Genomic DNA, 72,089 nt, shown 5'->3' on the forward strand with positions numbered 1-72,089 from the left:
CAGCAGAGAAAGCAACGGGGCCGAATAAAGGCGCTAAACCAAGTGGGGAGCACAGTGAAAGGGCTCGAAAGGCGTGTTTGTTACTTGGAATGTTTCCAGACAGCGCGTACGACCCGCCGGAGGAGGAAGAAATGAAAGGGCCGTTCGGCGCGAAGGTGGACAAAAGCAAGGGGACAATTGTGCTCCCACTCGTTGGGTTCTTTTCAAGGTGTACTGGCGTGACACAAGAGCACAAGCCGGGAAGGCGACGCGTGGTCATACGTGGCAGTGAAGTCGCAGTGCGATGCCTACACGGCATGTTGCCTGTATGTAAAGTGTCGGGGGTCGGGAGCGAGGTGAATGACCTACGTGCGCTTTGTATTCCCTCGTTGACAATTCAAGGCAGTGCGTCGTGCGCATCCTTCGCGCATCCAAATCGGCAGTGCGCATCCTTTGAGTGTTTCCCCCGAGGCGACCCCTTCATCAGCGGCCGCTTACCTGGCGACACGGCCCGACACCGGTTGTGACGCGATGACAAAGAAGCTCACTTAGAAGGGACCTCAACCGCCCCCCTTGGGGGAAGCGGGGAGCCGCACGAAGGTCACTCTCCTGACCCTGGCAAGATGACCTTCACGAAGAGCAAGAAACCAAGTCTACGACTTCCGTGGAAGGAGTGTGAAGCCCCTGTTTCCAGATTACCTCGTCCTGGCTTGGAAGGTTGGATATCAGAGGCGGAGTTCTGTAGACAATACGAATCCTCTTATTGGCCGCATCACGGCCATCGAATTCTCTTATGTAGAGAACTAGGGAACACGACTGCTTTATAAGTGGACACATTTGGTTCAGTGGATTTGTCCTGATGAGTTCGGATATTTGCTCAAACATGTAGTAAGCTGAGACATTCAAAGGGGTCCCCCGTGGAGTGGGCTTCAATATCTTAAGCCACTGTAAATATGTAGAATAAACCCTTTTACTCTCACTCTTACTCCCGGATGTACTCATTCATGTGGCAGGAAGGATCACCGGCTTAAGCGCTAGCCCGAGTCCAAAGAACGCCCATTTTGTTAAACATGAAGAACCAGCTAGTTTTGTGGAATATAGGTCATACCGAAATCAACTTACATGTAAACTGAGAACAGCTAAAAACCTATATCTTCAAGACTATATCTTCAAGACGGAGGTGACATGGAGAAATTTAAACTCCCTACTACGGTCCAGTTAAATCCCACATTCTTCCTGATAACTTTCAACATAAAGGTAAACAGCTACATGGCGCCACACTTGCCGATGCTTTTAACGATTTTTTTGTTCAACAAGTAAATTCCTGCAGTGATTCATAGAGTAGAAGGCATGATGCTTCATTTATTCAAAAGATTAGTGCGACATCATTCTTTCTCACCCCCACTAATTCTACTGACGTTTTTTTCTTCTGTAAGCGCAGTCAAGAATAGTAAGTCGCAGGACACATATGACATTCAAATAAGGCCTGTAAAGCATGTCCTTGACATAATTTGTCTTGTTACTCAGAGGTATAACCTGATTCTGTTTTCTGGTCAATTTCCAAAATATGCAAGTAGCTCGAGTAGAGCCGGTATTCAAGAAAGGAGACAAAAACTTACTAGGCAACTTTCGCCCAATTTTGATCCTTCCAGATTTCTCGAAAGGCATTGAGAAAATAATTCATATTAAAGTAGTATCGCATGTCCTGAAAATTAATTTACTAGGCAATTACCAACATGTTTTCAGGAAGCATCGTGCCACAGAGACGGCTCTGTTAACTCAGAAACCATCCTACAAGCATTCAACTATAAAACATTAGTTGTGGGAATATTTATGTTGTGAACATTTTACGTTGTGAATCACAAAACTTTACTCGCTAAGGTGCAGGCTTATGGCATCCGCGGCATAGCCTTAGAGCTCTTTAAATCCTCCTTATCGCACAGAGCACAATAAGTAGAGTTAGGAAGGGAAAAGTACAATCTTCAGGTTGTAAGAGTCGGAGTGCCGCAGGGAAACATTCTTGGGCCACTCCTGTCTATGTAAATTACCTGCCAAAAATTTCAGAACAGACAAAATTTATTTCTTATGCAGATGACACAGCAGTGTTTATTACTGCTACATCAGAGGCTGAGATAGAGCTTCGAGGGAACAGAGCGCCAAGAGAACGTAAAGACTAGGCTGATGCAAACTGATTGCTAATAAATGCCAGCAAGACAAAAGTTGTGTAAACGCAGAAAGGCAAGAAAATACGAAGTTCAATAAAAATGAAAATAGGTTTGGATGACATAGAAATTGTTAACATGGTCTCTACATTAGGTGTAATATTCTCTAAAGACCTAAGCTGGAACGATCACGTGAACACGTCAGTAATAGGGTCTATTCTACTGTGGGAACAATAGCATGCTTGAATTATTTTCTTCCTCTTAAAATTAAAATATTACTTTACAATGCTCTAGTGTTTTCAGTTTTGCAATACTGTAACCTTGTTTGGGGCACTACTACTAAGACAAACCTCACGAAATTGCATTTGCTCCAGAAAAGAGCAGTGCGATGTATTGCCCACGTTCCTTACTAATTTTCTACGAAAAATCTGTCCGTTAAGTTTGACATTTTACCTGTATTCTTTGTATGCACTTATCGTTTAGTTTTGAGCTACAAGTCATATTTAATGAATCTATTGTGTTTTATCTAGCAAATCTGGCATGTCCGTGCACCTCGAACCAATTACGATAAGCAATCATTAACACACGCTATGCCCATTCTACTTAATAAATTCGCAAAGGAAGAGTTTGATCCTTTGTGTAATCCACATCATATAACAAGACTATTTTGTCAGTTATGCCAGATATACGACTAGTGTTGTATAGAACCATTGTTGACTTACATTGTAGTCTGGCATGCGTGTTAGCACAGAAGTTGTACATATGTGTATATAGATCTGTGCACTCCAGGCCTTCGTCCTGCATTGGACATAAACAATGGCTGATGATGATGACGATATAAATATGTACGTATATGTTTAGGTATGTACATGGGTTTTTCTTTTTGCTTGTAAGTGCGTGTCGTTGCAAGCATTACTTTGTTTTTAAGTGTTGCATTTTCGTGATGTTTCGCAGTGCTCTGCTGTCAACTGTATAAGTGGGCAGGACCCTCGTACAGCTGTACTCCAGCTTTTCGTCCTGTCTCTTCTTTTTCAAGGTGAAAAGAAAATAACAGCTGTTAATTGATTGATTGTTTGATTGATTGATTGGACGGCACTTGAGCTTTCGCCTTCAAGTCGTATAGGGATAACTTAAGAGACCAAGTGAATTTTAGATGCTTGCGTTTGCTTGCCTCATTTTTAAGTATGTTCTTGGAGTCACCTTTAAGTTACCTAGTGTTTTGCTTGTCATGGCATACTTTACTCAAATGAAATATTAGATAAAAGTGTGGTTGTAACCTAATAGAGCGTCAGCCTTCTGCGCTGGGAGGCCGAAGTTCTAAACGCGCCTTTGAGTGTGCTTCATATTTTTTTAGGTGAGTGCTAATCTACTTGGCGAGAACTCGATCAGCAGCCGATTGATTACCGACCGAGCATAGAATGACTGGCAAAGAAAGCTTAGCTACAATAACACCGCGAATAAAGACGTCACATGCCACGACGTCTACGCTGGCAGAACTCACGGCTTTGCGCAGTACACAGAATTTCACTGACATAGGGAGTCCTGGTAAATGGCCCATGTTTCTCTACTCAAAACTATTTTTACAGTGTATGCAATCAGTTGTCCGACGTGGATCTCACAAACAGCCGAGGTATGAAATCGTCAAACTTTTCCACCACGTCAAACAGAAAGGCCCCGAAATTTTTTTCCAGTGGTTACCTGGCCATTGCTGGATTGGTGAAAGTGATTACGCAGAGGAACGCGCTCAACAATCAAGAAAATCACAGCATTTTCATTCCAATATCTGCGACAGAGAAGGTGAGGCAGTTTCGCAACATGTCATGCAAACTTGTTAGCAGAGCGGTACGTACACCTTAAATATATAGAGCAGTAGACTATGCGAACAAAACTATTCGCTGTCGCTGCGACCTCCACCCGACCTTCATCCACAGGAGACATAGCTTCTGTGTCGACTGTAGTTGACAGTTGCCGTCACGATGACACACACTAAATGAATTGGAATAACCGACAGTGCTACGTACAATGTACGCGACAACGAAGAGAACACTGAGCACTTCTTGCACTACTGTCCTCGCTTGAGATTATAAAGACATACGCTATCCAATGCAATGCGACGAGTGGACGTTTGACCGCCGCCCATGCAGGAGCTTCTCGAACGCCGTCTCCGTCACTCGTCGAACAACAACGCTGTGAAGGAATTTTTGTGTTCCTCTGGGCGGCTGGTCTGTGCAATCAACTTTGCATTAGTGTTGCAGTCCGCGCCCCTACGTGAATTCATCGTCCGTTTCCTTACTTCCACTCTCTCTCATCTTTCTATTCGTCTTTTCCCTTCCCCAACCCAGGGTAGCCGACGAGGCGCCTTTCTTAACATCACTGCTTTCACCCTTTGCTTTATTGCGTTACCATTCTTAGGCTACTTTCCCGTAGCAATGTATGTATGTATGTATGTATGTATGTATGTATGTATGTATGTATGTATGTATGTATGTATGTATGTATGTATGTATGTATGTATGTATGTATGTATGTATGTATGTATGTATGTAAGTTTATATCTAACCGCTTTTCCGCCCACCTGGATAGTTCATGGCCGAATGGGTAGCGCATCAGGCTGGGGTAACAGACTTCAAAACGAACCATCGCATCAACTTGGGTCGCTGAGCATGTGGCAATGTGTACATACGTGGCACTCTCCGACGCACCAATTTCGTGCTTACATGAGTCACTGTAGAAGCGGGACTGCAGAAGCACGCTGTTCCAAGAAACTCTTTGAGGCCAACTTAAAGCACTGGCTATGCGCCACTCGGTCCATGCTGGTCTTCAGTGAATCTATTCGATGCCAGCTTGGGTCACTGGGTATGTGCCAACAGGTGTGTGCCACTCTTCGATGAACGCCTTTCATGCCAAAGCGCTAGCGAGCTGCGCCACGAATGCTCTGGGTAAATGCCGGTCTTCAACGAACCTCTCGCCATCTTGGGTCACTGCGTATGTGCCACTCGGAGTGTGCCAAGCGAGGGAACGATTCTCAGCGTTCGCGTGCACGGGCGCGCCACGCTTCTCATCTCGGAGGCCACGCATGGACATCTCGTCAGTGTTACGGCATGTGTGAGATCATGTTCAGAACGAAGCCTGAGGGAGGAGCCCGGGTTCCGCATGACACCTTTCTACGTTCGCACGCACCGGCGGGCCGTATACATTTCGGATGCCACGCGCATGCAATAGGTCATGCACCAATTGTCCGCAACAACAATAGGCGCACCGGCGCAAAACATTCTACGACCGCCTCCTCTTTCACCATGCCCCATGCGCCAAACGTAGAAAGGAGGCGTTAAACCTAGGCTAGGTATGCCTAAGCGTATACTAAAAGGAGTACAGCAAGCAGGATGGGATCCGATGAGTGAAGATGGAATTTTACTAAAGGAGACCCAAAACGAAAGGATGTGCCACTCGCGCATTAATTATGCATTCACGCGCAGCCGTCCCCCTCCGCAGCATATGACGTCATAAATGGCTTAAGCCACAGCGGGTGTTGCGCACACAAATAAGGTGGCACGTCCCTGAACGGGAACTTTCGAAGATATGCATAGCATTATATGGCGGTCAGCGTGGTGCTGAATGCGTATATATGTGCGCGTACTGTTCACGCATATATAAATAAATACGCATACTATATCAGCATAGCCCCCCCCCCCCCCGTTTATTGTCATCACGTATAACACATTCTGCACCACGCCAACCTCATAAACTGCTACGCTTAACTTAGGAAGTTCCCGTTCAGTGAGGTTACGCCTTATATTTTATTGCGACAGCAAATATATGGACACTTCCACCGCATTTCTGCCGTCGCCGTCGCCGTGAGGTTCCGTATAGATAAAATCTTCGCCGTGCGTCGTATGCCCGAGCGGAAGCGTGCGGCGACGCACGCTGTCACGGAGAGCGAACGCACTCAATCTCCCACGCGCAAGCAAGGAAGCTGGAAGCGAGCGCCGGAAGGAGCGGGGGGGGGGGGGGGGGGGCACTTCTACTCTGCTACAGCGTCTAGAATAGGGAAGTGTGCAGACCGCGCCGCTGGCTCTGAGGCCGCTCCGCGATGCGCCGAAACGAAAGGTCCAGGGGGCGCTGACACCCGCTTACACGTCCGCTCGCCGCGAAATCGTCTGCTCACCGCGCTGTAAATAGACCGAGCTTGGCGACGAGTCTTTAGTTCCGCTGCGTTCTTTCTGTGACTCGCGCATGCATACATCCTTTTTATTTGCCAACCATATGTGTCGTGCCAATGTGAATGAAGACTTTTGTAAAGCGATCTTTTTTTTCGCCGTCAATTTCGTTTTTGCAGATCGCTCTCGCATCTCGCGCTTCTTTATATACACCCCGCGGCTTCTTTAACATGCTGATGCAGCACAATTTCCAAGCCCAACTGCAATCGATCGCAAGCGCAATGAAATTTGTGGCGTTTAGCCGAAGTGGGGTTACGATGATGCTATCAAGAGTGACGCACTTTGGCGAGTACGCGGCGTATGAGAAGGAAAAGCTGGAAAGTTCGTTTCGGATAGAGCGAACTGTTGAAATGCGATCTGGTGACAGTTGTATATTTGTTTAAATGTTTATTTGCTTGAATTGTTTTTGCTTTTGCTGTTTTTCTTCTATGATCAAAGCACACATCTCCGCTTAATTTTTTTTGTTCTAGAAATAATTGACACTAACATATAGAACAAAATCCTAAGCTGCAGCTAGCCCTTTGGGTTTTTTCAATCGGAACAAACATAGTGCACACTATTTTTAAAAGGCTGGCGTTCTGCATCAAACACATGGGGTACATCCAACATGAGTTACTAACATTCAAGTTGTTCTTCTTAGTTTCAGGTGCTTCCTTCTTTCGCTTGCTGAAGGTTGATCTTTATTGAGAGACTTGGTAAAAAAGTGAACCCTAGTGAGAAGAAAGAACTTCATTATGTTGTTGGTCAGTTCCTCCTGGTGTGCCTGACACCCGACACGGGGCACATTCTGCATGATGTGAAGAACTTCCATCATACTGTCTCGGTGAAGCTTGTTCCAACTCAACCACATTGTGAACACATCTTCTAAAGCTTCCACAAATGCAAATAGCTGGACTGAAGGGTACAGAAGACCTCCTTGATCGCAAAAAGCTGTAAAGGAGGATAGACCCTCATCTGCGTCTTCAGAAGATGTTGATCGAAGCTGATCGAAACATTCCCGACACGTCGTAACCATCACCCTCTTTCGAGCAACATATCCAGCCTGGTAATATGTTAACCTGGCATCGCTGGTCTGCTGTGGGTAGACATGGTCACCATGTTCGGACTTATCGAGGACACTTGAAGCCTCATCGAGCTTTCCCTTGTCAATTAGAGTGTCTACATGGTTGGTGGCTTCATCCACTCCGACTAGGGACGTGAGAGCACCTCCTGCACAGTTTCCCGTGTCCAGTTCTTTCACCAAGTTATAGAAACTTAAGCAGTTAACTGCTGTTAGGAACTTAGATGACGTAGGATGGTCATTGCAGCCGGAGAACTGCCGAATTACTCCAAACAACTTTTCAATGGGGTCTTGGCTGAGACGCGAGGTTAGCAAATACTTATATCAACACATCCAGTCAGATATTAGAGAAGTTGCAGTGTGCCTTTTATTGTGACTCTAAGGCCTTCAGCTGTGCTGCGCGACAAAAAGCCTGCCTTTGTGGGCCCTGTGTTGGCTTCCCACCTATTGATGTAGTCCAGCGCATTTTGCAGCACTACTTCTTCTTCAGAGTTCTTTCTCAGTGCTGCTGAAGGCACTCTTGAAGTCATTACAGAAATCAGTTTCTGCATAAAGGCAAGAAATTGTTCCGTTGGTGCCCTGTACGTGCAGGACTTCAAAATTTCCTCTTTTTACAAAAAAAAGCCCACGCAGGACTTCAGTGCTAAATAGGTGAAAAGCATAATTTACTTTCATCTTCTCGAAATTATTTGGGTTTAAGTGTACATGCATAATATTAGGCATCGCTTTAAGCGTTGTTGCACACTTGTCCAATTGATGGGCAACTTTTTTTTTTATTTAAAAATACCCTCATGGCCATATGGCATTAAAGAGGGGAGTGGTTACAGAGTAGTAAAGAAAGACAAATCAAACAAACCAGTGCAGTGAGTTCTGGTAATACAATAATTCTCCTGATTATACAATGTTAGCTAATGTTTCGCGAAAAAGTTTGTTATCGGTGATGGCTACGATACTTGAGGGAAGGTGGTTCCATTCCTGCGATGTACGGGGGATGAAAGAGTGAAAGAAAGACTTCGTGTGACATGAATCAATTCCCACCTTACTGTGATGATCGACGCGGTTTGAAATGTATTGAGGCCGCATTATCAAGTCGTCGTGAAGCGTGATGTGATGGAAAATTTTATTAAATAGCGAAAGTCGGGCGACTTTGTGGCGGTTAGCTAACGGAATAAGTGCTAGGTTAGTTTTCATTGAGGTTATACTCGCGGTGCGGTTATAGTTAGAAAGAATGAAACGGGTAGAGTTATTTTGTACTAGTTCAAGTGAGGTAATGAGATTAACGTGACTGGGATCCCATATTGCAGATGCATATTCAAGTTTCGAGCGTATTAGAGTCTTATAAAGCTGTAGTTTTAAAGTAGGCGGTGTTTTCGAAAAGTTGCGCCGTAAGTACCCGAGCATGCGATTAGCATTGTTAATGACGTACTGTATATGAATGGTCCAATTTAAGTTATTCGTAATGTGCACACCGAGATATTTATATGACATGACGAAATCTAAGGTAACGTTGTTAAGATGATAGGTGCTAGGAGCAGAATTAGATCTGGATACGCGCATTATTTTACATTTCTTAATATTTAATTCCATCAGCCACTTCCTGCACCAGTCAACTACATTATCCAGATCAGATTGGAGTGTTAAAGTATCATCAGAGCTGTTAATTTCCCGGAAGATAACACAATCATCTGCGAACAGATGTATGTTAGAGGATATTGTAACAGTTAGGTCATTAATATAGATAAGAAATAATAGTGGTCCCAGCACTGACCCTTGTGGTACACCTGATTGTACTTCAGTAAGTGGAGAGTTATGACCGTTAGCAGTGACGAATTGGAAACGGTTTGTAAGGAAATGCTCTATCCATTTTAAAAGGTTAGGGTCGATATTTAGTAAGCTCAGTTTAAAAAGTAGTAGATTATGGCATACTTTATCAAATGCTTTACTAAAATCCAAGAAGACACAGTCAGCGCAGGATGAGCGATCCAGGATACGATGCAGCTGATGGGTGAAGGATACTAGTTGAGTTTCGCAGGAATATGATTTTCTAAAGCCATGCTGTGCTGTAGTGAAGTATGAGTTAGACTCTAGAAAGTTTGCCAGATTGGTGAAAATTACATGCTCTAACAGTTTACAACAACTGCTTGTAAGGGATATGGGTCGATAGTTAAGAGGTGAGTTTCTGGGGCCGGATTTAAAGATTGGAACCACCTTCCCAATTTTCCATTCCTTTGGAAGCTCACATGAGTTCAGGGATTGTTGGAAAATTTTTGCCAGTATCATGGAGCTAAAGAGGCTAGTGCTTTTAAGAAATTTATTGTTAATGCAATCGAAACCAGGTGATGAATGATACGGTAAGCTATCTATTAGCTTGTTAATTCCAGGTACTTCAACAATTACAGGTACTGGTACTGTAATTACTGGTACTGGTATGTGTTAGGAGGTTCAACATTGCCAGTTTTCGAAAATTGGCTTGTAAATGAATCGTTTAGTATGGTCGCACATCTGTTCTCGGAAACAGCATTTCCAGATGAATCTTCTAATGAAATAGCATTATTAGTTGTTGGGTTTATTATTTGCCAGAACTTTTTAAGATTTGTTTTTAGTATTTCGGGTAGTGTATACTAGACAAGTAGTTGTCTTTAGCAGTTTTTAGAGCTGCTATATAGATATCTGAGGCGGATTTATAAGCTGCCCAGCGCGCATCAATCAACTTTGATTGGTCGCACGTCAACGTGACCCTCTGGCGTTTTGTAGCCCCCTTTTATGAAACCATTTCTCATGCATTTAACCAAATGCGGAAAATCTGACTGAAAGAAAAGGCGTCTGTCATCTCCAGTAGGGTGTTGTACTGATGGCGTCACAGCTTCAGCCGTACCATGTACGCCAAACTGATGCCACATCGCACGGTTCCATAATGCCCCATCGCAAGTGACATAATCAACTTTCAGCCCTGCTTTTTCAGACAAAACAACCGCTTCCAAAATAATCTTGGAAAGCAAATGGGCCTTCACGTTTCCTCTAGCTGCAAAAACACCTAATATTTGGTGCCAGGGCCCGGACAAGGACTGAAACATGACAACCATGCCATGGTCACAAGGCACGGTCTCTTCTTGGTCAGGAGTGAACACACCGAGGTCCACAAAGCCATCAATTTTTCCAGTACCTTGTGCCACTCCAAAGTTTTCGGCGAGTTTCATTTCATCTATTATGAGGCCGCCGTGGCACTGAAACTCATCCATTTGTTCGGTTTTTTTTTTTTGCAATTCCTGAGAGAACACTGGAGTTAAAACCGAAGCTGCTCTCGTACTTCATAAAATTCCTGAGGTAAGTGCGGCTTGGAAGCATAAGAATTTTTTCCCTGCGTACATGCTCGTACAACCTTGGGCTCTTAGTACGCATAATCACACATTCCAAAACCCACTCAGAGCTGTAGCGCATTCCCTTTAGTGATTTTCGGCTTGCAGCTTCGAAACATTGAAGGATGGCAGCTTTCTGTTTAGGAGGAAGGTTGTCGATCTTTCTCAGAAGTGCTACTTCCTCAATCTTCGCATTTTCCGCTTTCATCTGCGAAATTATCTCATCTAATGCTTTCACTTTGGCCTTCAAGCGCGGCACAGCTTGAATTTTTGCTTTCGCCTTTCTAGAAACATTTGTTTTTGACATGTGTTTTCTTTCTCCGGCATCTTTGATTGATTAGGATCCTCCGGAGATACTTGCACGCTACACACCGCTCAAGTGAGGTTCCTGTGTACTTCTTGTTATAAAGGCTCCCATTCCACACTGTCAAGTTAGAGTTGGAACATGCGAACGGAAACTCTTCAAAAAATCCTGCACCTGAACATACATGCATACTATCAACAGCCTGAAGAATGAAAGTTGGATCGCCAGGCTCGTCTAAGACAAGTTTCACTCCGCGCACAAACATTTCATTCGTCACCGTGTCATCTGTTACAGTAAACAGCACAAGCTTCTCGGCGCACAGGAGACTCATGTCAGGTCCGGGTAAGCACATACTGTACGCGACCTTCAATGGTGCGCCACTGAACACGTGCTTTCCCCAGTTGTCGGACGGGAGGGCAATGTCCTTGTGGTTGAAAGGAAGTCGAGGCACTGAAGCAGCTGTCGCGGACTCATCAGACTCCTCACCTGGCAGTGGCTGCAGCACGTTACTCATCCGTTGTCGCTTTTCTGGCACAGCAAGCGGTGGGCACAACCTCTCCTTAGGATTTCGTTTCTTGGGAATGGGTTTTGACAGGTAGGAAGGCACATTCGGAAAAATTGTAGGTGCGGCGCCTGGCAAAAGGACCGGCCTCGTTAGCTCAAGACGCACAGTTTTGCCGTCAATAGTATGTTCGAAGTGGCGCGACAGTAACTGTTTATCGAAGTGCGGCTCCCAGACGGCTGCGTTGCGCTCAAGCGGCCTGTCCGCTCTTGGAATATTGCGCTGCCATTGTTGAAATACTTGCACTTCTTTCGGCACACCGAACAACGACAACTTTTCCTTGCATGATTTATACCCACTCTTGCAGCCGGGTACAAAACAGTGACTCTGCCGTCGGCTCATCGCGCCTCCTCAAAGCAGCATTTGCACACAGAAAAACAACGCAAAAAGCCCTCACCACGTACGCCGTCGGGGATCCAAGCACACAGAAGCATGCGTTACACGCGGCGGCCTGACGTTGATGATGATGATGATGATTTATTGGCATCCCCTTTGAAACGGGGCGGCGAGAAATAGTCACCTAGCCTGCTTGATTTAATCAGGTATATGTGTATGCGGGTGAGCACGCCATCTAGCGGAAGCATCGCCAAGCGGCGTCAACGCTTCCCATACGCGCCGCTTGGCGGTAATCACACTTCAAGTGGGAACTGTAACTCTGCCAACAACCGCGCTCGTCGCTCGCCCGCACCGTCTCTTACCTCCACACGGCTCTGACCTTTATGCACTGTGCATTCGCCACTCAGTTTCTGTTGAAGCAATAGACCCGACGTACCTTCGCCCGCTGCGGCGTGTATGCGCTTGCTGCCAGCGTTTTGACAGTCGTTGTCTGCAGTCATTCAGTGTGATCTATTCATGTTTGTTTGTGCGCGCTCACACCACAGTTAGTAATAGTCGGGCCACATTTTCCAACGCACGCTACACATGCAATGCTGCCCGGATCGGCAGTGCAGCGCTACAGGTGTGTCCCTTCGCACGCGCTGCCCACGGGCAGCGCTTCTCATCAACACCACCGTTTCACACGCGCCTTCTCGTGGTCATCGAGTCTCTCTTCATGTCGGTCTACTTACGCCGCAGCACACCTGCTTAATTAATCAGCTCATGTTTACTACAATTCATATTGCTACCAAAGCCGCTCACCTTACTTCGTGTGACGTTGCTGTGTTGCTATCGCATTCATTGCTTCGCCCTTAGGGCGAAACTGTGACATTTTTAAAATCTTTTCATGGTTTGTCGTTGTATCAAACCGAGATGATTGGTTCCTATCAACGTGGCTGGTCATCTTAACGAGGCAGATAGGAAAATAAGAATGAAAAATAAATGGATCGTTACGAAATATTCCCTCTATTGAGAAACAGAAGTAGGAACAGGTATTTCAATTGAAATGTTTATTGAAAAAATTATTTAGGCAGATACAATAGATGATGCTGTTGATATTCGCGGCACGAAGGCATGCTAAGTTATATAAAGTGGTCACTGTTGCATCTGAGGTTCCTGTCATCACAGCGTTATTGTCTACAATGTTAGTTAATTGGTGTTTAATGGCGCAAAAGTGACTAAGGCTATGTTGCGCCAAACACAAGGTGTTTACAATATGACAGTGCAGATGAAAAAGATTAGAATGCTATATACGTGTATATAAAATGTTAGTAGTAAAGACAGATAAAATTGTTAGTGATGAAAAAAAGCCAACAAAATGTTACCTTTGGATTTTAAACGTAAGAATAAAAGACTGAATAAAAACAATTTGCACATAAGCAATAGTGCTTAGCAGCTAAGTCAGATTTGGTGCCAGAGCCACTTTTGCTCTGATACAGCAAGCTTGCCTAGACTACAGCGCGAGCTAGGCTGGCAGAACTGGGCTCCAGTAGCTCATTCTATTTCTACCGAGATGCACAGAGAATCATTGGCTATGAAGCCTGAGAGCTCGAGCTGCTTCCACGCAACCGGACGAGTGCGCATTACCGCGTTAAAGCCTTCGGGTGAAGGTTTTTTAACGCACTCGAAACGATCTGTGTCCTCAGGCACCGATACGGGCAGCGATATGTTCTTCCGCTCATCGGCCGGATGCACCAATGTCAGGGTCACCTGCGAATGTTGTCAGTACAATACAATATTGCAATACGTGAATTCAAACCAGTAATATCACAATGCACTGCACATGAAACGAATTTCGAAATAACACTAGTTTTCAGATAGGCGTTTTCACTTGCTGTAGAAATGCACTGTTATTCCTCTTGTTTAACAAGACGTCTTTTAATAGATTGAAGCTCATAACTTACTGAAACATCAATGCACTTGACCGCCAACTTTGAGAATGCAAATCTAGAAACTGGTGTCATCCTTATGATTCATTCTAAGTTGACATGGCAGACAATCACCGGCTACATTTTGTTAATTACAATATGTGGTGTAAAATGATTAGTTTGAAAGTTAATTGGCAAATATTTGTTAAATTGTCAAATGGTCTATTTAATTTCTTGTTCAAATAATGTCTGCCTCTTAGAGTAATCTAGAACAAGAAGTGTAACAGTGTTACATGCCACGGTTCATTTTGAAAATGTTTGTTACCGATAAAATCAAACTCCCCTTTTACAGTCTGTGGTCGACCCGATAGAAAACTTTTAAATAAAGATAAGGCGGGACTAGTAGTACATATAGCGATGATTTTATAGGACGTTGAAACCACTGAAGCGTACTTGACCAATTAGACATGCACAATTTCCGCCATCAATGACAATTTAACATATGGCCAGTGCCTTACCGATCTGCCTGATAGCATCCGGCAGAAGGAGAAGTCGTGGTACACTATAAATAATGTTGCTGTTGATAGTACGCGTTCAAGGTTAGATGCACTTGGCCTTTTTATGAATGCCTGAAACAGGCAACGGCCAAGCGGAGCGAGTGCGAGCACCAACAACAAGAAGCGTCTTCTTCTTCGTCATCCGCTAGCGCCCGTATTTGTCACTACAATCACTGCCCGGCGAAAAAGGAGCCATCCTGGCGACCTATAAACAGGCAGCACTGCATGGTGGGTCGTAGTGCGGCTTCAGTCGGTCGACATGAACAGTTTCGCGTCCGCGACGCCGTTGGTCCGTAGATGGCTGAACAGGCTCAATGAGGTAGTTGACCGGGGACGTCTGTCGTATAGAACCCCGCAAGGGCCGTGATACTTTGAGCTGAACTTTGTGGAAAGGCCGGGAGTAGACGAGGGATTGCGGAGCCATACCAGCGTTCCAGGTGAATATGATGGAAAGGACAAGCCGGCATCTCGACTATGTTTCTGGCTGGCCTGGCTTTGCGCGGTAAGAGAGCGTGCTATCTGACGACATTCTTCGGCATAGGTGGAAGCTTCGGATATGTTGAATTGTTGAATGTAGTATTTGTAACTATCCTCTTATTCTTGTTCACGGCGATAGAAATGCCTTGTCGGAAGTACGCCAATGGCTTGTGAGAAAATTATAAAAACTTGACCATTATTGTGACGGTTGGTTTTTACAGTGTCGTCTACTTATGCTGCGGTAACTCGGCACTTCTTCAAACTATTTCCATTCTCGGCTTTGAAAGGGGCTACACGGGCCTTTTGTTAGAAGCCCCTAATAGTTTTAGCGCAGGCACAATTAGAAGGTCATAGAGGGTACATCAGTCATCACAATATACTAACTGTGACCAGTCAATGTATTTCTATAGTGACAACTTTTTTTAGCACACAATCAAGAACACAGGATCAAAAGGAACGAACCAGACACAGCGGTAACTTCCAACGTTTGGTTTTTTTTACGAAGTAGTACCTGTATATATATATATATATATATATATATATATAACGGATAGCAGCCCACGCAGGCGCATTGTCAAGTTTTGTGCTGTGAACACAGCAAAGATGCACGTGTAACTTCCGACCTGCTCACTGACGCCACCCCTACGGCGGCGCGCGGGCCTAAAAACTGTTGCGTAGAGACCGAAAGTGCCGCCAGGTGCCGCCTGAACTAACCCCCACAGCAGACGACGCGACGTAGCGCACGTTGAGCGCACGGCGGTCCTGGCGCACTGCTGTGCTCGTTATTCTGTTTGTTTTTCGTGTTTCTAACGCGTAGATTGACTGATTCACGGAGTTTAACGTCTCAGAGCAACTGTCTGGCCATGAGAAGCACCGTAGTACAGGGCTCCGAAATAATGTTACCACCTGACCCAGTTGCACGAGCGGTTTTGCAGCGGGAACGCGTAGGTAACAACAACAAACAAACAAAAATAATATACAGCGCATGACATGGAGAATGTAATCCTTATATTCATTTCCTTGCTTCATTTCATGCAGCGCCGCCTCGTTGGCTGCTGCCAACGTCCATTGGCTAGTTGATACAACTAACCCATGGGGTAATTCGTGCATGGACTATAGTTGGTACATTGATATAGAAACCCGAGTTTCTGCAGCGCGAATAAACAGAACATATATATAAACGACGTACACGGTCATCCGCCTAAGTCGTTTACCTTTATGACCTATTAATTCCCGCTGCATAAGCTCGAGTTTCAAGATTACCTTTATGATGCGGCCTGCCCACACGGGAAAATAAAAGCGAGCGGAAGGAACGGTCGTGCTTTACGCGTCGGGGCCTATAGTAATAGCGACCTTCTAAGGATGAAAGTGTGCAACATAACTGTCGGCGTACCGCTACGTTGCTACAGTTACTATTCGCGCATACAATATTTTTGAAATGATCCCTAACACGAATAGTTCTCGCGGTTACGGCCACCGCTCGAGCTTCGCTGGCATTGACGCGTATATCGCATCGGCACTGCTCCCGCGCGTTCATCATTGCTTCTGCTGCATCGTCTTAAGAATATGCTTCAGATAAAAGCGTGAGGAGAGAAACTGAACTCAATTCAGCCGCTCTTGCGAGCACTATACTGATCCATGGGAATGTTGTGTAGGAACAGCCAAGCTTAAATGATTTAGTACGACTAATTTTGATACTCTACCCACGAAAACCTTGCGCAGAGAAACTTTTTCTTTTCATCGGATTTCCATTTTGAAATGGACATGCATTTTGGCTGTCTGTCCGCCACATTATACCATCATCCTCTTTTTTCCACTAATTTTTAGATGTCACAGGGAAACTCGTGGAACGATATCCCAGTCGCGATTCTTGACCGCCGCCGGCTCGACTTGCAGATAGGGACGCAACAGTACACCATTTCCGGAAACGGTGTTACTGCTACCGTACCCTAATGCTGTTGTTGACTGTGCAGTCGCTAATGGACACACGATCAACTCCGAATGTCACAAAGGCAAGCGCCTACCACACCTACCGAAGAAGCAGACCACGCGGAGCACATGCGGCCACAGCACCGAGTGCGAAGCGATAGGGGTAAGTGGTGGCGACACGGCATGCGGCGGCAGTTCGGCGAAATAAAAAAAATCACAGCATATCCACGGGGTGAATGATGATGAGTGGGCGAAGCTCCGGAGGGAATCATCGGATCTCCCGCTTAAGGGGACGCTAGCACAAACGCGTTAGAGACGTGCAGTACTCTCTAGTAAGGGGGAGCGGCCACAGCGTCTTACGCAGCCATTTACACATGCCGGAACGTGCACCGCGTTTGCCGACGCCATCACATGACTGCTGAGAGAGTATACCCCCCGTATTCATAAACGCTCCTCGACTTGAACTTGACTTGCCACCGCCTTGGGCAGCGCGTTCGAAACGCGTTGAAGGTAAGGCGGTGAGGCCACAACGTCTTACACCAGCTTCTTACACGGGCCGTAACGCGCTAGCACAAACCCGTTAGAAACGCGCTAGAAACGCGGCCTTTCGTTAATGTTGGGTATTTATTGCCATCGTGGTGCTTGTGTCTATGTGTGCTTCGTGGTGTAGTGGGCTAACGCCGCGCGCTCGGAAGCGAGGGGTCCCTGGTTCGATTCCGCGCTACGGACACAACTTCGGAATTTTTTTCTCATTTTTCTCAGACTGGTTACACACTACTACTACGACGAGGGACCAACGGGTGCCGCTTTAAGGAGCTTCGCCCCTAAAAAAAAAAACAAGACAAGCAAAAGCAAATCTGGCGTCAGGGGGAGCGTCCGCATGAGCAGGTCGGATGTTTATAGAGGAGGTCGTGGCCGGGAGTTATGATAATATAGCAATATATGGTCTTCAAGATTAACGAGACCAGTCTGTCTTGCCATCCCCGTAGAGCCACTCGCTGCGTCTTGTTTGGAAAATGAACTTCTTTTCTTGAGAGTTTGATTGAAGGCGCACTAACACACATGTCCCCCAAACTAACAATCTTCGCCGCTTCAATTATTTCACGAGTTGTTTCCATCGGACTTGTTCCTACCACACTACATTGCGTGAATATGGGATCGCATCCACAGTCGCTGCATTGAAAGGCCAGATGGCCCGTACCTTCAGTTCGCACAAGATTTGCGTGCTCACGCAGCCAATCATTTGCGTAACTTTCCATCGGCGCAATGTACTTTTTGCCATAGGACAACGGTAATTCGTACACAATATTACTGGACGTTAACAAAGCTTCTTTTGTGCTTTTTCTGGAAACTGGGCTTCTAGTAATCGCAGTGACTGGCCTTGCACCGACTAGGAAGCTTGTTTTGCGCTGAAAAGACGACTCTTACATTTGCATAATTCTTCAGGCTGTGTGAGACATCATGTATTTACGGTATTATTGCGCACTTCAGCTTCACTCGCTCCATCTCCGGCTTAACATACAGCACACCCTTGCTGGCGCATTTGACTCTCTTAAGCTAACTTTCGGTCACTGCTGTGACAACATCCTGTACCGCTATGCTGTGAAAATTGCAGTTACTCCAATTTCTACCATTACTCTATACTATCACTTATACCATTACTCTAAAGCCATACGGCATTGCATACCCGCCTGAGCAGTTCTGGTGGTTTTCAACAGCGTACTACGTTTATTCAATTTCACAGCGTTGTTGTGCAGTCTTACATAACGTTCATTCGCATTACTATGTGGTTCGTCACATACCTAATCAAACCGGTTAGTAAGCTGCTGCGTGGCTATGTAAAAGTGTTTTTTTATGAAATCCAAGTTATCCAACAGAACTCTAACACACAATACTCGTTCATAGTAAAAAAAAAAGGCCGCGTATCTGCTTGCTTCGCTGCAGATGACGTCGAAAGACGATAGTCTTCTGCTGCCCCTGATAAGTAACACGCTCTCTTCTCCACCCTCCCACCCCTCACGCTCTTCCCCTCCCCTCTCACTCCTCCCATGATGGATGCACTGGAGGTTTTGCTGAGTTCCATTCAAGTTTCCCGCGTTCGCCCTGCTCTCGCGCCGTCTGTTGGGACCTTGTATTACTGCTGGCTTAAAGCCGGCTACAGAGCCACGGCTTCAGTCGGCTTGTTTTTAACGCGTAGTGTCTCTTCGACACCATTTCTAACGCATTGATTTTTCATTTACTAACGTAAAAACCAGTGCAATGTGCATTCTTAATTTAATGAACGCTGTAGATCACGGTTATACATATATTTTGCCTCAAATAGGCCTGAGGTTTCCTTTGCGCTGTATAATGTTGACGTGTATGACCCCGTGCCACCAGTGCTAGCGGCTTGATTGGTTTTGGAGTGACAGACAGGCTAAGTTTTTCACGTTTAGATAGCCCAAGATAGACTATCGTCTTTAAAATTCACCGACAACTACGATACTCCATTATGCGAAAACTGAACGCCGCTCTATACGTGTTTTCATTTCATGATATATTGGCTGGCGCAGACAATCTGTTTCGTGCGGCACGATGCAAATGCAGCGAAGTGTGGCGCGACTGACTCGCTAATCGAGAGACCGCAAGAGGCATTGCGCGGGTGACGCGTGGATGCGATTCGGAGCAGCCGCCGCCAACAGACGTCCGCTCATGCACAGCTTTGCTTTGACGCGCTCGCCGCGTACCATATCGATGGCGTCATCGGTGAACAGACGACGCACGCTACTCTGGTGCTATCTCGGAGTGATCGTATCCACAGATACGATCACTCCGAGATAGCACCAGAGTAGCGTGCTACATTAGCGGTAAACCATGGACGGCGAGCTGCCGGCGTTAACGCGAAGCTGTGGCAGTCACGTGACGGCATGAAAATCTCCTCTGTGTAGATGCTAAATGTCGCGTGCTTTTTCCTTCGTCTGCTGACAGGGCGGTTCTCTATTCCATAGTCAAGGAGAATGAGGTACGGGGTGTAGCCTCCGCGTCCTCAAATTCAGGGCCCGTCTTGTCGTACAGAATCGGATAGGGCGCACTATCTCCAAAAACCTCTCCATAAAGATGTCTCGGTTTAAACTCATCATAGTAAAAAAGAATCGCAAACCATCGCAATCGAAACAAGTGCGAATGAGACCAAACCAAGCTGACCAAACAAGCACGAGTGAGAGCTGACGCGAGCAGACGATACTACGAAACCAGCGGTCCACCTGAGGGCAGATACAAGTACGCATCGAGCGGTCAGGCGGGTCCGCATAGCCCTAGTTTCCCGCGAGGTAACTGAAGGGGCCCGTCTCAAATTGGTCTCCGCCGTTGGCGGCTGACATCTTTCAGCTCTCGCTCCGAGTTCGCGCTTTCATTTTTCGATGTGATCGTTTGCTCAGTTACGCCGCCGACGACGCTCACCGTAGGAACGGGTGCATAAGAGCTGCTCTCTATATAAGAAAGACAGGTGCTTCAAAGAGGCTTCGACATCATCGCCAGCGCCTCGGGGCAGCTCTCGGGACTCCATCTTGTCCAACGTTTTAGCCAAGCCTGCGGCATTATTCGCACGCTGTAATAAAGCACATTGCATTTGCTCAAGGGGTTCGTTTTTCGTCGACCATGGAACACCACCGTACACTCGACACGGTACCCTCGGCCGTGCCCAACGACTCAAGTAACAAGCCGCGGCATCACGTAACACCATAGCAAACACTAATATGCTTTGGGATTGTTACAGCAACCTAGTGCGCAGAGTTCGCGGTTGGAATTACATCAAGACTACTGCAAACATGTGGCCACAAAATCGGCTGTAAATTCCAACGAACCATTTTCTGATAAACGCACTCTTTTCTCAACCTAGCCAGCTTCCTCAGCAGCAAATGTTGCTGGTGATGAAGCTGGCTGCTAAGGTGCGCTACAGGTATATGTCGGTGCTCTAGTTCATAAGTCGACTCCCACAGATTTGGACCGACCGGTTAGTTTGAGTGAGCCCCAGTTAGTCCTTAGAATGTGACTGAGTTTGCGTGAGCCCAGGGGAAACCAAGTGGGCATATATTCTTTAGTCTGAGTGAGTTGAGCGGAGTCGCAATAAGGTCATCGTAATTTAACTGGACTTCTAGATTGCAATATGTTATACAGATATGGTACTGTTATACGCCTTACATTTTCCTTTGTATCACTTGCACGGCTCTCAACTTTTAGAGACTTCGATATGTTTGGAGTATCAATAGCGTACGTTCCGGCAAAACATATTTGAGCCATCCTATACGTTTGCACACTTCATTGAACATCAGGACAGTGTCGTTAGGTACCATCACGTGTCTCTCAAGTGCATCGAAAACAATTCTTATTTTTTTAAACTAATTTGCCTTTCCTCATCCAGGTCCTAAGTTACAACTTGACCTACCGAAAGTATTTCTTCACTGCCAAAACTGCGTGATTACCAATCGGTAATCGTGTTTCCCTTGAATACGTGGAATATCCCTATATTTTTGTTAATTTTAGCTAGAGGTTGACGTCTTGATCCCGCCCGCGGCTGCCGCATTCCGTTCGGGTCAGAATGCACGAACACTCGTGTACAGTGCATGGGGTGAGATTAAATAATCCTAGGTGGTCAAAACTAGTGCGAAGTCACCCACTATTGCGTTCCTCATAATGAGATCGTGGTTTTGGCACGTAAAACTCTATTATATATTTAAGTGGTTAGATCCTTTTATATACAGCCATAATATTCTTCACAGCTCCACCTCATTCGAACGGTTCATTTGTTTGGATTGCGTCCAGCAACACTGTCGAACACAATGTCACCCGAAGAACGTATGACACTTAGATGCTAAATGTGCATCCTTACCTATAAGTGCCCTGTAATAAAGCATTTCGAGTCTTCTGCGTATCATGAAATGATGCACCTTCGGGATACACGGTGAATAAGAATAAATATATTGATTGTCATTTTCTACCGCAGTTCTCAGCACTCATCGCCCGAAATTTTGTAATAGAAAATTCTGCTATCTGTACAATCACTATTCGATATTTTTGAAGCTTAGACAGAGTTTTAGCCTTGTCCGCAAGCTTGTTTCTTTTTTTCTGTTAAACGAGTTGCCGGAGCCACCGATGGTAGATGATGACGATATATTGGCATCCCCTTTGAAACGGGGCGGTGACAAATCATCATCTGTTGTGCTTGAGCTACTCAGACCGGCTATACTAAAGGTAGGAGCAACGCTTGTAGCGACACCTTGTGACGTTTTGCCCAACTACAAAATGTGAGAACAAAATTTTGTGTAGCGTGAGTGTTCTCCTCGAAGGCATATCATAAAATGACTACACGAAAATGATTATGACACTTCCATCCCTTTACACTAGCAGTCATGTACGGTGTGATAGGTGAGCGCAGTATTGTGTAGCAAAATGTCATTCTCAGCGTTGTTGCTCCGGCAAACTTCAGCAGCGACCCAGTATTCCACAACAGCTAATGCCGTTTACGGAAAAGCTAAAAGTTTCTAATAATGGGAGCTTTCTGCACTCGCAGACTGATCAACACACTTGATGTGAAAACTCACTGAAGGTGTATCTCCTCTGCTTACCTGTCGAGAAAATGGCCAAGAAACGAAGCTGTCCCAGCTCCCAGCACCAAACATCACTCCGAGTTCGAGGTGGAGAATCTCGTCCCTTTCGGCGAACTTGCTCTCGACCATCAAGGAGTACCCGGCTAGGATACAGACTGGGCTGATATCACGCTTGCTGATTCCGCCGCACAGCGACGACTTGCGCTTGTAGATTTCGCCTAGGCACACGTACGTTCTGTCCACCACGGTGCCGCCTACTGCACAACCGCTGCGCTTGCCATCGGCCATAGCAGGTGGAATGTGCACTCTGGCCAGCTGGCTTGAGGCAATGGCCCCTCGGAGCAAGTCCTGCGAGTGTTCCAGCAGTTTGCGCTCATCTGTATGCATGTTATCCGTAATTTCTCCCGAAGCCACTTTTTGTGTGTTACACAAGCTCGGCTGTAGGAGAGTGCAATAGCAATATCAGACAAAAATGTTTTCAATGTTTTTGCTCTCAAAATATATTGTGCCACATAATATACTGCTTTCTAAGTGGCAATGAAAAAACAACTTGGTTGGACCCTTTAGTATGAACAGCGAATCAGGTTGCGTCTCAAATAATGCTGCCAATCGCCGGGTAATTACCCCACAGCCAGGTACTTTTGACATCGTTGCTGTTTGCTATGTCCGTAAGGCCGTCCAACAAATCAAATTTTCGATCAATTGTGAGGCATTGTTTTCAGCCCTAGCCCATTTTATTGACCTAATATATTCGAGGAAGCTATGAAAAGGCTCAAAATCTATCGAATGGACTCCGGTGAAACAAATATTACTACGAAAAATGAAAATTCAAGTAAAGTACATGTATTTTGTAGATCAACTCAGCAACTTGCAGGATAACAGCGCAAGTTCCATAACATTGTTCTACAACGAACGAGAAAAAAGGGAACCAAGAGGCCCGGTTTTCGTAGGTCACAACCACATGGAACCCAAGCATTGCCAACAAGAAAAACACAGGCGGAATTATTTGTTTATTTAGTTGTAATGTAGACATATATAAATTAAAATGAAAATGGGAGAAAACACAATTGGCCGATACTAGGATAGAAATTGACGTCTTCGCTTCACGTGTGCGATGCTCTTACCAGCTGAGCTACCGCGGCACCATAATCCCGTCCATTTTCTTGGTTTCTCATGCATCTTTACCAGAGTTAAACCAGGGTGTCTAAGCTAGTGCCACCGCACACAGCCGGCGGATGTAGAACAACCTTTCTGCCGGATATTCTACATCCGTGGTTAGCGCCGTGAGTTGCGGCCCTGGCGAACACTCCTCGGGCTAACTCTAGTAAACATGCGTGGATGGAAACACCTTTACTATGGAAATAACTTTATGAATAGGCAAGAAAGTGGACGGGATGGCGCCACCTAACGCGAAGACGCGGGTTCCTGTCCTACCTGCTGCCAGCTTTTTTCTTAAATGTTCATTTTCATTTAATTATAATTTCTACATTTCAACCATACAAACAATTAGTTAATTAATACCACCTATGCTTGCGCTGCTAGTTATTGTCAGCTGGCTTACCATGAGGGATGGATACGCTGCACACACACACGTGTTTTGCGGCTATTGGTAGACTTTACTTTTGGGCAAGGAATGCAAGTGCGGCAAGGACACGAGTGTTACAAGGAAGATTCACTTCCGGACAACGTCTGATTTTTCTATTCAAATATTCACAAGCAACACCCAGAAATTTTGTCATTACAGAACCGCTGGACCAACTCTTATGCATAACTTGTATTAGAGGGAGTCAAACAAATTTCTTCGCATTGTGAGAAGCAAAATTTTTATTCAAAGCTCGCTCGTTTTAAGCAATGTAATGTATGTAAGTCAGAAAAGTTAAGCACAAAGTTTACAAATTTATGACTTTGCAATAGCAATAAATATCGTACTTCTGCATCTCGTAAAACATTTTAGGCCGACAAAAGTGATGCATCAAATTTCTGCTTAGGTGAGATTATTACAATGCTGACGAGTGTTTTGCGAAAGTCCCGCTCACAAAGTTGTGGTTCACACAAGAGCAGTGTATAGTGCACATCTTTTGTCCACCTTAGGCGTATCGAAAAATGCGCTTAAGAGAATAGTGATACTGGGAGACTGAGCTGAAAATTTGATCTCTCATGTTTTTATTTACCAATTTAAACAATTTTGAAAATCGATGGCCGTAATAAATAATCTGTCTATAATGGGTAAATTTTAACAGTTTCTCTTACATTTACCCATTCTCATGAAATCCAGCGCTGTGAATGGTGAGCAAAATGATTTGCAAGAGAGTGCATTAAAAAAATTGCTAATAATCAGGCATATGTCCTTTAACTTTTTACCTCACAAGAAAAGCCATCATGTGTATTTCTGCCAGTGCGATTCTCAAAACATTGCCTCAAAAGACGTTCCAGTTTTTCAGATTCTAGTTTCCCTTGCAGATAGAAACAAAACTCCACGGAGGTTCCGAAATAGCCCAATTTTAGGCATAAAACGCTGCATGGTAAATGTACATGATATGTAAGCCGTAAGAAGAAAGTTCACTTATCAGGAAACCGTTTTTTTATATTTAATTTGCATAGATTTGTTTCGACACCTTTAGTTTATTTTTAACATTCCTGTTCTTTTGGACAATGTTGTTAAAGCATTTCAGAGAGAAGTTGGTGCGTTGAATGTAGTGTTTTGTTCGCCCACTGCGTAGGGCAAGGGCGGGGGGGGGGGGGGGTTAAAAAGCGACGGGCAACCTAAATATCACATTATTTTATGCAATTTGTTGTAGGCAGACTATAGTCTGCTCAGCAGACTATTAAAAACCGCGGATCCTTCAACTACTTTTTGTACGCGAATCATTGCCGCGTGCAACTACCTGAGTGTGAATCTGATGTCAGCAAGAAAGTGAACTCGTTTTATTGCATTTCTCCCCGCACCCCTCCCACTGCAAAAAAAAAAAAAATTCGCAAGTTTCGCTTTAGGTACGTATTTGTGACGAATAAAAATGGGGAGCACATTTCTTAAATGAACAGTTTTTTTTTATTTACCTTCAATTCAATTTGCTTCACTTTGATTTCTGTCGCTTCAGAATATTGTAGTGAACCACTGACAAACTGTTAATATACTGTTGCGTTACAACGCTTTATTTTAACTGCAAGCTCTTAGGCATCGACATGGCTTGGGCTTGCCGGAGGAAATTACCTATGACGTAGAAACCATGATTCAGGCGGTGCTGTGCACTACCTCGCAATTATTTCGGACTTCAGGTAAACTTTCTCTTGTTCTAGCTTGCGTTTTTATTATGAATGTATGCGTTGTAGCTGGAATTGTCCGGCAGCTATTCTATAAATCGAGCTAAGCGGCAACTTTATTACAGGCTATTTCGAATTTCCCTATTCAATTACACCTCAAATTATCCTAATAAAGCTTTTTTTAAGCGAGAAAGCAAATTTGTATAGTGGCAGCTGCAAACGGTGTACTTATTTACCGCCGCATCAGCCTGTATAAATGAAAGTTTTGAAAATTGGTAAACACAATATAAGTAACTCGCCGATTCTTTCGGTTGGACCTTATTCAGTGCGACAGCGGGAGGCTCTTACCGAAGGAAGCGCCATCTTCTGAAAAACAAATTCTTTCCAATCCAGAAAACGTCATATTTGTCCATCACAATATTGGCTCTTCGGACCTACGAAATACCAGGCGAGACGCCACATATAAAGCCAAAAGACAACGAAGCCAAGGAAAGCATCGGGTAAATTAGGTGTAGTTGAAATTGGAATGTAGAAAATAATGAAGGAAAGGGAAATGAAAGTGGACGAAAAAATAACTTGTCGCCGGCGGGAGCCGAACCCGCAACCTCCGCATTACGCGTGCATTGCACTACCAATTGTGCTACAGCGACGGCCATCAATTCGTCCACTAACTTGGGTATTTATGTTTTACTAGATCTAGCCCTAGGAGTGTTAGCCAGCGCCACTCAGAACCATGGTGGGCGGTAGTGCAATGCACGCGTAATGCGGAGGTTGCGGGTTCGGCTCCCGCCGGCGACAAGTTATTTTTTCGTCCACTTTCATTTCCCTTTCCTTCATTATTTTCTACATTCCAATTTCAACTACACCTAATTTCCCCGATGCATTCCTTGACTTCGTTGTCTTTTGGATTTATATGTGCTTATGACAATTAAAATCGAGCCCCTCGGTTCCCATTTCTTCAGGCGAGACGCCGTGAATCTCAATGTCTTCGTCACATAAAGCATCCTGCACTGATTTTAAATCTTCTACATTGCGCGATAGATCAGCGATTACACCGTCCAAATTGTTCCATTTTTTGTTTTGCCTCGGATGCATGAATGTCCTCGCTAGTAGTAGTCGTAAAAATCAAGGCCCTTATTCACACACACACACACACACAAAAAAAATCACTGACGATTCCGATACTTTCTAATGTGAAATTTGAGCGCAGCTGTATATGTGTTTTCATTTCACGAAGTATTGGCTGGCGCGGACAATCTGTCTCCAGCGGCACGTCGCAAACGGAGCGAATTTTGGCACGACTGCCTCGCTAATCTCGCCAAAGCCAGCGCGTGGGTGGCGCGTGGGCACGGTTCACAGTAGCCGCCGCCGACAGACCTCCCAGACGACGCGTGCTACTCTGGCGCCATCTCGTAGTCATCGTCGCCACACTATGCTTTTCTTCTCCCCCTTTCGCCATACGCTCCTCAACTTTCCTCCTCGCGTCGTTCATCCCCCGCTGCGATCCGCATTTGCTTTCATCTTTCGCTGTGCTCGTTCGTTTGGTTACGTAGCTGCTGCCGACGGTCGCTGCAGGAACTGGCGCCTAAGAGCTGTGCCTAAAATTTTGCGCTAGAATTGTTCGTAAGCACAAACTTCAGCTATCTTGACGCTGGACATACAATTAGCGAAGGCGGGTTGCCAATGGCGAAGGACACTTCCGAACGAAAAGCTTTGTGAAAAATTGAAGGAGAATTTGTAAATTCCAAAGTGTGTTCGGCGAAAGCCTGTCCCAATTCGACTGACTACCACCGCATACGCATTCGCTCATTCTTCTTGTGGCGTTTGATATCGGGGGAATCCACATTCTTAGGGCGCTTCTCTGAACCGCTTGGCGTGGAATCGTCACCGGGCCGCTTGGGGGCCGTCCGACTAACTCGACTTCTGCAACGAGGCGTCTGTCGAAGGAGCGTTGGCGCGCGTGCCGCAGTGCCATCATGTGATTGCTGAGAGAGTGTGAGGGAGAGATGCCACAGCTGTTACCGTTCCAGGGCACGGACGGGCGGACGGCCGGACGCCGCCAGTATGAGCTATTAAAGGCTTTCGCCTTATAATACGTTCGCAGAATCTTTTTATTGCGATAGCAATTATATGGACACTCAAAGCGGATTTCTGCTGTTGGCGTCGGCGTCTCCATCGCCGTGAGGTTCCGTATGACGTCAACGGCGATGAAATCGTCGCCGTGCCGTATGCTGTATGTGCGAGTGAAAGGGCGCGAGGGACGCGCGCTTTCACGGGAAGCGAACTCACGGCGGAGAGCAAAGACGCGTTCTGCGCCGTGCTCCCTGAAGGGCCGCCGAATTAGGCGTCTCTTTCCTCCTTTACAATCACCATATATCGAGAGCAAACGCGACTTCTCCCGTCGCTCGAAAGGCCGTGGGGAGACTGGAGGGAGGGAGGTGAGACTAGGTTTAGCTGCGGCACCAAATGCGTAATTATATAAAAACGTTGCGAAGCGAGGAGGTGGTAAAGACTTCCGACGCTGCTCGACGAGTGTCCCATTCTGATCTCGTCGAAAACCTCTGAGCCGCCCCCAGAGGCCCCGGCAACATTGCCAGCATCGCCTTTCGGGTGAAACTGCGACAAAATTTTTGAACTGTTAAACAATGACAAATATATATGATCCGGTGGTTGGAGTTATTTAGTGATCACAGGGGGCATGATCTTATGGTCGCTACGGTACCCCGCCATACGGTGTACCGCAAAGGTGGGCACGTTCTTCATGAACACGTCACCAACGCCGCGCGCGTTCGGTGCGAACGCGGGCAAAACGCCGCCACCGTCGACAACAGTTCTGCGCGTTGCCGGTGCTGCTACATGTCCAAGTTTATACAGCTCCTCAGAGTTTGGAGAATGACAGCCCATAAACAAATGTCATGAAACAAAACACAGGCAGCGCATGCCTTTTGTGTTAAATCTTCTCGGGCGGAAATAACAAAAGTGCGAAACAAAACGCCCGGTCGCAGGATACTCATTTGGTGCCGCAGCTACACGTCGCCTCCCCTGCCTCCCTCTCGTCCCCCCCCCCCCCCACCCACGTCCTTTCGCGCGACGGAAGAAGTCGCGTTTGATCTCCGGCATGCGGTCGCTCCCTGTGAAAGCGCGCGTTCCTCGCGCCCTTCCACTCGCACATACAGCTTGGGGCCGATGAGAATATATTTGTAAACGCGGACACAACCATCAAAGACTGAGCCCTTAGCAGCTTCGCAGTAGAAATAACCAGGCCTTCCCCTGTCGAGAAAAGGGGGATAAGCGAAGCTTGTGGCAAAACGATGTTGTCGCAGGCATTCCGCTTCGTTTGCCATAAACTCAGGGTTGGCGGCTGTTCGCTCACGTTTGGCCTCAACGTCACGCTCCCGCAACTCGGGGTTCGCGGCTCTTCGCTGACGTTTCGCCTGGGCTCTGGCAGCCCTCAGGCTATAGAATCTGCATGTCAACAACGGACCTTTTTTCGGCGAGTTGGCGGCGCCGTTCCTGAAACGCAGCCTGCTCATCGGCGGAACGCACCACCTAATCCTTCCCATCCGAAGGCCCATGCACCCCGTACAGATGGTAAACCAGCGAAGCTGAAATGTGTGGCCCCGGTATGAGCCACACCTGATTTCTTCCTTTCTTTCTTTCTCTCTTTCGTTCTTTCTTGTCCGTGGCTCATACCCGCATGCCAATGCGGATATGCGCCATATGTGATTTTATTATCGTTAATCGTGACGTAACTGACGAGCATGTGATGTTATTGATGTCATATCATATCAGTCATGTTGGTCTTACAGTCGTACCCTTCCATGCCAATTTTGGTATATAACAAGTGAACGCGATGCGAATTTTAGACAGGTTTTTGATACACAACCACCGCCGACACTTGTGAGACCATGTAAGCTTCACTTGAAAAAAGTGGACCCAATACCAGAGCTAACCGGGGATTACAGTGGCCGAAGCTTAAAAGGAAAAAAATTATTGCGTTCACGTATCAATTAGGGTGTGAAAAAAAGAATGTTTTGCCGCCTATACAGGTTCCTTCGAAATAGCTTTCCTTAGCACCATGATCCAACCAAGTTTTGTCAAACTCTTCAATACTCTCCATAAAAGGCATTTTATCACAATGGCACTTGAAACACGAAGTTAGATAATTCTTAAGGTGTTTTGAAGCTGCCAGCGGCACTTTCTGGAAATTATGAATATACTCTGGTCATCTTTGTATACGAAAGAAACGCAGAGTTCTTAAATATTACAAATAGTGCTGCACACCTAATGTGCTCGTTTAAAAACACACCGAAAGTAGAACACAAGCCGGAGAATGATCTCAACAGAGTTAAACGACCACTGTTCACGCAGTAGCAAATGCGAATTCTTTAGCCTTACATATGAATTAACCATTATGATATGATTTGTCATGGGGATCTACCAAGGGACTTTGGGTTATACCGCATGCGCCGTATCATAACTCAGTTTCTTGAATATTCTCACTCAACAACATGCAAGTAGCGTTCGAACAATAATGCTAAAGTACTCTTCGCATGTTCAACGTGGCACCGACTACATAACTACGCCCCGTAAGCGGTTTCCAAGCATACATTTAATTCAATTTTAGGGCGATAAAGATTGCTGATAGAAGGGCTCAATCTGATTAGCCACCAAAAATATTCAAAGAACGAAATCGTTCCTTCCATGCACGATGCGTTGTTTTAAAGTATTGCCTGCATTCACCAGAAACTAAGGCGGTTGCCCTCGCTTCTACTTATGGCCAAAAGTTCTCTTACGTTCACCTACCTGTAAAGACTTGATCTGGCTCGCATACCCGTCCAGGCATTCGACCAGGCCATTGACCTTGTCCTGGACTGCGACCTTCTTCTGTGACATGCGTTCTACTGCCTCGTCGAGGGATTGCCTCATCTTTCGAAGATCTCCCAGCACGGATCCGTTCTCGTTAGGACTCACGGAGATGGTTCCTTCGACGCAAGAACCCAGACAGTGCTCCAGAATCCTCATCTGTGGCACACTGCTGCCACATTTCGGGCATGATACCTCGTGGTAGTCACAGTCCTTCTCGATGTGTTCCTGCATTCGTGAAAAGCTTTAGGCATGCTTTGAATTTATGTATTGTTCATTCAATTTTTCAAAAGTAGGCCCAGACTAAAGGCCAGACTTACGAGTCATTGCAGCTATATCACCTTCACAGCAATAACCTTCCTTAAATGAAGTCCTGGTGGTGGCTTAGCAGCTTTGGTGGAGCGCTGCTAAGCAAGAGGTCACCGGATGGGGCCGAAATGCGAAAAATCCCTCATCCCGCGCGTTGGGGCTACGTTTAAGTTGCGCAGGTGGTCGAAATTAATCCCGAGTCCCCCTTTACGTCGAACCTCATAATTACATTATGGTTTTGGCTCTTAAAACTGCACCATTTTAAAAGAAATTGATATATGTATAATAGCATAGCCTGTTCATGTGTGTTTTAGATCTATTTAGAATTATTGGATTGACATGGATTTCATTAGAGCAACTACAGAATGCCGCACATTGATGTTTTTTTTCAAATGTTGACAATTTATGCGCTTTATTGCCAGAAGCTTTTTAATATCGCCTCTTTTAATCATATTCTTTCATCACTCATCAATTTATTGTTTGCGGACAGAAATGGTTGGCAACATTTCTAATTTTATCAAATTAAGTAACTACTCATGCCAATACATCCGCATAATGTTACACAAGCGCCGCCCACAAAACCCAGATAACATTGCTCTGTGCCAAAGAAACAGCCCTACATCTTACTTCTGAAAGAAACAAGCAAGAGCGGTGCCGCCTCGTAAAGTGTTCATGAAAATCTATGTTTTCAATCTAGCGGAACAAGGTTGATTAGCAGTGTAGTGAATAAAAATACGGATAACATATTCTTTAACTTGAACCTGCAAGCCTGACACCGCATTACATTAGTGGGAAGTCAGAGATCAAGGCGCCTTCTCATTTCTCGATTGTGTTGGCGAAGGAGCCGTTCCCGAAGCTTATTAAGGTTAGTCAGTGGTTCTTTCACAGTGATAGATAGTCAAAGGTAACAAGACCCTTATTCACAATGAACATCGTATGGGTAGGGAGTCGAAATGTTTGTGGTCAGCGTTAGTTTTACTTTTGACCATGTATAATCCCGACTAGACAAACATTCCTCAAACCTTTCATTTCAGAATAAATTGCAACCAATTCGTATCAGTAAAAAAAAAATACTTGTGCAGATGCTGTCTGGGCCCATGACGCATGACTTATGGCTTCGGAAATTACAGGGTGGCGTCTGCACCGGTTTTGCATATTTGCGTCTTTCCTGGATTAACGAGTTTTCATTTCTGGTTTAAAAGCGCTCGGTTTGCATTGGAGAAGCGTTACTAAGGGATACAACTACACACAATATTCTAGCAAGACGAGGCACTTGCTACGTAAAATTCTGCTTTACGTAAATACGTAAAATTCTGCTGTAGTTTCAATACGAGGTGTTAGCGTGTGCTACAACAAGAGGACAATAAACTAAAATGCTCAACAATGTACAAGACGCAATAAAATAGAAAAATCATTTTCGGCTACCTTTATTGTGGAGAAAATTATGGACGCGGCTGCCTAAGTTGCGCTCATAATACGCAATTCCTTAGCCAGAATTGTTTTGCCCTTATGTAAGATTGCGACCAGAGTGGTAGTATACCTCCGTGTTCAGCTTCGTACGTGAGGGAGAAGAAAACGAAAGCACAAATTACAATAGCAACAAAGAAGCGCTACAAAATCATAATACGCCATCCGGTGCCTGTAGCTGTGGCGAAGCTCTCACCGCAAACCCTTACTGTACTTTCTTTGGTAGCTTGAGACACTTGCTCAAGGTATAGTTGATGCATACTTCACATGGTTGTAGGTGCACGTAGGCACACACGCACATGCACACACACACACATAGGCACACACACGCACGCGCGCAGACACACATTTACCCTTATCCTTGCCTGCCAACTTCCTGAATTTTTCGCAAAGTGCTTGAATTTGGAATCGTTTAGCAATTTTATGTTACAAAATATAAATTCTGTTCACGAAAAAGGTTGATACGTGCGTCTTCAAACCTTCAGTTGGAAGTCTAAGGACACATAAGGGGTGCTAGCTTCGAGGAAGCTTATACAGCGAAGTTCCTAAAGGAGGCTATATCAGCCGCAGCAAAGTTGAACATTATTACGTTGCTTCCCAGTGTCTTCTGTTCAAAGTTTGGTGGTGCTTCTGTATTGCGTCTGAAAGTGAAGAATCGTTATCAAAGTGTATATGTACCCTGCAAAAGCCTTGTGTGCAGGCCTAGCACAAAATAAATAAATGCGAGCTAATTAATCGTCCACCCATTCTTCTAATTAATCTCCACACATTAAATCCCACATTATTTTCTTTTATTTCGGCTACTACTAAACCCTCTTTAGGAATTATTTTACGGTGCTTTACGACTTCTATTGTATAGCCAGAATTTCTGACGCGGCCCTGAGGAGGGGTCTTTAAAATATTTTAAGGGTGCCATCAAGAAAACTTTTACCATGGAGCAAGTTGTCAGTCGGGGGCCCGCGGCTGCAGCCTTCTTAGCCCATAGGTTAAACAGGCCCAGTTTACCAACACGCATTTTGCTGAGCACACAAAGTTGCCGTAGTGTTCCCCCCATACTCGATAAATTTGACCGCGATGGCAGTTGTAGTTATGCCGGGGCAGTGGTCTCAATTTTTCGCAGCTCTTAAAACACTCATAACGTTCCATAGCACTTGCATATATAATTGGTTGCTGAGACCCAAATAGTACACCCACTATGAATTTTGTCTACACATTACCTATTGCTTGGCCCATACTGTCAACAAACATTAAAAAAAGTGCCTTGTTCAGTTAACTGAGGACACCAGGTGAACACAATATAACGCACGACCAAAGAAACGAGGTTTAATTCCCTATACGCAACGCTTGTCATTAAGCCATAAAGTCGAACTTTATTATCACACATCACACTTGCCATTTAAAAGCGTAGCTGATAGCGCCCGCATGACACGTTCTAGCACTTACTGCACAAATTTTCGAAAAAGCTGCATTTGATGCAACCGTATTTAACTTCGTACAGGCATTTTGAAAGCATTCCCTTTCCTTTCGCGGAAATTGGCCTTGGAGGCTGTTGTAGCCATGCAAACACAGCGGGCTATATTTTGCGCAGCTCATAAAACACACATACTGCTCTGGAACACTTGCATATGTAATTTATTGCAAGGACGCTAATTACCCGCGCACTTGGAACTTTACCTACGCATTACACGTAACCGTTCTTATTTTCCACAAATATAAGCAAGGCGCGTGGGCAATTTTCCTTAGCACACTATAAAAGCCAACAGTTTACTGAGAACTTCGCATGACACATGAACATAGGAAGAAAATTGAGGGTGCGGCAATATTTCCAACGCATCTATATAAACCAGGAGCGTGAAAGTTCCGCCACACATTACACTTAAAGTTTACACTATTTTCAGCAAACTTGCAATGTTTTCCAGACTCCAAAACCAGGCTGCACAAGACACCACTTTCAATTTTGAACGCGAGTGTGACACTCTGATACGCTTGAAGCAAATTTCTACAGATGCTTTAAAGACCCCGTACATATTAAGCATTTATAATTTGCCAATCGCTGCATGCTTCCTACTTCAGCGAAATAAAGATACTTTGCCTCACATAGCTCACCGAGGAGACCGACGAAAACTAACTAAATGCCTTTTGCATCGCACGAAAATCAGGTGAAGGCGTGTAGGCAGTAATTATTTTCAAAGTACATAATTAAACGGCACACCTCAAGCTTGTCCCAAACTTTCGCAAATTATACAATTTAAACAGTTCTTGGTCCTCTCAGGGAAGCGGAAAATTTTTTGACGCCGTTTATACAACGCCTTTAAAAGGGACAAAAATGAGGGTCTGGTAACCTTTACCTAATCCCTAATGGACACATACAATTCATATTTTGCCGCTTTATTGCCCTAACATACCTCATACTGCGCGCGTCGGGGCAATAGCAAACAATCATTAAAATAATAAAAAAAGGTGCTAGGGCCTTCACATTGTATTATAAGACCACTTATACTGCTCCTGGAAAAACGTCTTTCCAGCAATGCCTTTCAGTGTAAAAGTGAAGCCGACTTTAAAGGGATCGGTGTAAGCTTGGTCTTTGTAAGCTGGCTTTCCCACGTTCAGAGTTCCAGTGAATGAAGCCTACTTGCAGTATGCGAGCGATGCGATGCGACCGGGTCCTCATAACGCTATCGCGTTCTACTCTTAAAGGCGAAGCTTAAGCGTCCTCCAATTTTATTGCCTCTTTATTGCCCTAATATACCTCATATTTCCTTTAAATACGTATAGGATCTGTGAGTGACCTTGTTTATTTTTCAGAAAACCATGAAAACTGCCATGTGGCGTCATTGGTTCTTCTAGTCACAGAGCTTCGCTGCAAGAGCTTCTTGTCACTGTTATGTGTAAACTTCTGTTGTTTCGGTGTGCGGATGTTTTGGGCATGTGGGCCATGGTATGTTATACATATTAAGGCGACAGCCTTATATGTCTCATCGTTCAGTCGACCTTCAACATACTTTAGTGAAAATCGTGTCTTCGAAACGAAATCGTACACGATGACGACTCGGTGTAGTAATTCAGTTACTACACCAACCTGGCATCGTGTCTTACCTATATGCAAACACTCACGCAACAATTCTGATGGTGCGCGGGCCACCGTCGTCATCGTGTTGATTCAGATAAGAGTCAATTCAGACACTCGAACCCACGACCTTCGGTGGGAGTCGAACCTTTGAGGTGATGTGGGAGTTGAACCCACCAGCTTTGGCGTTAAGGCGAAGTCAATTAAGGCGCAATTAATTGATATAAAGTTATTTAAAGTGCTCGAACCCACGACCTTTGGAACCCACGACCCACTCAAACTCAAAAGTTTGTGCAGTGTTACGTGCAGTAAAAAGGGACAAACAAAACGTACCCGTAATTCCCTACTTTCATAAGGTCTCCCACAACCTAAAAAAGGTAGGGCAACGGTCGGGTGTAAACGTTGTTTTTACTGCACCTAACTCTGCACCTAACAAACTTTACTGCACCTAACAAACTTTTGAGTTTGAGTGGGCTGAGCTGTCCTACGAGGAAGCGGAAGCCAGTTTGCGCTACTGCACATAAGGGACCGTTTGTCACATGCACTCGGAACGTAGTGCATAAGATTCCACTTTCGTATGGGAAGTACTACGTGGGCCAGACGGGCAGATGTTTAAACGTGCGTCTGGCGGAGCATAATAACAAAGGAGAGAGTACCGCAATAGACGGGCACCTGGCTGCCCACTGTAGAAAATGTGACGCGAAGGAACCGTGCTACCCTCTCTTAAAATAAACTGTTGTTGTGTATCGCCACAGAAATAAGGTGACGAGGGAAATTGTCGAAGCAGCAGAGATAACTAGAGGAGGTGATGATTTTGTTAGCACGCCGTCTATTCTTTTATCGAAGAGCTTTAACTTTTTGGCATAGTAGCCACATGACTGTTTTTCCTTTTCTTCTTTCCTTCAGAGCGTATTTTGCAGTGCCTTTCCCAGGGAATATATATATATAAATATGCTTATAAGCAGCAATAAAGCAAGTGTTGAAAGTTAGCGCTCGTCCCGTGTTCTTCCTCGTCCTTGTGTTGTTTTAGCACTATGAATCCCAGTGGAAATTACGATGACCTACCAACACGCCCAAACTTCTTCACTGCTAAAGACCATACATGGGACAACCCAATCCATCTTTGGACGAACCTATCACAGAAAACGATGTGAGAGCTGCCATCGCAGCCACCACCCGTATCACAGGGGCGGGCACGGACCGCATCACGAACACCATGATCAGAAATCTTAGCGACAAGACCATGTCCGCGCTCATGGCCTTTCTCAACCAACACTGGGAACAAGGTACGGTGTCGGCGATCATGATCCCCAAACCGGGCAATAAATTGGCAATTGAAAATCTTAGACCCACCTCGCTCACATCATGCCTCGGCAAGGTGTACAAAAAAATCATACACAAGAGACTACAGAGACACTTAGAAGACAACAAGCACCTGCCAGACACCATGTTTGGTTTCCGCGCAGGCTTGTCCACACAAGACGTTTTACTCCAGATCAAGGAAGAAATCCTCAGCAATGTTTGCCGCAGCGGCGAACATGCCCTCCTAGCAATCGACATCAAAGGAGCTTTCGACAACGTCAGTCACTAAGGAATCCTAGAAGGGCTCGCCAACACCAACTGCGGCGAGCGAACGTACAAGTACGTTCAGAGCTTCCTAAGCCACCGCACGGCAGAGCTGAAGATTGGGGAGATCCAGACTGCAGTATACAACCCTCTCAACAGGGGCACATCACAAGGAGCAGTCATCTCACCAACGCTCTTGAATGTCGCCATGATTGGCCTCGCAAGAAAACTGCAAGACGTAGAAGGCCTCCACCGCGCCTTCTACGCAGATGACATAACACTCTGGACCACAAGAGGGTCCCTTATTGAAAAGGAAGAACGGCTGCCAACTGCAGCTGACCTCATCCAAGAATACGTCAGCCAACGGGGACTACAATGATCGCCCGAGAAATTTGAACTCATACGAGTCTGGCGAGGCCGGGGTAACCACACAGTCCCCACAGACCCAACACGAAAACTCGAGGTACACCTCAACGGGGGCCTCATACCAGAGAAGTCATTGATCAGGGTGCTGGCATGTGGCTGCAGTCTAACCAGCGTGCTGCAAACACCCTTACGCTCCTGAAAACCAGTGTCAAGGCGATATCACGCATGATATCCCGTGTAACATCCAAGAATAGAAGCATGAAGGATGGGGACACCCTCCAACTGGTCAAAAGCCTGGTGGTGAGCAAAATCACACACAACCTGCCCTATACCATCTCACACAATCTGAGACGAAACAGGCCGACACGCTCTTGAGGGTGGCTTTCAATACCGCTCTTCCCCTGCCGCTGAGTACATCGACTGAGAAATTATTGGCGCTGGGGTTACACAACACCCTCAGCGAGCTCACAGAAGCCCTTCACGTCTCATAACAACAGAGATTTGCGCGGACTCACACGGGCCGGCAGGTCCTACAAACTTTGGGCTTCAAAGCCACAACAATACGAACCCAAGAAACCTGCACGATACCTCGTCACATCCAGGACAGGTATCACATTGCCCCAATACCACGCAACATGGACCCTAACCTGCACTCCGAAAGGAGGAAAGCGAGGGCCCAGTACATAGAGAAAACATTCAGGTTCCATACGACAGCCCATTTTACGGACGCCGCTATGTACGGAACGAAGAATAAGGGCGCAGTGGGAGTGGTCTGCGACCGCCGAGGCCTCGTCACCTCGAGTGCATCGACCCTCCCCTGCACTATCACGGAAGCCGAAGAGCTGGCCATCGCGTTAGCCATCCGCGAAGGCCAACACGCAACACAAACTACTGACGATCCTCACGGATTCCCAGCAGGCCTGCCGCAACTTCATACAGGGAAGAAATGCAAGACCTGCGGCACAAGTCCTAGCCCAAATACCCAAGGAGGACACTGACGACAACACCACCTAAACCATCATTGGGATACCGGGCCACGCTACCATCACGGGTAACCTGTATGCCGACAGAGCAGCTCGAGAATTTGCACATAACCGAGCACTCATCACGCCGACTGCAGATCACCCTGACCCAGTTGACCCCGAGTACTCAGCAATCTTGAACTACCACAGAGGGAGTCGCTTTCGATATCCCACACCCCATCGAATACTAAAGACGGAGGATGCCGCTGCCTGGCGTAGGCTCCAGACAGGCACTTACACGAACCTACACATATTACATCACATGCACCCCACAGCCTACAGGGACGTGGGGTGGTGTGGGGCCACACCAACCCTTTACAACTTTACGTGGGAGTGCACGCTACACAACATAGAACACCACGACACGAACACCACAAGGGAGCAATGGGAGGCACTGCTGTCCAGCTCGGCCCTCGACGACCGGCTCAAGCTGATCCCGAGAGCGGAGAAGATGGCAAGAGCCAGCGGATCCCTGGACTAGGGGCCCCGACTATTAGCAATGCCGCATCAGGGCAAGACAAAACTAATTAAGTTTATCTATCTATCTATCTATCTATATATATATATATATATATATATATATATATACCTATCTATCTGTCTGTCTATCTATCTATCTATCCACTCACAGGGGACCCTGATCATGAGAAAGAAATTTACAGAAGAATAAAATTGGGTTGGAATGCATACGGCAGGCAGTGCCAAATCCTGACTGGGAGCTTACCACTGTCGTTGAAAAGAAAAGTGTACAATCATTGCATTCTACCGGTGCTAAGAAATGGGGCAGAAACTTGGAGGTTAACAAAGACGCTCGAGAACAAGTTAACGACCACACAAAGAGCGATGGAACGAAAAATGTTAGGCCTAATGTTAAGAGACTGGAAGAGAGCGGTGTGGATCAGAGAGCAAACGGGGTTAGCCGATATTCTAGTTGACATTAAGCGGAAAAATGGAGCTGGGCAGCATGTAATGGATGAATAACCGGTGCACCATTAGAGTTGCAGAATAGATACCAAGAGAAGGGATGCGCAGTCGAGGACGGCAGAAAAACTAGGTGGGGTGATGAAGTTAAGAAATTTGCAGGCGCAAATTGGAATCAGCTAGCGCAAGACAGGTGTAATTGGAGATCACAGGGAGAGGCCTTCGTCCTGCAGCGGACATAAATATAGGCTGATGATGATGATGAATACCTCTGTCACACGAGAACGCAAAAACTCTTTTACGCATGTGGTCTTTTACCAAGTTAGTATACGTTTTAATGAAGAGGTGTTATGCAGCAGACACATGGCACCGACGATCTCATTTTAGTGTTTCCTTCTGACGCACTACCGAAAGCGCGGCGCTAGCGTTCGAAACAAAATCGGCGAACATCAACTGATGAATCCCCAAATATAAAGTGAAAACTTATTGTATTACACGTTTTCTCAATAAGTTTAACAACGCCAGATTAAGAAACATTAATGTAAAGATTTATTGCAGTAGTTTAAAGACCATTTGCAGAACTAGCGAAGTGCACGTGCTTGTCTGGCAACATCGGGTCTCTTTTTATAGCGTTACTGGGTTTATTACACCTTCTGCGAGACATAAAATATTTTTTTATTATGAGCAAAGGCGACATAAAATGCGCATTCGCTTAGTTTCTGTAATATATAATAATTGCTGGCACCCACTGGTTTCGAGGCTACTTATTTTCGCCGTAAAGGAGGTCGACGAACTCCGCTTCCAGAAAAGACCGCTTCTGAAAAAGAGATCGCCTCCTGTCGTGTGTCTGCGGGCGAAACTCTTTTTCGGGAGAAGTCTTCTCGCTCAAAACAGTTTCGACTGCTCGTGTGATAGGGGTATAAAAGAAATTGCGGAGACAGTCCCGCAAGGGGCGGTCTGCGCGCCTGCAGCCTCGACGCCACCCCCGGTCCGACCCCTTCGCGGACCGCAGGCATCTCGCTCCACCTTGAGGTTGCGTTTACGACCCTGTGTGCTGCACGCTATCTAAAAGGGAGAGTAAACTGCGTTCTCGAACAGCAAGGTTGTGGTACTGTTTGCGCCCCCAAGTTCGCGAAGCACCCTTTTGCGTGGGAGCCGCTTGGGGCGAGTGTACGGGTGTGTGTGTCTTCGCGTCGCGTGTTTCTGCTCTACAGTGGCATATTCGCGGCAGCTGTTAAACAGACCGAATTCTTTTACGAAGTTCGTGGTTATATAGCGGAGTCCGCGATCGAGAATTTTTACACTTGCGATCTCTCAATTTCTTTTCTTTTGTTGTGTGTGTGTTTCTGCGCATATTTAGCGTGCAAATGTATCTGCACTGTAAATGGTATAAGTCCCGGTTATTTATTAGCTTGTTTTAAGCAACCTTGTCACCCTGATGAGGCGCCTTGCCCTCGAATAACTTAGTTGATTTAAATAAACACAGTTTGACAGTTATAGAAAAATTTGGACGTTTACAAGCAGTAAAACAGATCGCGCGTAGGTAATGTGATATTCAATGCAGAGCAATGCTTTTTTAACAGCAGCGCACCATTATATTAAGCTGTGACATCGCATAAGTGATGCAGCAGTAATGCTTAGTTACTCATCTGTAAAATTATTTGAACGTGATGCATATCGAATACACCTAAATAAAACAAAACACTTCACGTTAGCTTGTGCAGCTGAGCATGTGTACCCTGTCCCTTAATCTTTCGCACTCCCTACGCCCTTCCTACGGACCCAATCTTTCGCACTCACATAGCCAGACATTGTAGCTAGGTCCTGTGGCTTTCGTGCGAAAGTGAGACATACAAGACTGATTCACTGAAAACAGCACCTTCCGTCAACAGAACATCAGCACAAATAGCTCACATCAAAGCGCCTGTCCCTGTACGCTTGCAGGCCGGCCACTGACCGCCCAGTTGCACTAATGCAACCACGGTGATAACTTAGAGGCGGCTAAGTTATCATAGTTGATATCGCGGCAACTACCTTGAAATCAGCGATATTGCCCATGAAACTGCAGCCCCGTCTTGAATTCAGGCAAAGGACACGGCGGTCATCCAGCTGGTCCTCCTTCAGCTCCAGTGTCTGTACCTGCTCCTCGATTATTTTCTTTCTGTCCACCGGGCAGGACTGATTCTTCTCCTTAACCTGGCCGTAGCAGACCTTGCAAAGCACGTGCGAACAGGGGAGCAGCATGGCCGTACGTGCAATGACGCCACATAGGTTGCAAATGCGGATGTCCGGCATGTGATCGACGAACTCGAGCGGTCTCCAGTCCAGTGTACTGCAGAAGCCTGAGAGGAAGCGAGTGGTCGCCATCTTGCCCTGCGAAAAAAAGCAGAATTCGAAAATGAACAAGCTTCCTGCTACTTGCCACGATCCCGTTTCAAGGTGCACGATCACACCATCACCATCGTCGTAGTCACTAAAAGAGCTGGGATGAAGCAGATTGCACTTGTCAGGTGTGGCGAAAATGCCCCATTGTTTCCTTTCTTCCGCTGTTACACCGACCGAATGTGCGTATCTCGCTTACGGTATTGCACCATAGGAATGCACCAGTGAAGTAACGATACACCAGACCAATGACGAAACCGACGCAAGAAACCATGGGTGCTATTCTGGACGTTGTCAAATTCAGCCGTATTGTGAAATTCGGTAATGGCGGCATCTTGAACCAGTAAGAGGCGTCATAGCATACCACTTAGTCTCTCTGATTGGCTTGAAATTTCGCCATTAGAGAATATGCCCCATGGCGAAATTTGACAGTGTTGAGAATAGCACCTAATGCGAACGCACTGACGTTAAAAGCGACCAATGCAGCACAAAAAAAAATGACGTCGCTGACGCAGGTTGGCGAAAAAAATTAAATTGTGGGGTTTTACGTGCCAAAACCACGATCTGATTATGAGGCACGCCGTAATGGGGGACTCCGGAAATTTGGACCACCTGGGGTTCTTTAACGTGCACCTAAATCTAAGTACACGGGTGTTTTCGCATTTCGCCCTCATCGAAATGCGGCCGCCGTGGCCGGGATTCGATCCCGCGACCTCGTGATCAGCAGCCCAACACCATAGCCACTGAGCAACCACGGCGGGTACATGTTGGCGAGACCATGCCTCGAGTGTAACCGCAAACTGCACAAAACCACGAAACGATTAGAGGGGCTAGGCACACAGATGTGCACTTGTGCATCTGTATTTCTTATTGTCGCGCGTGTGCGCCATTTACAATCATGTGCAGAAACAAATAGCCAAGTTGTCCATCTTATTATGCAACTCGTATGTTAGCGCATTTAAGCCACCGTCGTAATCTAAGCGATATGCGAAAAACCTTTAACAGAGCGTTTGCGGTTTGCTTCGCTCAGACCGGTGTATGGTAACAATTTGCACACATCCGCTCAACGGAAACTCTAAGGCGCGAGCATACAGCGCGCGTACTGGAAGTGAAATGTAAAACGCAGCCCACGTTCCGCTACGCAGCCAATTTAGCGGAGCGTGACAGTGGGCCAACTAGGTTTCTTTGCAGCTCACAGTGTGGCATGGGGGGACGCGCTTGGTAAAAAAAGCCATATTACCATATTACCGCAGTTCAGGCAGCCACCACTGCGCGTGAATTCTGAGCGGAGAGGAACTTGAAGCGCCCCACACCAGGGCACATAGTAAATTTCGATTATACGGTGGAAGTGGGTACGGGCCCTCTAGAAAACGTTCCATCGCAATAATTTTAAAAATGTGTTCAGTAATAGCAGAGATGGAAATATGTGAAGCGTTGCGAACCTACCATTTCAGGAGGCGAGCTTCGCTGCGAACATCAACCTTCTCGTCAATTGCCCTGTATAGCCTCCGCAACTGAAATTCCTTTGCAGTGTTCTCCCATACCATAATCACAGAATTACGGCACATATGCTTCTTTTATTGTGATAGCAATTATATGGACACTTCAACCGGATTTCTGCCGTCGGCGTCGCCGTCACCGTCGTCATCGCCGTGAGATTCCGTATAGATTCCAAGGGCGATAAAATCGTTGCCGCGCGCCATATGCGTGAGCGAAAGCACGCGGGGGACGCGTGCTATCACGGAGGGCGAACTCCCCCGCGCGCTATCACGGAGAGCGAACGCGCGGCGGAAAGCAAAGGTGACCGTCGCGCGAAAGGCCGTGGGGGTATGGGAGGGAGGGAGGCGGGGCGGCGCTGTGCTCCGGCACCAACGGTGTATCTTGCCACTCAATCTCCCACGCGAAAGCAAGTGGGGAGGCAGCGCGGGAAGGAGAGGGAGGGGGCAGCTTCTCCTCTGCCAACAACTTCTCCGCTGCCCTTTGCCCGGCGGTGCCGGTCGCCCGCGCCGTCTCTTATCTCCACACGGCTCTGAACTTTGTATGCGCTGTGCATTCGCCGCTCAGTTTCCGTTGAAGCGATAGACCGCGCGAATCTGCGCTTGCTGCCAGCGTTTTGATAGTCGTTGCCTGCGGTCATTCAGTGTGATCTATTCATGTTTGCTCGGGCGCGCTGACACCACGATTGTTAATTCAGTTAGTAAGCCAATGTGTCCAAGTTTATGCAGGCGATAAAACTACTATCCCTACTCTGAATAGCTCTCTACTAATTTGCTATTGCAATCGATGCTTCGCCTTTCGGGCGAAACTGCGGCATTTTTTTCTTCTAAATGCGTAAGCATTTTTTGTCAACTAAAACCACAGTCCTATATAGCAATGGAGCAACGCAGCGGCGCAGCTGGCGCCATTTTGCAACCGGAGCGAACATGCAGAGCCTCAGTGGCAGTCTAGGTTACGACAGAAACTCAAGGAGGCAAGTAAAGTTTCGTTGGTTCATTCTTATTCTTCTGAGTTCTTTGCTGGAACGTGAAGTTTCTCGTGTGGTGATCGGCAGCGATGATCAAACGCAGACAGGCAGCGAGGCACACCAGATGAACAAGACCTTAGTAAATAGAATTTTCTCTACTGATACATGACAGATAAAAATAAATAATTACAAATTAAACGATATAGAAACAACGTCTCCTCTTCCCCTGTCCCAATGACTGTTAGTGCCCAGACTACTGTACGGTGCCTCACTGATCTATCAGCAAATAGGATTACAGCCCAGACTCCTTTTAACGTATATTGTACGGAGCCTCACCAATCTATCAGCTATCCTGATGTCAGCCCAGACTGAAGGACCGGATGTCGTATGGATTATTGTAGCTCAGACAGACAAAGAAAAAAGTCACAGGCCTGCGCGGCACACGAAGCACAGTCACAGCGTAAGCTGGTGGAGCGGCTCAAGAGTAGCTCCAATTTCGGCACCACGCACACCAAGGTCTTCGCGACAAAGTCTCTTCGCCTCGTTTTGACGAGAATGATCTGAACTGTCCGCCCGGCGTCGACGGCGAGCTGTGGCTTGTAATGCTCTCTGCACAGCAGTCTGCTGAGCCCGATGAGGCCTGTTTGCAGCCGCGCACGTAGCTCTACAATTCGCTTCTTCAGCAGCGGTTCGTACCTTGCGAGGAGACGCCATAACGTGTACCGAAGAGGCGCGGCCGCTGGAAGAGGCATGCAGAATACGTGGCGCACATCTAACATCGTAATCGCGCTGATTGCGCGCCTCGTCTGAATCGAATCTCGTCGTATCCGCCTGCACACGCTGCGTTTGCAGGCACCTTAACTAGATGGCGCCACCTAAACTGGCGGAGGCTCGCGTCGTGCAATGGCGGCGGCGGCGGCGGCGGTGATATCGCGAACCGGAACGGCTATTGGAATGTGCCCATAGCAGCTTACGCTGTAAAAACGCAAAATGAATTGTTGTCTAAAAAAGAAAACCTGCTGAAACACTTCTGTGCTGTAGACAAGCGTAATAGAGGCCGTGGTAAAGAAAGAAAAAAATCACAGTTGTTGCGTAAAAGATAAGACTGCGTGACACCCCCCCCCCCCCCCCGACTGACGAAAAACACTAAATGGCAACAAAGTTTGCACTCGGTCGCGCAAAGCTTAGGCACAGCGAAACTTACTGGCTGCTACTGCTAGGTATTAACTAGGTTTAACTTAACGACGCATGTGGAAGATATTCTTGAGCGATCATTTCGGAGGTACCTTCGCTTTCGCGACATTTCGCGTGACTAGCGCTGGACGCGTCGGCGCCTACGAGCGACAGCGCTTCTGGCATGCCACAAACGCAGGCAGGCTAACCAAGTTTGGTACAGTGCCAAGAACACTGTCGCTTGACGACGCCGAACGCGTTGGCGACAATTCGCGTGACTAGCGCTGGACGCATTGGCGCCTACGAGCGAGAGCGTTCCTGGCGTGCCACAAACGCAGGCAGGCTAACCAAGGTTGCCACAGTACCAAGAACGTGGCCTCTTGCCGACACCGAACGCGTTGTCTTCTTCTTTCTGGGATTTTACGTGCCAAAACCAGTTCTGATTATGAGGCACGCCGTAGTGGAGGTACTCCAGATTACTTTTGACCACCTGGGGTTCTTTAACGTGCACTACAACGCAAGCACACGGGCGTTTTTGCATTTCGCCTCCATCGAAATGCGGCAGCCATGGCCGGGATTCGATCCCGCGATCTCGTGCTCAGCAGCGCAACGCCTTAGCTAACTGAGCTACCGACCGAACGCGTTGGAGACTAGCCGTTTGATATCAATCGGCCAGCTTCGCTGTGCCTTGACCTATGCGCGGCCTAGTGCAAGCTTTAGCCTTTTATTACGATAGCAATTATATGGACACTTCAACCGGATTTTTGCCGTCGACGTCGCCGTCGCCGTGAGGTTCCGTATAGATTCCAAGGGCGATAAAATCGTTGCCGCGCGCCGTATGCGCGAGCGAAAGCGCGCGGTGGACGCGTGCTATCACGGAGGGCGAACTCCCCGCGCGCTATCACGGAGAGCGAACGCGCGGCGGAAAGCAAACGCGACCGTCGCGCGAAAGGCCGTGGGGGTATGGGGAAAGGCCGTGGGGGCGTCGCGGGAAGGTGGGGGGAGGGGGGGCAGCTTCTCCTCTGCCAACAACTTCTCCGCTGCCCTTTGCCCGGCGGTCTCTTATCTCCACACGGCTCTGACCTTTGTATGCGCTATGCATTCGCCGCTCAGTTTCCGTTGAAGCGATAGACCGCGCGAATCTACGCTTGCTGTCAGCGTTTTGATAGTCGTTGCCTGCGGTTATTCAGTGTGATCTATTCATGTTTGCTTGGGCGCGCTGACACCACGATTGATAATTCAGTTAGTAAGCCAATGTGTCCAAGTTTATGCAGCCAATAAAACTACTATCCCTACTCCGAATAGCTCTCTACTAATTTGCTATCGCAATCGATGTATAGCCTTTCGGGCGAAACTGCGACATTTTTTAGATGCAAAGCAGCTTATGGTCAGGGCTATGTCACTCTCTCCCTCCCTCCATCCATCCGCCGTGCGGCGTCCACACCCGCTACTGCGCATGCGCATCATCCTCCTCTCCTTGTCTGATCTCCTCTCCTCTCGGCATTCCTCCTCTCCGACGCTCCTCTCCTCTCCGGATTGCGCAACGAATGGCAACACCCGCGGCTCCGTGCGCGATAATGCGAAGCATTGCACGCAATTTCCCATTTCGTAGTTCCGGTAAGTGAAACGTTTGGTAGTTACCGTGGAAACCAAACGGTAAATATAATGGTAGCTACGTACCTCAACCTAACGGAAACGACGAACTGAAAGCTAATGGGAACTTGAGTCGACCCCATGGCTGCTTCGCATACTACTCAGGGTTCCCCTACGGGAAAATGGTGTAATTTTTTTTCTTCTCCTAGCTCAGCGCGCCACGGAGAGGAGAGAGGCCGGGATCGGGGAGGCAGGGAGCTGGCGAGGATGCGCACGCGGTCTCCTCCTCCTCCTCCAGGTTGCCATGGCTACGGCGCGGCGGTTTCTTGGCACGCACCTGGGGTGTACACGCACCCCAAATTACGGTTGGCTTAAATAGCTTCGCTGTTAAAAACAAGTAAAATCACTGCAGCCTGTCAGGCTTCTGCCGTGAAACCGAGAACGAAGCTTACGACCCATTTTGTTTCTGCATTAATTGCTTCGAAAACGTTTGTCATTGTTTCACTTCTGATAATTTCCTATACTTTGTATCTTGAGGGGTGTCGTCCAATTATAACAGCGCCTACATATGGACCTATGGAAAGGACATGAACCGCAAAATTCGAATTTATTGATCATGGGACGCGAGCAGGCGTCGTTAGCGTAGGCTATAGCTATCAACCAGCTACATTGGTGGCAGTGGGCTTTTGTCCCAATATCACAAAATGGTTGAGCTATGTTCACTGTCCTAAAAAAAAAAACTTTTTTTCTGCCGCTGTGAAACAAGTGGTATAACTCCGATGAATACTCTTTCAATCACCGTACATGTCTAACCCACAAGAGGCACGAGCTGTCTTGCCGGTGGTGTTGCAGGGCTCTGGTATAACGCGTGTTAAAAACAGTGTTGCCAGGTCCGACGAGGCGGCGTAGCCAAAAGCTACAGAAGTTGTAGCCCAATTGCAGCCAAACACAAAAAGTGAAAAAAAAAATTCGTTGCCAAATATAGCCATTTATATTTGCAGTTTTATTTGTGTATACATTTTCACATTTCACTACGGCAATCCTTTTTTGCACAACCCGTCATAACAAAATGTCCGTGCCGCCGTGACGGTCGGCCCTTCACATTTTCTTCTTTCTGGGGTTTTACGTGCCAAAACCAGTTCTGATTATGAGGCACGCCGTAGTGGAGGGCTCCGGATTAATTTTGACCAACTGGGGTTCTTTAACGTGCGGCCCTTGACATCAACAACAGCGACATCATGCAAAGGCCACATCATGCTTGCACACAACACTTTTTGGTTGGGCCCGGAAGCTCTTAAGTTCCAGCGAATCGCTGCAGATGGCGAAATCAGTGCTTTTATTTTATGACAGATAGTACTAAGTTAATATTTGAGTTATTTACAGTAATATTAACTACGGACTCTGCTTTTTAGCTGTCGTGAACGCAAAATAATGCTTAGCATCATCGATCTCTCACGTTTTATCTGCCTACAGCGTAGAAGTTCAGCTGCCCAGCGATCTGCGACGCGCTCACGGCTTCTTTTTATGAGCTAAAACAAGTCTTTAGCGCTATTATATCTCGTGTTATTTGTCTCATCGTCCTATCTTTTTTTCTCGTTTTTGTTTCAATTACTTGGCCCGGGTTAGCTGGTATACGATCTATATAATGTCCACTTACATAAACCTGGCCGCCATGTTAGGTATCTAGCATGGAAAGAACATGCGTTAAAATGAAGTGACAGACAACAGCTGCCACTCACTGTCTGAATCGGAGTACGTAAGCGAAGCTTTAAAGGATTACTGCGCAAAACGGCACACTAGTGTAAAAAGCCGCAGTCGCTTTCGGCGACGAGCACGTCCCGAGCGTAACTCGCTCGAAATGGTGAAAGCCGCGACTGTGCACAAGGAGCAAAGGTAAACAACAAATTGATAACAGTGGTTATGCTGCGAAAACCGGTTACTCTCAAAAAGCAAACCATGTTGATGTGCTAATAAAGTTTTAGAATAGGGGCCCCCAATGTTCGGGGCCCCAAAGAGCTTTGAGGGTGTTAGCGTTGGGGCATGCAGAAGTGATGTGTTTTAGAATAGGCGTTTTGTGTGTGTCTTGCAACGTCACTACGGCGTCAAAGAAAATATGTTATTAATATTAAAATAAAATATACCATTTTAGGATAAGAAGAGTAATTTAGATTTCCGTGTTTTCGCGTTTAATTGCCATTTAGAACTTATTCTATTTGCAGCAAGTAACTTGTTGTGCTTAGTTTTGAGTAACCAACTTTACGTACCTTCACCCAGCCAAGTAAATCCGTGTTAGGCCTACGAGCCATGAAATCGACAATTGAATTCGGAATCAGCGGCGTCTAATGAATCAAACTTCATTACACATGCTAGTTAAGAGAAAGCAAGAACCGCAATCACTTCTAGCTTACGAACACGCGTCACCACGAATCGAGCCAAGTTTGGTGCTAGTTATAGAACCATCGCTTCCATTGGTGCCGGCATGTTTGTTGACGAACGCTTTTGGGGCAACTTTTGGGGGCCCCGCTAAATCTATGAAATAGCGTGCCCGACGCAAATCCCAAACATAGTTTGCGTCTTCTGCATGCGCAGTGGATTCGATGCAATTTCTTTGGGGCCCCAAAACGTTTGAGGCCCCAATTCTAAAACTCTCCAATAATTGCTGGGGTTTTACGTGCCGAAACGACGATACGACTGGGAGGCAGAACTCAGTGGGGGACTCCGGATTAATTTTGGCCACCTCGGTTTCTTTATCGTACACCTAAATCCTGCATTTCGCCTTTATCGAAATGCGGCTACCCAGACCGGGAATCAAACCCGCGTCCTCGAGCCAGCAGCGCGACACCTCACAAGCTAAGCTAACACAGTGGGTGAAGTTCATGTGACGTGGTGCACTGATGTCATCGTGGCAAACATGTTTCGATATTAGCAGAATGAGTATCTACATCCGTGACGTTACGGGCAAACCATCTAGAAGTAAAAGCACCAGAACCCACCTTTGGCTCGGGGCCTTGCTCCCAATCTTTTTTATACGTTCTCGCATACTTGGCCCACTTCCACATGCTTGGATTCTCCTCTCTGAGAGGATCCGATCTTATGTTAGACCTATTGAAATGAATCTCGAATGTGAGCACGAACATAATTCATCTAGCAGGAGAAGGAAAATGGCAGTAATGCTTCGTGCGATAAACGTGGAGTAGGTCGAAAGCTGTGGCCGGCGCGATACTTCATCCAGAATTAAGACATGGCCATGACGACACTGGGGCGTGTCATCCACTCGTGCTTCCCTTCTTTCATGTCGGCGCCACGACGGCCCGACGGCCCCGACCCTATGTTATTGCTCTCCCTTCCTGAGCATAGCACACAGTGTACTGTGAAAAACCCACTACTCCCAGGTTCATCCCGATGCCCGGGGATCGGGTGGATAACGGTCAAGCGGGGTGTAAGTTCAAGTGCATCAAAGATCAAAGCCACCGGCTCAGACAACGGCGCAGAGGAGGAAGGGAAGGGGAGGGGGGGGGGGGTCATTTCTCACACGCACACACGCACAGCCACGCGGCCGGCTCAGCCAGCTAAAACACAGCCTTCGAGATTTGCTTCTACCCGATCAGAGCCACCTCTGCAGCGTGGATTAGGGCGCCACTTACGGCCCAAACAACGCCAAGTCGCAGATTTTCTGTAGCCCAAATATAGCCACATAGCCAACTCGTCCAAGTCGACGCCAAAATTTTTTTCCTGTAGCCCAATTTGGCTATATATAGCCAAACCTGGCAACACTTGTTGAAAACCACCCTTTAAGTGGCGTTATTATACCGCTTTTGGTAGCAAACTAACTTCTCTCTTCAGCGGTATATATACCTTCCTTAACCGCTCCCCCCTTCACCTTACCTCTTCCAAACAGCGGGCCAAAGCACCACATCTTTTGTGTATAATTGCCTTGTTAATGATGAGCAAAGTAGTTTTAACTTCATAACACTAAACGGTTCTTGTTGGTAGCACTGGATAGCCAGTCGCAAAAAGTAAGTGCATCAAAAATAATGCCATCAATTGTGGCAGATGAGGTCGAGACAGATCGAATGCAATCTCTTTTGTAGGTCTTTTTGTATGCATAACTTTTTTTTAAATAATGCCACCATTTGATCGAGGCAGATGAGGTCGAGGCAGGTAGAATCGAATCTCTTTGCTAGGCGGTTTGTATGCATAACATTTAGCAACCTGGCTAGAGTGGGATTAGTATGTCACTGAATAGTGGGCGCACCTTTAGAAAAATTAAAAATGCAGCTTCCGCGAAAAGCTATAGTAAGGACACGAAGAAAACTTTACATTCATCGTTGTAGGCTAGATTTATTTGTGCAACATATATTTGAATTGAATTTATTTGCAGCAACCACAACCAAAGGCAATGCTGCGGGTGACCAGGAAAAAAGGTCTTTAGGAGAGCTTGAGGAGACCTGGCCACCACAACACTGAGCATCACAAGGACGATTGAATATTAAGAATGACTTCACTAACCTATGTCATCCATGGAAATTATGCGTTGACGAAATGCTGCATTCCGTAATGAAAGTCAACTGCATTACTAACGTGATAGCGGTCACTGCATACTTCATTGAATACGCTATACGCTAATGATTACGAAATTCAAAATCCTAGGAATGTTTCCTGAGCGAAAGCATAAGGCGAACAGCAAATAAGAGAAAGCAATAAAAGAAAGGGCGTTTGGGCTACGTAATTTTGTTGCACGTCATGAGCGGAGCAAGCATGCAATAAAGCAGGCATCTCGGACAGACGCACAAACTTTTCCAAAAACCAGAGTCTTTGTGAGGGATTCCGGAGCAGTCTGTTTAAGTGTACGTTGACGGCCACGGGAAACCTTCAGTGCTCCAAAGTTCTAAGGAATTTGAACAATAAAAAACTAAGACTGACAAGGGGCTGTGATGAACAAATTCATCGAAGGCCTCTGCGACAACTCCAATCGCACACGAAACCTTCGTCCTTTCGCAGGAGTGTGTCAGGTCCCCCGGCCACGGCTACAACGATAATATAATTATAAGTAGCACAGTTGGGAACCAATACTTAGAAAACCCATATTCAGGAAAGTGTTTGATATTTTTAGTTGGCCAGTTTTATATCAGGCACAGCAGTGGTTGGTGCGACAGAAATGTCAACTATCCTACCGGTAAACTCATTTTTAAGTACGCCAATTTCCGATTCCTTTCGTTGTGACTAATGTTTTGGTGTTATTTTGCCCTGCGTAATCCTTTTATTCTAATTTAATGCTTAGATCACCGTTTTTCTTCGCGTTTATTCGAGAGAGCGGGATCGAACGAAACTCTTTATTAGAAAGCACATATTTTAGCCAACCTATATATATATATATATATATATATATATATATAGCCCTATGATGATGTACTGCTATAAGCAATGTTGGAATAATAGGAATAATAGGATAAATCCTGTTATTGCTTGTAGCAGTACATCATCATAGGGCTTTCAAAACCACAAGCGCATCCTCCAGCCGCGCAATTTAAGTGGCGCGCCTTGGACGCTGCGGCTGCATTGGCACGGGAACAAGTGGTTCGGGAAACGAAAAACAGGTTCCCCGCGCTTTTTCCTGGCAACTCACATCCATTCAGGGGCGACAGAAGCGGTCAGCTACAGTCAGTGCGGGTGAAGGCTTTGCGAAGCAGTCCCTTCCCCGCCTTCCCCCCGTGCACAGAGATGCCTGCATAGCGATGCACCTGCTGAGGCAGTGTGGAGGGGGGAAGTCGAGCGGGCCTTCCGCCGCTCGCTCCTGGCGCCTCTTTCTCTGGAATCCTTCTTGCATGGCTGTTTAACCTCCCCCCATTCTAGCCCCCTCCCCACCCCCCTTTTCTTCCTTTCTCCAATTTTGTAGTTTTTCAGAGGGCCTATTTTCCATTCTTTGCATTATCTATTATTATTATTGCTTATTTCAGAAGCACGAGCCGGCGCTTACCATAAGAACGCACTTGCAAGTTCTGCCCCTTTCATCATGAAATGTGAATTAGCACGACGCTCTTGCAAAGCTCGTAGCTCCGAAAGCCCGATATGATGAAGGTGAAAACCAGCGAAAAACACAACGTCCACATGCAGGAGGACGAGGCTGGAACTAACAACTGAATTCTTATTATGGGAAATAACACATATACAACCTTCGGCAGTACTCCGGCACAGGTTTTAGTCGAAAGCCATTACAAACGGAACAGTTAGGTTTCTTGCGTTTGGTTTGTGACCATCGTTTGGCGTGAACTGATTAAATAATTATGGATGTATAAACTACGCCGCTCAATAGATGTACCGATTAAAATAACATTAATCACTATTACCTCCGTATTTCGCTTTGCCATTTGATATTTAGTTATTTAATTACGCTCTGTACTCTTTCGCATAGTATTCGTATTGATGATGCCTCAACTCAGGAGGCCAGGATTGCGGTTCATGCGCCCCTAGTTCCCAAAGCCACCACCACGTGGCGTACCGAGTTGAGCCCTTCCCTTCTCCCAGTGTTGAGCCGACGAGTGGTGTGGTTGCCACTGGTTGGACGGGCTTGTTCCGGGTGCCCCGGCGCTCGCGCTCGAACCACCCTAGGCAGTTTTCCCTTCCCTGTACTTGCTCGCCTCACTGTGGGAGGCAAAGAATGGCTCCCTAAGCACCGTCGTCATTGTCGCTGCAGCTGGAACTACTCAGTCTCGGCGTTTTTCTCCCGACTCTTTTTCAGGGTCAATGTCTTGCAAGCTACGGCTATGTGGCAGTTCAGCTCTAATGGCTTCCACTGTTTTTTTTAAGCTATTCTTCCAAACAATATTATCGTACATTTCTTTTGGGTTATCTGCATAAAACTACAAAAATGTTCTTAAGCTACGACAAGCCAAGAAGTAGTCATTGCGCTCCGCAGTTAGTTTAATCCAGCGTCATGAATTTCTCAGCGACAATATAATATTAGTCACATATAAAAAAAAGCATAGTACATTTGAAGTAAACGACGCACTATATTGAAGTATAAAAAATACTTTAGCAGATATTTGTCAGAAATATTTGAAATTCAAAAGTGCATGTTTTTTGTTTTTGTTTTTAGGCGGCGACTTCCCGGCAAGCGTTTAGTGTAAAAGATGGTGAAATGTGCAATATCTGCATTAGAAAAGACTTCAACGTCTTTGCTGGCTGGCTAGTCGGTGTTATGTTCAATACTTCGTTTCAGCAGATACAAAGTATGGGATAGAATGAGGACGGGATAGAATGCTTTCACGTGGTTTTTTCCTACGCTTCGTGCTCGCTAAACACTGTCACCGTCGGCTCTGACAGCGAGGATAACCAACATCAGTTTCTCGCAGTGGATGTGATGATCGAGAAGTGCTGTTCACTAACTGTGACTGGTTGCATTGCCTTTTATCATAGTTGACCGCTTCGATAACCAATGTGCTCAAGTTTTACGGTCTTCACTCAAAGCAAGCACAAAATTATTGATACGGGACAGACGACGGAAGCACTGACGACCCCTTCAAGTATATATCTCTTCCGCACACACTCCAGTACGGGAGCCTTGTTCACAATGGTTACATGCATGCTTCCATCTGGAATCATTGCACATTCAAGCGACTGTTCAGACGCTCAATTGCAATGATGGCATACTCTCGACTGCTTATGCGTCTTTTTTAGATATATATTGCGTACAAACTTCACCTATAGGTGAAGTTTGTACGCGTCTGCGCATTAGTTTTAATGTGCAATGATTCCAGATGGAGGCGTGCCATCCGGTTGAGCTCACTACCGGTGACACGTGCGTTATTCCAGTCAGTGATATGGCCAAAGGTGTCAGCATACTCAGCGATAGCATTTGCCGAATAATTTCTTTTGATGGCTTCGCAGTAATGCTGCTTAAGGTCTTCTATCTAAGCAGGCTGTTTGCGCCACCTATTTTAGATATATATTGCATGCCAACTTGACCTGTGACCGTTGAGAACAAGACTGCCGTACGGGAGCCGAAGCGACTCGTTTGTTTTCTTTTAAAGATTTGGTTCTGTGGTAGGCGTCCGCTTTTCTTTACCACTGTATTTGAAGTGAAACTTAAGTGACTTAACTCCTGAAGCTGCACATATCTTTTTATTCCTCACGTATTAGGAGCAAGCAGCTAAAATCACGGAGTCTTCACCACTCACTGACCCGTACGGAGCGTCGTGGTAATGTCGGTATTCTTGTTCGCCCTCAGCACGACGCCATTAAAAACTGCGGGCACCGAACCTTTTGGCACACTCAATGGTGGTTATAAAGTCAGTTAGCCTTGCATGCACTATTATTAGTAATTATTATATTGCATTGTACTTCAGAGCGTAAAATTATTATTTAACATCTTAATGGTTTCGTTAAAATAATGTCGTAGAAACTGTTTGAAGGCAACGTATGTTTAATGCTTGAGGCTCTCAGAACGTATCTTGCATGAACACTTTTGCTAATGAACCTGCCAATTAACCTTTTCAAGGTCCAATTGGGAATCTGGAAAGCACAAGTGTCCAGTTACCCAAATGGGAACTTGAGGAGCCAATGGGACACACCAATTGGTTTCGCGAATACAATCGGACACACCGTTTGGTTTCACGAAACAAGTGGACTCACCAAGTGTTCTTCGCTAACCCAATTGGACAGTTAAATTGGTTAACCTAAATCCAATTTGTTTTCACTTAAACCGTTTGAAATCCAACCGTACTCAAACGCTACTATTTCAAAAGCCCAAAGGGGTCCAACGGTTTTTTTTTTATTATTATTGACTGGGGGTTGTCACCCACGGGGCGGATGTTGCATCGCCCTTCGTTGTATGGTCCTTGCCTGGATAAACTTTGTGAATATAGGGCACAAGGCTCGATCTTCTAAAAAAATGATGTGGCACTTTAGCGGTAAATGCGAGAGAAATTCATCAGCGTTACGTTGCACCTCTTTCAGGTCCTGGATCCCTGATGCGAACCGCGTTCACCACATTGCACAGTGTTTTTCAGGAGCCCACTCGACCCACGTCCTGCCTCTTCGAGGAGTGAAGCGCAAGTGACGGTTGTGAAGAGCAGACTACAGTCAATTGCGCTATATATATATATAGCGCAATTGACTGTAGTCTGCTCTACTCTACAGTGCTCTACATAATTGCGCTATATATATATATATATATATATATATATATATATATATATATATAGCGCAATTGACTGTAGTCTGCTCTTCACAACCGTCACTTGCGCTTCACTCCTCGAAGAGGCAGGACGTGGGTCGAGTGTGCTCCTGAAAAACGCTATATATATATATATATATATATATATATATATATATATACAGGGTGTTTCAGCGACCACTTTCAAAAATTCTTAAAGGTTGCCTCTGGCAGATAGCACAATTCTAGTTCATGAGCTGGTCTACTCGAAGAGGCGGACGTAACTTGCATGATCTAATCATTAACAAAAGTTCACTAATTAAGTTTTTAACTAATTACCTGATGGCCCATATTGCAATGCACAAATTGTAGCCGTGGAGTTCGCAAGGCGGATCCACTTGGAACGAATTCTCGGGATGACACCAGTTTCGAGATATTCATTCCCGAACTTTTCGGAGAAATGCATTGGCGTTCCAGTTAGTTTCTTAACAAAACGTCGCTTTGTGCATTGAAGCACAAACTTAACTGGAACGTCAATGCATTTTTCCGCAAAGTTCGGGGATTAATATCTCGAAACTGGTGTCATCCTGAGAATTAATTCCAAATGGATCCGCCTTATGAACTCCACGGCTATAATTTGTTAATTGCAATATGGGCCATCAGATAATTAATTAAAAACTTAATTCTGGTCGTCGGATCTGGGGATGGCAATTATTTTTGCATGTTTCCAATCACGTGGAATTTCTGCACATGAAAGTGATTTCTTATAAATAACGCAAAGATATTTGGCGCACCATTCGGCATATCTCACCAAAAAGGTTTAGGCATTTCGTCGACGCCTGGCGACTTCTTTATATCAAGATCAAGAAGTAAGGACAATACACCTGCTTCGTTTACGCCGAGATCAACAATGGGTGGAATATCATTTAAAACAGCTATGCGTGGTGCCTTTCCATCATCATTCGTGACCACAGAGCAAAAATACTTGTTAAGTGCATTTGAAATTTTCAGTTCATCTGTCATGTATGAAACCATCCACACAGATATCGGACACGTGGGTTTTCTGCGGCGATAAGTACCGCCAGAACTTGTCCGGGAGTAACAAAAGAAAGTTTTTAAAGCGACATTTTGATAACAGTCTTTAGCTTTCAAACTTCCAGTTTTAAGCTGTAGACGCAGGTTGGTTAGCTTTTCGACGTTAGCGTTTGAGCGTCGTGCTTTATGTTGCTTTCTTACTTGCCTTAGTTTTCGCCCAAGTCGTACGAGGTCTCTTGCCATCCACGGATTTGTTTCACATACAACTTTCCGCTTTTTGGGCACAAAAGCTTCGATACAGTTGTGAACAAGTTTTATAAAGAAGCACCATAAACTGTGAAAGGACACAACATACGATTCTGAAAGAGATGCAAATTCAGACAATTTTTGTCTAGGGCATCACGCATGTCGATATCGCTAGCGCGTGAGAACTCAGGAATCGAGTACTGGTTTTTAGAGGGTTTTAATCTCAAATTTAGCTCTAGCGTAAGGCATATCATTATATGATCCGAAATTCCCTGGAATATGTCGACACTCGGATTACGATTGACGACTTGGTCATTTACAAAAAAGAGATCTAATATATTTTGTGCGCGAGTCGGTTGTTTTACCAGTTCAGTCAAAGCATGGATAAGAACGATGTCACTAAAAGGCTCGGCTGCCACGCAAAAGGCATCAGGGAAATCAGTCGGCCAGTCCACTGACGGGACGTTGAAATCACCAGCAAGCAAAATATTCTTGCAATGTATGCCAGTTGTACACAAAAATTCATTCAGAGCATCGAAGAATACGTCAAAATGTGGTGGGTGGCAAATACCAGCAATTATAAGATGGAAGTCCTCCAAAAACACATTTGCGATGACGCATTCAGTGCCGGCAATATCAGGTAACCTTTGTACTTGCCAACAGTCTTGAAACAACAAGGCGACTCCGCCTCCGCGGGAATCTCGATCTTGCCTGTATATTGTGTAACCTGGTAGTGTTATCTCAAAGTCCAGGATACCAGAGTGCAACCACGTTTCAGTGATTATCAGTACATGTGGCTCATGCGCCACTGCGATGCTTTGCAAGCCGGAAAGTTTGTTTACGATACAGCGAGCGTTTGGAAACGAGCGGCAATGCGAGCGGCAATGGAAACTTTTTTGAGTGCCCAAAGAAGTTCACGGGTCACTGATATATGTATATATATCGTTTTCGTTAACGACACCGCGGTAATTGTGTCATCATTTCTTCAAATAACAAATGGTTCATTGATCTCCTATCTGCTCCTGACATATATAACCACCTGACTGGCTTCCCCTTTGACATTCTTAATACAACACGAGCCTCGGAGAAGCAAGAACTTGAATTAAGCGCACTCATGCTCTTGCAGGTAGCTCTCCAATACCGCAATAGCTCTGCAACTCTGCAATACCGCGCTTTTGACATGCATGACATCTCCTCTAGTATGCAAGCGATGGTCGGAAGTCCAATGATCGAAGTCCAGCATGTCACTCACCGAGAATTGGCTCAACCGCAGTTTCTGTCACGCTGTGATCACTTTTGTCCCCTGGTGCGGTCCGACAGGAGCCCAAAAAAGAGGCCGGTAACTGCGGAAAACCGTAGCCGTGAAACTGCCCTGGACAGCAAAGTCACACCACCGAACCTCGCCTCAACTTCGAAATCTGTGGAGAACCGCCGTACACGATGCACACGCGGAGTACACTAAGCGGCTGCGAAGGCGCCCAAACTACATCGGTGAGAGAAGGATGGGCTCACGTGACGACGCTGCAGCTGAGAGCGTGTGAAAGGGAGGGAACAACACTCACGAAGTGGGCGTGTTCAGGGAAAAGAGGGCGTTACGGACCTTTTTTTCGTGTTATTTTATATTTACGAAAGGCTAGATTTATATATGTTTAGAGGCATCTCAATTTCAGGGCACAGAGACAGAGAAACATGTGTGAGTGATTTTGAAAGGAAAAGTACAGCGCCGTAACTGCCTTTCGCGAGAGGGCACCTCAACAGCGCTCTACGGGGAGGGGGTGAGGGAGAGAAGAGAGGGCTAGGTCCGCTTGTGGTACGGCGAGTCCAATCGCCGTTGTAAGGGGCGTCAACGCGGCCACATTAGGTGGCGTTGGGTCAGCCAGCCACTCCTCAAGTATGTGTGGTCTTTCGGTAGTGCCCTAGAGGAAAAAAAATCACCGATGATTACGATACTACAGTAGGACGTTCTGGCGGTCTAGTTGGTTCATCGCTTTTAGACGTTTTTAAAAACTGCGCGTGAAAAACCAGGAAACACGAAAGAAACACACACGACACCACGAGCGCACAGGCTGCCAACTGTGTATTTCTGAAAAGCAAGCAACATAAATTTAATTCAGGATCCTTTACACGTATCCGCATTGTCACTCTCACATGTGCCGATAAACATAAAATACAAAATCAATATATCTGGTGACTAACTTGGTAAAACAAGATTGCGTCAAGCGATAACCAATGTAATAGTGAGCCGTTCTTACTGTATCATCAAAAAGAGGGAGTGAAAACTGCGAGCATGTGAAGGAAACAAAAATGGCAGATGTCACTTAAATAACAGAGTAAAGGCGTAGGATGAGGCCATAAAATCGTTTGCTTAAAAAATACACCAATCAACAAATAATACACCAATCAACAAATAATACACCAAACAACAAATGTAGAGGCGATGGTGTCATAAAAAGGCGCGAAGGCTAAAGATATGGCTTAATGAAAACAACACCAGAAGTAAAGGTGAAGGCGACGGAATCTGTGAACGTGGCTATGGAAAGAGTAAAACCTAGTGAAAAACTACCGCTGGGACGTTTCAGCAATCTTTGGCCTCAGGTTTGGCCACGGGCACAGTTTCAGCATAAAACCAACCAGCAATAAAACAAACTAGCAAACAATTGACCACCAAGAAGAATTTTTACAAGGCACATTTTCAGAAAAGTGACTTCTGCTGGTAACAACGAGACAAACGGCGTGCTGATACACTTGTCGCCAGTTTTTATTATGTAAAAAGCTTCAACAATCTTCCTTTCGGTCTGGTCCCTCGATTTGAACAGGAGCGTTGTGCTTTTAAGGATTGGTTTACAAGGGTTGTTTCTTCTGCCCTCATCTTTTCCTCTGCATCTGTTACAAAGTTCCCCCTGCATTGTTCTTTGCATGACACTGGTGTTCCCGTGCCCTTTAAGTAAAACACCTGCACGTTTGTCCAATTTAAATGCTGTCACGTGTCAAGGTAATCGAATACACTACCCCACAAACACACTCTGTGTATAGTTCGCTTCATGCACGGTTGAGCACTTTCTCTTGCCTGTCACCATAGGGCACACTCTACAAAGCTTACATGGAGACGAAAAACGACCTTGACCCCTAGTGGCTTGCCACTTTTTTGATGTTGTGTGAAACTTGATGAATGTAGGACATTACCTGCAGTTTATCTTTCTTAATATCTGTTACGTACGGGGTCTGGTAGTAAAGCCCCTCCATCCACGCTCCAGCGCCTGGTCGGGGAAAACGTGTATGTAGGGGCTTTAGGGGGTAGAATACAGACTGAGTTTATTTTCTACAAAAGACGCAGGCGAGCGCCGCATGTGTTCGAGGGGGCAAACTCTCAACCCTTGGTCCCTGTCCGGTGGCCGAAATGCTGGGGGCGGCGGAGAATTCTCGGTACTCTACTCGGGCTGAGCTCGCTTCTTGTTTCTGCCCCCTGGTGGGTTCAAGGGCAGTGCCGGTCTCTAGTTCGGTAGCTGGTGATTCCAACCAAAGGCTCCCGCGTTCCCGTGAGGGTGGCCTCCGACGACGTGGGGTCATCTCCTTGTATCCCTAGCATAAATTGGAGCGGGACGTTGCTTGCGGTTAGCGTACAGCTGTTATCCCGTGTCGCAGAATCTTCTATGTTGTGTCTCAAAGCGCCGGGCTTGATGTGATCGCAATGTAGTCGCACTACCCCGTTAGGGCCTTTAATGAGCCATGATCTGTGCCCGTAGCTTTTCCAAAACCCCTCCCTCCGTCCAGATCGGTTTCCCTCCGAAACTTCGAAAGAAAACTGCTTGTTCGACAGTGAGTGCTCTGGACACTATGTCCCTGTTGCAGTTGGTATGGGTTTTGTTTGCTTTTGCTTGGTTGCTGAGGCCAGGATTCCGGCTCATGCGGGGCTAGTTCCCAAAGGCACTATTAAGTGGTTTGTTTGAAAGGGAAAGGTTGGCGCTATCTTCTGCAGCCCTTCAGGGAGCACGGCTCAGCCACGTGTCGTACTCACTTGAACCCTCGCCCTCCCTTCTCGCGTTTCTCCTCCCTGCAGTTCGTCGACGGGGGCGAGTTGGGCAGACGGACGGGTAGGTTGCCCCATCCACCACCACCCCGTCCCCTCTAACTCCCTTACCCACTTTTTTTGCCTCATTGTGGGAGGCAAAGAAAAGCGCCCCTACCACCATTTCTATCGTCCGTGGAGGGGGGAACTACTTGGTTGTACTGTTTTTTTTTTTTTCTCGCAAACGCCTTTTCAAAGCCTTTTCTTTTTTCTTTCTTTTAAGCATATCTTGCTGCGACTGTGGGCTTGTAAGCTGAAGGCTTCTCCCTCCTTCAGATTGGTTGTATCTTACTGCATTGATGACCTTACTGCACATTTTGAATGGTGCTAGGCCATGAAGTTTTTTTTTTTTTTTTTTTTGCCAGAGAAATACGGCTGCAAGTATAGGCTGGCTTAATTCGGCAATAACATGTCTCTACTTTTTTTTCAAAACTATGATCCGCGACTAATTAATAGAGAGTTTTAGAATAGGGGCCCCAAACGTTTTTGGGCACCAAGGAAATAGCGTTGAAGCCACTGCGCATGCGCGAGACGCAAACTGCGTTCGGGTTTTGCGTCGGGCAAGCTATTTGATTTAGCGGGAGCCCCAAAAGCTGCCCCAAAAGCTGTCCCAAAAGCTTTGCGTCAACAAACATGGCGGCGTCGTCGACGCGACGGCTCGAACCGAGCACCAAACTGGACTCGATTCGTGGTAACGCGTGAAGTTCGTAAGCTAGGAGAAGTGAGTGTGGTTATCGCTTTCTCTCAACTAACGTGTGTAGTGAAGATTGATTCATTAGACGCCGCTGATTCCGAATTCGATTGTCGATTTCATGGCTCGTAGGCCTAACGTGGATTAGCTTGGCTGGTGAAGGCACGTAAAGTTGGTCACTTAAAATCAAGCGCGACAAATCTCTTGGTGCAAATAGAATAACCTCTAAATTGTAATTAAACGCAAAAAACACGAAAGTCAAAATTACTCTTCTTATCATAAAATGGTATAGTTTATTTAATATTTATAATATTTTTATTTGACACCATAGTGGCGCTGCAAGCGCATGACGCTATCCGCAATCGCAAAGCCCTATTCTGAAACTCTTCACTCCTGCATGCCCCAACGTTAACACCCGCAAAACTCTTTGGGGCCCCAAACTTTTGGGGCCCCTATTCTAAAACTCTCTAATGAATGCGAGATCTGCAATTACACCTTATCTATTATCACACGTTTGTGAGTCACATTTTATTCTTTGAAGATAAATAACGACCAACTTACCCGACCTGAATTTATTTATCTATGCTGGCCTCGCAGATCGCACTTGACGGGATCGAAGCGTCCGCTATGCAGCTAGATAACGGGTTGAACGAAGTTGAACATTTAAAACAAACTTTAATAACACTGATAGGGTAAAAAAAAAGCAAGTTAAAATACGCAAAACGTTCAGTTTTTGCCCCGTAAAAGAGTGGTCCTGTCTCCAGGGCTGGTGGGGCGAGTCTGGCCGTCCCGCGTTTCTCGAACCGCGGTTTCCGTCCCCGTTGTCGTCCCCCAGGCCCGGGATACACCACCTGAGACCTCGCAGCGTCGTCACTGGGTCAGTTAAAGGAACCGAACAAAGGGAGCGGCTCCTTTGTGTCGCGCACACCTCCCAGTCCGCGGGGGGTCAGTGAAAGAGAAAGCAAAAAAAAAGGGGGGGGGGGGAGGCTGGCTTCCCCCTTGTAAGTAAGTTCGGCCGTGCGGTCGCGACGCGCACAGAACACTCCCCGTCTGGTGTCTGCCGCTGTTAGACAGCACCAGTATATCAAGGTGACAGCAAACTTACAACTTCTGTCGTTGGTCGGAAGAATGTCTTTACAACCCCGTTTCTGGCTGTCTTCACCTCGACCTTGCGTGCCCTTCTATCTGCGCTGGGCAACCTTCGTGTAATCACTCCGACGGGCCAGCCGTTGCGGGTTGCATCTTTATCTTTGAGCAGAACGATGTCGCCTTCTTTGAGGTCGGGCTTTGCTGCTTGCCATTTTCGGCGTGGTTGCAAAGTAGTGATATACGTTGCGCGCCAGCGCTTCCAGAACTCGTCAGCCAGGTTTTGCCCTTGACGCCAATGCCGTTTGTAGATGTTAGTTGTGTCTAATTGCCCAGTTGTTATAGATGCGCTTCCGTGTTTTTGGGTTAGAAGTGTCGCCGGAGTTAGGATGGTAGAATCTTCGGGGTCAGACGAAGTGGGAGTTATGGGCCTGGCATTAAGGATGGCCGCAACTTCTGCCAAAAAATGTCGCAAGAATGTCATGCGTGAGCCGTTGATGACGTGACTGCATGAGCGTTGAGTCAAGAATGCGGCGTGCAATGCCGATCATCCGTTCCCACGCCCCGCCCATGTGGGACGCGTGCAGTGGATTGAATATCCATTTGCAGCCGTTGCCGGCGAGGAACTTGCCGATTTGTTAGCGATGAATGCCCTCTGCGCTGATTTCAAGTTCTCTGCATGCCCGCTCCGATAAAATTGGTCCCGCAAGCAGAGCGTATTAGCTTGATGGGTCCTCGCACTGATAAGAACCTCCGCAGGGCATAAATGAAACTTGACGTTTCCGATGATTCAATGAGCTCAATGTGTACTGCGCGAATGCTTAAACAAGTGAACATAACTGCCCAGCGCTTGCTGTTTGCAACACCACCTCTCGTTCGGCGAGAGGCAACCATCCTGGGACCGAAAACGTCAATTCCAACATTCGTGAAAGGAGGATTTGTGCTGATTCTGTCTGCCAGAAGGTCAGCCCTCTTTTGGTTGTGAAAGCGCCCTCGCAGCTTCTTGCATGAAATGCATGCCTCCAACACGGATGAGATGCACCTTTTACCTCCGACGATCCAATAACCAGCCACTCGTACGGCTCTTTCCGTGAAGTGCCGGCCCTGGTGTTGCACGCATTCATGGCCACGCACGAGTAGCGCCGTGACATGGTGCCGACCCGGCATTAAGAAAGGGTGTTTCTCATCGTCCGGAAGATCGCTTTTGTTCAAACGGCCGCCGTCGCGAATCAAGCCGTTGGCGTCTCAAAATGGGTCAAGCCTTCGAAGCGAGCTTGTCTTGTGGAGTTGCTCTCCGCTTCGGATGCAGCGTATCTCCTCAAAAAATGCGTCTTGCTGTACCGCGCGAATGACGACGAGTCTGGCTTTAGAGAGCGCCTCAACGGGAGCTATCTCTTCTTGTGACGTGCTCTTTGCGCGTCGGACAACCACAATCAGATTTCCCACAGCACGAGCGAGAGAGTTTGAGAACCTAAGAAAGCGCTCGGCTCCGAGTCGTTGTCTTTTGTTAACCTCCGTCGCGAGAGTGCAGACTTCAGGTCGTATTTCTCTGTCTTCATCAGGATTTAGGAGAGTGAAGCCTGACGACGGTGCTTCCTCTTCTCGTTGTGACAGAAATTCAGGCCCAGACAGCGAGTTCGCGCTCTTAAGCTGTGCCGCTGCAATCGCACTAGTGGCGTGGTCTGCTGGATTTTCTTCTGCAGTGTGTGAACGTATTTCCATTGTTCAGGCTGCGTGCTTCTACGTATGCGTTGTACTCTGTTGGCCACATACACATAGAATCTTCTTGTTTCGTTACGTATGTAACCTAAGACCACTTTGTTGTCCGTGTAGAACGTGACCGAGTTCGGCTGGAAGTCCAACTCCCGTAGTATGGAATCGGCCATTTCTACAGCAAGCACCGCTGCACACAGCTCAAGCCTTGGGATAGTGTGCTCTGGTTGTGGAGCGAGCTTGGCCTTTCCCATGACAAATCCGACGTGTCTGTTTTCTTGCTTGTCGGTCACGCGTAGGTATGCCACCGCGGCGACGACCCTTGTGGACGTATCTGGACATACGTGTATGTCCCTACTTTCGAGACTAGCGCATATGTTCTTCGCACGTGAAGATGATGTAGTGCCTGGAGAGAGTTCTTCCAGTTGTCCCAGATCTGCTTCTTTTAGGGGCGAAGCTCCTTAGGGTGTGGGTCTGTCCCTCCTCTGTAGTATGTATATAGTAGTAGTAGTAGTAGTAGTAGTCATCGTCGTAGTAGTAGGTAGCCACGCCTACTTTTATGAAAAAAAAAAAAAATTTCTGAAAGTTGTGTCCGTATAGCGTGGAATCGAACCATGGACCCCTCGCTTCCGAACGCGCGGCGCTAGCCACTACGCCACGAAGCGCACATGTACACACGCACCACGATGACAATAAATACCCAACATTAACGAAAGACTGCGCGTTTCTAACGCGTTTGTGCTAACGCGTTACGGCCCGTGTAAGAAGCTGGTGTAAGACGCTGTGGCCTCTCCGCCTTACCCCCGTATTCATAAACGCTCCTCGACTTGAACTTGACTTGCCACCGCCTTGGGCAGCGTGTTCGAAACGCGTTGAAGGCGGTGGCAAGTCAAGTTCAAGTCGAGGAGCATTTATGAATACGGGGGTATATACTCTCTCAGCAGTCATACTCTCTCAGCAGTGAAGGAATCCCGTCAAGCTGCTTTTATGCAGCTTTTTGTTCCTTGCCCTGCATTTTTTTCTCTTTGGCTCTTTTTCTTCTTTGTAAGAAAGGGAGGAAAAATGCGAAAATAAAGTTGAAGTTTAATGTGATGGCGTCGGCAAACGCGGTGCACGTTCCAGCATGTGTAAACGGCTGCGTAAGACGCTGTGGCCTCTCCCCCTTACTAGAGAGTACTGCACGTTTCTAACGCGTTTGTGCTAGCGTCCCCTTAAGCGGGAGATGGTGCAATTATAATGAAGGGCGCTGTTATAAAATAGGAATGACGTCACATATGGCGCGTGTCATTGGTGGAAGTCAATCGTTCGATTTAGTGCGGCGAGACTGGGCGAATTACACGGAAGATTCACGGTTTACCGATGATTCCCTCCGGAGCTTCGCCCACTCATCATCATTCACCCCGTGGATATGCGGTGTTTTTTTTTTTTTGTCTCGTATTGCTACAGACCTTAACTTGATGACAATACTTTTTTAGTCTTATTTTTGGTTGGAACACGATGCACGGTATTCATGTCTTCGGTTCATAATTCTGTTCTCTAACAGGTTGCTGTCTTTTGCATTATATGAGGCAATGATTCATCTGCACCCACATGAACTTTCTTAGTTCTAGTTTGTTCCGACGACTATTGCTTGAGTTAAATTATTTCCGGCCGTATCTCTTTGGTTCCTCAGAGAATGTTTGTTGTCATCAGCTAAGCCCTTGATATCAAGTGTTATGTTTGTTTGCATAATTTCCGCCTTTGAGGTTATGTCAACCAATACTTTGAGAAGTTCCTTTACAATACCAGGTGATTAGTTCGTGAGAGCCTGTCCAACTGGTTTTAGAAATTTTCACCCATAGTTTTCTGAAACCATGTAGAGCGATCCAGGAGCCTCAAATAGAGCTTGAGGTTAATGTTAAAATATGCACGTACGTGCAAAAGTACACGGACGTAGGCTTACTATATGGCTGATGCTAGTAACTGCCTGGATTGCTATGAAGTGATAGATCTGATAGCAACGTGGCAGAGGCTGCAAAGCTTTTGCCATTTATGTGTTTGGGTGTCGCATGACTATTTCTGCGATTATGTTCCGGTGTGGGAGAATTCTGTACTCGAAAGGCGCGGCAGCGGAGAGCCGAACTTGACAGCCGCTTTTTGGGGCACGCCTGGTGTATGTCACTATTCGCGCGCGTATGAACGGCTGCCGCGAGGATGCGGCCCAATTTGGTGGCTTGTGTGGTAATTCGCCACCACTGGGGCAGCAGTTCCCCATCTCGAGCCGCAAAATATCTCATGCAAACCCGCGTCAGGATCAGGCAGTGGTGTTTCCAGCGAAATTGGGCAATTTGCTTCTAGTAAAATGTTTCAGAAGTGTTTCTGTTCAGTTTTATGTGTTTAGGACACAATGTGACAGTCTGTATTAAGTTATCAAATAATTACATGGCTTTCATTAGAATGTAGTAAGAAGGCGGTACAAGGAGCCAATATAACATTCCAATACGTCGCTACCCGAATTTTCTATGTAGAAGAAGAAGAACGTAAGCTTTATTTTCAAATCAATCAGATTCGAGTCTGGCGTCTCTTTAGTGGGTCTAGGCACCCGCCGCGGATGCGGTTCCGAGACCTTGGGCGCTATAACGTAAAATAATTCCAAACTGTTTTGATTCCAAACTTCTGACGTCAAATTTACGTAACCTGGCCGTAAATAAATAAATGCTGGCCTCCCGGACCGCACTTGACGGGATCAAAGCGTCCGCTATCCAGCTATATAACGGGTCGAACGAAGATGAACATTAAAAACAAGCTCTAATAACACTGGGAAGGTAAAAAAAGCAAGTTAAAATACACAAAACGTTCAGTTTTAGCCCCGTAAAGAAGTGGTCCTGCCTCTAGGGCTGGTGGGGCGAGTCTGGCCGTCCGCGTTTCTCGAACCGCGGTTTCCGTCCCCGTTGCCGTCCCCCAGGCCCGGGAAACACCACCCGACACCTCGCAGCGTCGTCATTGCGTCAGTTCAGGGAACCGAACGAAGGGAGCGGCTCCTTTGTCTCGCGCACAGCTCCGAATCAGCGGGGGTCAGTGAAAGAGAAAACAATAAAAAAAGGTAGGCTGGCTTCCCTCTTGTAAGTTCGCGCACAGAACATTATCTGTGGATATATAATTGGTTAAGTACCAAACGCCTTCATACCTCAAAGTAAATGAAAGCGCAATATTTACTATTAAAACACTTTAATAGACATCATATGTTAAGCAACTTTTGAAAGTAACATTTCATCATTTTATTATGCAGTTTATTTGGAAAGTCCTTTATCTAGTTAATTAGAATGTCTTGAGAGTCTAGTTTAATTCTTATGACTGACTGCTAAATGCGCAAAATTGGGAATCAGGACAACACACAAGAAGAGACACACGGGAAGAATGAGCCCAGAGAGAACGTATTAGATGTGCAACTATCTCTGCGCTGGATAATAGTGCTGTGGCGCTGTATAGCGTAGAGCAGCTATGAGACTGGATTCCTAGACTGACGATTCAAAGTGTTGCGTGCTAAATTTTGAAAGTAATTTTTTATTGAAGGGTGTTAATTTTACTGGTCATCTTACGCAGGTTGCGATTACTCTCACGCCAGCCAGGCACTGCTGGATTCTAGGGTTTGATTTTACAATCGGCACGCTGTAATCTGAAAAATTGTTATGTAATTATGCCCTGTATTCTACGGTTGAAATGATCAAATTTTATAATTATGCACCTGTTTACTTAGCGGCATCGTTTACGGTATGTATATGCACACCTGATGTTCACTTGGCAATTGCAGAATGGCAAATCTAAGCAGCAGGCAAAAAGACAATGGAGAGATGCAGAACATTTAGCGTGTGTCTCTAAAGCAGAAATCAAATATTATTTCATACATAACCTTACGGCAAGCTTTGGTAGCGATATGCTTTCATGACAGGAGACAATGTGTTCACCTTTGATGCTTTCCGAGATAAGTATATAATGTCAGGGTTTCGATCAGCCGAGGGAACACGGAAAGACTGCAGGTTCAAGGGTACAGGGCAATGAAACGCTAGATAGATGATCTGTACTATTTTTTCAACTTTCTTTCTAACCTCGATAATGGCATCCGATTATGTGTCGATGCCACATTTTTTGTATTTGTTCACAAAGAGTTAAACAGCCTGCCGAGGACCGATTCGTAAATAAAACAAAGACGGATAATGAGTGCATGTATCATTGAGCGAATGCTCACGCGCGTGAATTTACGCAATGCGTCATCAGAGGACCTTTTTTTTTTTTTTTTCTATTCGTGGTGGCTGTGTCTTCCCCACTAATACAAATTTAAACGGCTTTCGATTCTACACGACCCCGAGCATCCTATATTCTCCCTGCCTCATTGTGGAAAAGACAAGCGTAGCATTTGCGAAATATATAGAGCCTTGCAGGAACGCAACAACGCTAAGCGGTTTTAAGCGTGGTGGCTCAGTGGCTATTACGTTCTGTTACGAGCACGACGTCACAGATTCTATTCCGAAGAGCGGTGGCCGCTTTCAGATGAAGGCAAAATAGGAAAAGAGAAAAAAAATAGCCTTTATTACGGTACGTGCTTTTCTTAGCCCGGATAATAAACCTCACCAATCAATTGACCATTCTTTTATTGCGATTCATGTACCATTTTCCCCCGTACAACACAACCAGCCCGGCGTTACAGCATTTATGAGCTCCCATTTCAACATTATCAGCACTCACGGTAAAAAAAGCTATTTACGCGTTAGTCAAGCCACCTCCCGCATTTGAGATTTCATTCTGTATACAAAAATTACGCAGAACTGCGCTGTCTTGCTTTACTGATGGTATGTTCTTTCCGTATGTATCCACGGATATATAATAGGGAGCTTACGTAATTAGCAGTAAGTAAGTACATATTTACCAATATTTCCTTGAATAAATTATTGGATATTGTGACTACATGATAAATGTTTTAGAGCTCTGCACGGGCCCGGCCCGGCCCGCGGGCCGGGCCGGGCCGTCCGAAGCGTTTTTTCGGTGGGCTCGGGCCGGGCCCGGGCTTAAAGCCGCGGGCCCGGGCCGGGCTCGGGCTTGAGGTCGCGGGCCTGGGCCGGGCTCGGGCTTGAGGCCACGGGCCCGGGACGTACTCGGGCTTGAAGCCACGGGCCCCGGCCAGACTCGGGCCCGCTCTTTAAAGGGACTAAGTAGGCCTTCGAGCACACGCGACCGTTATGAATTGCATGGTTCAGTGCATTATGTGCCAAGCTGAAGTGACACGTGCAAGATAACTGTCATCATCATCATCAGCCTATATTTATGTCCACTGCAGGACGAGCGACTTCCAATTACCCTATCTTGCCCTAGCTGATTTCAATTTGCGCCTGCGAATTTCCTAACTTCATCACCCCACCTAGTTTTCTGCCGTCCTCGACTGTGCTTCCCTTCTCTTGTTATTCCTTCTGTAGCTCCAATGGTCCACCGGTTATCCATCCTACGCATTACATGGCCTATCCAGCTCCATTTTTTCCGCTCAATGTCAACTAGAATATCGGTTATCCCTGTTTGTTCTCTGATCCACGCCACTCTCTTGACTGTATATCTTATCAGATGACTGTATATCTTATCAAAGAAAATAGTAAAACAGATGAAGCTCTAATTTTTAACAGCGGAGCTGTTTCAGCCGGGCGTAATCTGCCTGCTGAATCCAAAAATGTGGGCCGATCCTAGCAGCATTGGAGAAAGGGTCCAAGCGCGATGGCACATACACCTGTGAACTAGCGAAGTTGAGCCTAAATAAGTCTAGCTAAGAATGGTGGGGACTACTTAAACTTTGTCAATCATCGATAGGCAATTGATAGCCAATCAATAGCTAATTGATAATCTATCAATAATCAATAAATTTTAGAAAATGCTGGGGATGACTTGGTAGTGCTTAGCCTAGCCCATATACGTGACCAATACCTTACGATAGCCAATCGATAGCCAATCGATAGCTAATCAATAATCGATCAATAATTAATAAATCCCGGGAAATGCTGGTGATGACTTGGTGGTGCTTATCGTAGCCCAAATACGTGGTCAATACCTTGTGATAGACAATGGATAGCCAATCAATAGCTAATCGATAATCAATCAATAATAAATGAATTCTGGGAAATGCTGGGGATGACTTGGTAGTGCTTAGCCTAGCCCAAAAGCCAGGACTATCTAGCTGCCCATCAGCTGCGCTGTCTCTTTGGCATTGCGCCGCCAATGCAAGCTACGCTAATTTCTTTTTCTTTTTCACAAAAACGAACATTGTTTCCGCGTAAGGAAAAATAAATTATATAAAGAACCGCTACTTAAATAATTTCCATGTTACTGCTTTTGCGGTTGCACTGTTACCAGTGTCGATACTATTGCATTATTTTAACGCTAAGGCCAGGTACTTTTGTGCTTCAATGCATAAAGCAGCGTTTTCCTCAAAATGTTAACTGGAACGCCCATGAATTTTATCAGACACTTTGAAAATTATTATCTTGAAACTGGTTCAGTCCTGAGAATTCGTTACAAGTGGATACGCCTTGCGAACTCAGCGGCTATAATTCGTAGATTGAAAGCTGTGCCGTAAAATAATTAATTAAGAAGTTAATTAGCGTAATTATGTGAAATTCAATTAGGCGTTTTGACCATCCATTAGGCCATCCATGTCAGAATTAGCTTGGAACTACCCTAAAGCAATTAGCCTCCTTAGCGCGTCGTCGCAATAATGCGAACACAAGAAATCCTGAGATATGGTCAATTCCATACTTCAGAACACTCTATAAGCTTCATTGGTTAATACATAACCTACCATTCACTTTGAACAAATACAAAAATGTAGATAATTTCAGTAAGAAAGAACTCGGCTCATACTTTTGTCGCTTGTAATGTATCTGCTGTGATTATTATTCTGCCTTCGTGTATGGCTCTGAGTATATAATACACATCCTGTTTTGTTCTCTTAGGAAATGTTAATCTTGTAATATTCAGTCTCGTGCTATGTTGTATAGCTGGTGTTGGGTTGTTTTGTATAGCTAGTATTGCTATTGTATATTGTATATAGGCTGATGATGATGATTGCTATTGTTGTGTTGTTTAAAATGCATTCTGTTAAAGCTTTTTCCAATTCTGTTAATTCGCCGTGACGGAAATATTCTCTGTCTTTCCGTTCATAGCTATTTCGTCCATGAGGAATTCCAGCGATAGC

At 46.1% G+C, this 72,089-nt stretch overlaps 1 protein-coding gene and 1 pseudogene across 1 annotated transcript; both read right to left on the minus strand.

The window, feature by feature from the left end:
* Nucleotides 1–11,592, minus strand: part of LOC119456552 (uncharacterized) — a 13,650-nt pseudogene extending 2,058 nt beyond the window's left edge.
* Nucleotides 11,593–22,551: 10,959 nt separating this feature from the next.
* LOC119455287 (RING finger protein 151-like) lies at nucleotides 22,552–58,721 on the minus strand (the record flags this gene model as incomplete). The annotated part of the gene is made up of 4 exons (XM_037716685.2): nucleotides 58,576–58,721; nucleotides 41,311–41,649; nucleotides 30,499–30,786; nucleotides 22,552–22,779 (listed from the first exon to the last, which is right to left on the minus strand). Coding segments are annotated over exons 2-4 (849 nt in total), but the record flags the coding sequence as incomplete, so codon positions are not given.
* Nucleotides 58,722–72,089: the final 13,368 nt, after the last annotated feature.

Source organism: Dermacentor silvarum, chromosome 6 (assembly GCF_013339745.2).
Source record: "Dermacentor silvarum isolate Dsil-2018 chromosome 6, BIME_Dsil_1.4, whole genome shotgun sequence".
In the NCBI taxonomy this organism is placed as follows: domain Eukaryota; kingdom Metazoa; phylum Arthropoda; class Arachnida; order Ixodida; family Ixodidae; genus Dermacentor; species Dermacentor silvarum.